Here is a 69,880-nt window from a genome sequence, read left to right on the forward strand (position 1 = left end):
TGTTATATTATCCATAGTGTCAAATCATCTGAAAAGTAACTTAGCTGTCAAATAAATGTAGTGGAGTAGAAAGTACAATATTTCCCTCTGAAATGTAGTGAAGTGGAAGTATAAAGTAGCATCAAATGGAAATATTCCAGTACATTGTACTTAACCACAGCACTTAAGTAAATATCAATACTTGTGTTTTAGATAATATAATTAGACAGGGGAAAGGAATGCCGTATAAATAAAACCCCTGTAATTAGGAACCTCAGAAATTCCACGATAACTCACAAATCCCACATTTCTAGATTTTTCTTCTGTTACTTATTCTGAGATGTTTGTTTTTTCACTTTCGTAGTTAGTAACCAAAGGGTTATATTGTCAAACTTTAAAGTATTCTGTCAGGGTTGTCACTTCTTAAACCTGCTGATATTTTTTCCATTTTTTTCTTTTGAGAAATAGAGAGATAAAACACTGCGAAACATACGAAAATACAGTTTATCGTCCATAAATGGTACTTGGAAGATTATATGTTTGGGGTGGTCCGGAGGGGCGGTGCATCTGATTTCCAGTAGAATCGCATTTTCCGTGCTGCCCCGTAAAGCAAAACAAACGTCGCCGTTACAAAGTGACACTGACTGGCCAACGCTCCCCACAGTGAACAACGTGTTTCAGGAAGAAGTTGGCGCCTGAAGCCCCGTATACTGTTAGCTAACACGCTAACCGAAACGATGAAAGATTTTCCGCTGTAAGAATCCTGCCTTCCATTGCTATTAAAGTATTCTTAAATGAACGACATGGGTAAGTATTAGCATGTGTAGCTCATCAATATTGTGTATTTTTCGCCTGTTATCCAGCTAGCCGACTAGCTAAAGCGAAGGATTAGCCGAGGCTCAACAGGCCTCGACTAATCCCTGGAACGAGAATTGTTTTCCCCTATAATAGCCGGTTTGTCTGTGCGACACTGGGGGCCTAGTGGCGAGCAGTAACATTAGCTTTACTTAGGACGTAAACGTTAACAAAAGGTCGTTTTAAAGACGTTTTTCGAAGACGTGGAAGCATGTTTTTTACTAATCGATCCAACGCAACACTGTTGAGTCTTTTTGGCTGACAGTTTGTAAGAACCAGGTTAATTTAAAATAACATGACTAAACGTTACGTAAACAATTAGGGGTTTGTGGATGTAGACTCTTAATATCCCATTTATAGATCAGTTGTTTAATGCAATTTTAAAAATGGGATTTAGCATTTGAGGACCAACGAGATAGAAACATGAAAGAGAGGTTGGAGCAAGCTGCAGTGTGCACACAACAAGCCTGATGATAACTGCACCTACAGTGAAGTGTTTCACACACAGACTGTACATTATTTCAGATTATAGCCAGTAATGGGTATGGAGAGACAGTACAGGTAAATGAACTGTAGTGATGGAGAAAAAGGGCTTTCCTGAAGCACTGGAACGGTGCAGCCAGTTGATTCATTATACGAAGCCTCAATTAACAGAGCTCACCACTGACACCTATTGGTAAAAACAATGAGGAGCAGCCAAAAGATCATGTGCTGCTGCTATTATTGTCATGTTACTGTATCCAATAAGGGTTCTTAATCTTTTTATACTTTACCTACCTCATTACTTCGTATTACTGCTGGATTTGCTGATGTTGGCTTCATGTCTCTCACTTTGATAGAGAGATGAATAGAAATGTATCATTTGAGTGACTATGCTATAGGTTTGGGGGAAAACAAGAGAATGAAATAAAGATGAGTTAATTTGGGAAAGTGCTTATGCGACTGGGGATTGAGAGTGCTTGTGTAACAAAGCAGAAAGCTGAAGTTTTGTTGATTTTTTTTTTTTTTTTTAAGTCAGCAAGAATACAATTCATAAACCTCCACCACCTCCAACTGATCAATATTTAAATTCAGCAAATTCTCGTTTCTCAGCCAAGCTACACTTCATGGGATGTACACCCATGATAGGTTCAGGTTATGCTGTCCTTCAAATCAGCATCAACAAATTAAATCTCAAACTGAAAAATCATGTGTTCTGCTGTAACCAAGGATTTGTTTGTCATTATTTATGTGGTTCTCTAAAATGATACAAGCCTTGGTACGCAGCTTTAGCAGAAACTGCTGGACGCACTAGATACACACTTCAGATTCGACAGTGTCAAGCTTAACATCACCATTGAGCAGACAGTGCTGACTTCAGAGGATGGATTGACTTTAAAGTGAGATACCCTTTTAATAAGGGATGTTCTCAGCTTACTTTTAAGTTTGTTTGACCCAATCTTATTTCTCTCTCTAGAGTTCAGTGTCCCCCTGTCCTCACTGGCACTCCTGGTCCCACCGCTAAGGCTGATGTCAGCAGTGATGTGGGAAGTGGTTCGCCAGAGGAACATAAAGCACTATGGCAAGCTGGAGGAGTTTGTGTCCATGGTAACAGATGCGGTTCCTGAGCTGATGAGTAAAAGAGAGGGGAGACTGCTCTCGCTGGGCCTGAGAGCAAGGGTAAGTGATCGGAAATGTAAGAATTGGAAATACTTTATTAATCCTGAGGGAAATGTAACTGTCACAACAGCACCATCCAGCACACGTCACACACAACAATAGATTATAATAAGATAAAATAGAACAGGTTGGTATTATACATTGTGCAGTGAGTTAGTGTAGAGACAGACAACCACTCACCAGTTAATCAAACCTGCATCTTTTTGGCCTGTGGGAGGAAGCAAGAGTACTTGGAAAGAACCCATGCAGACACAGGGAGAACATGCACACAGGAAGCCCCAAACAGCTTGTCGCTTTGAACCCAATACCTTCATACTGTGAGGCGATAGTGCTAACTACTGCACCACATTGTGCAGAACGATAATAAATATATATTTATTCTTAACTGGTTAGGAGTTTTTTGTGAGAAGGGGGAAAACAGGGCAGAAAGCGTCAGCCTAATCCCATGTTGTGCCAGACAGGGGAGAGTTAAAGTAGGCTATGTGCATGTAAAAAGCTATTTAAATAAGAAACCCAAAGACTCTCTGTTAAGAATGACATGCAAATATTGTTATTACAAATCTGAATTACGTTTCCTCTAGACCACTCTCGAACTGTTGCGCTCTGAGCACCCTGAAGATCTCAAGGCTGTTGAGAGCCACCTTAACAGAATCCGCTCATCCTGCATAGAAGAAGTGAGTAATGCTGTCAGTATGTTTGGATCAGTTATTTATATTTTGTCATATCAAACTGATCTTAATGTAGAATCTTGTTTTGCAATCTAGACGAATGATCCTGTAATTGAAGCACCAGAAGCAAATTTTATGAAGCTGGTACAAGGCCTCATCGAAGACACTGATGGCAGAGAACATTTCCTCAAGGTAAAATGAATATAAAACTGCATACAGATAAAGCAGTAAATAATATTAACTGTAAAGAGTTCTGCTGTGCTGTAATCTGACACAGATTAGAAGATTACCTGACAAATTTCCAAACTGTATAGAGATGCTAGTTTAGTCTGACCAACAATCCGAAACACAAAGAGATATAATTTCTCAGTTCTATAAAGAAGAGAAAAAAGAAGCATAGCATTTGAGTACCTTGAACTAGAGAAGATATTTGCATTTTTTTGATAAATTACTTAAAAGTTCAGTTGACTACTCGACAAAGCACTAGTTTAAACAAAACATTAATCTCTTGCATTATCAGCATTTTATACATCAACATGTGGAAGTTGTAAACTCGTGTAAATTTGGTGGGATCATGAAGGGGACTGTCATGATCTAAATATTTACATCTATTTACGACAGAATGTCTTTCCTGTGGAGTATGGTCCTGACTTTGACACAGCACTAGAGACTCTGGTTTGTGAATTCTTCACCAGGCTGGAAGAGCTGCTGCCAATACCAGATTTCAAACAGGTACAGACAGGATGAGATGAAAGATGAGAGAATAAAGTTAATGAATAAAAGCTCTTAAAAATGTCTTTCTCTTTTTTTATGTTTGGATTTATGTATAGACTGCATCCTGGATCAGTGCTGCTCCCTCTGTCCTAGAGGAGTACATGCAGTGTGTCTCAAACGGAGATGACCTCAAATTTCTTCTCCAGAGTAAACAATGCCATGGAAAATTGGCAAAGAATAGTGTTGGTATGTGGATAAGGTGCTCTAAACAAATCATACAAGTGTATCAGTTGATGTGAGAGGCTATTTGTGTTGTATTGATCATTTTCTCCTCATATTTTCCACACAGCTCCGTTTCAGTCAGATGATCTTCTCATTCCCTCGCTGTCTCTCCCTCCATCACTGGAAGTGGCCATCGCTTCCCATCCAAGTGCGTGTGATGATGAAAACAACGATGTTCCTCAGATCGTCATGTTTGATGAAGAACTGTCTACAAACCCTTCCACCTCGACCGACTTTCCCGAATCGCCAAAAAGGACTGATATCTCCTCTTCTCCTCGTCGCAGACAGCAGTCGGGGTTGCACAAATGCTCTGAATGTGACAAATGCTTTAAGCATCACTCAGTTCTCATCGAACACCAGAGAGTCCACAGTGGGCTGCAGCCTTACAACTGCTCTGAGTGTGGGAGGGCTTTCAGAACAGCCACGCTACTGGCTGGTCACAGGCTCCGGAAATGTAAAAATGCTGCGTATCTGTGTATTAAATGCGGGAACAGTTTTCCAACCTCGCTGGACAAATTCAGACATCACTGTCCGAAAAGGGGCCGGAACTACGATTGTGGGCACTGTGGAAAGAGTTTCCAAAAGTCCAGCAGCCTAAAGGAACACCTGCTCACTCACGTTCAAAGCCGCCTTTTCAAGTGCAGCCATTGTGGCGTAGGTTTTTCAGGAATTGGTGACCTGAAGTATCATCAGCAGGTGGATCATGATAAGCCCTATCAGTGTAAGCAATGTGGAAAGAGCTTCATTTCCTCTAAGTGTCTGACCAAACACCAGCAGCGGCATGAAGAGGTCGGCGACATGGTGACCACCACCAAATTAATGAGCGGGGGTAAACATAGGAAAAGTGGCTCTGCTCATCGGACTTCCTCGACATCTATGTCTTCGAGGAAAATGGCTGTCAAAGCGGTCTATGCACGAGGACGAGTCACTCACAACTGTCCACTGTGTGGGAGGAGCTTCAAGTATCGTTTTGAATTTCTGGAACACCAGAGGTTCCACACCGCCGTCAAGCCTTACAAATGCTCGCAGTGCGGCAAAGCCTTCCGCACAGAAGCCCACCTGTCCGGGCACAGGAAAAGGAAGTGCAAAAATGCTGCCCACATTTGCACCAAGTGTGGGTGTCAGTTCAGGTCTCTACACGAACGCGTCAGACACCAGTGCGTGCAGCTGCTGACAAAATACGAGTGCTCTCACTGCGGAAAGACCTTCAAGATGGCACACTTGCTGAGGAACCATCAGATGACTGAACACCAGCTTCCGTACAGCCCCAACCATCGCTTCAGGTGCAGGTACTGTGACGAGACATTCCCTGGGATCAGCGAGCTCAAGTACCATCAGAGGGTTGACCATGAGAAACCCTACCAGTGCCAGGAATGTGGCAAGTGTTTCCTGTCTGAGAAATGCCTCTCCAACCATGAGCTGCGCCACAACGATGACAGACCAGAGAGCTGCCTAGTCTGCGGTCGCGGCTTCAGAAACCGCTATGACTTGAAGCAGCACATGCGCACTCACACAGGTGAACGACCGTACCAGTGCACTCACTGCTCACAGTGTTTCTCCACAGCGGGAGGACTGAGGAGTCACACAAGGGTTCACACTGGCGAGAAGCCACACGTCTGCCCGGATTGCGGGAAGGCTTTCTCCCAGATGGGCGCAATGCGCACCCACAGGCTCACCCACACAGGAGAGAGGCCGTTCAAATGCACAGTGTGTGGCAAAGGTTTCACAATGGCGCATAAAGTGACTGTGCACATGCGCGTGCACACTGGAGAGCGGCCATACGTCTGCTCTCAGTGTGGGAAAGCGTTCTCAGATGGCAGCGTGCTGAAGCAGCACATGCTGAACCACTCAGGGGTGAGACCGTACCACTGCCAGATCTGTCCCAAGACCTACACCTGTCTGAACCACCTCAGGAGGCACCTGAAAAGTCACTCTAACATGAACTGAGACAGACACAAAGGCAAATACATACTAAAACACTGCATTCAACGGAGTGGCTACTAGAATGGAAAAGGACCAATTAAACCAAGCAATACATGAAGGAACATGAACAATGTATGCTTGCTGTTGAAGTGGAGGTGAAAAGTTACACTTCGTCTTCACTGTAAAGTTAATGTTGTCACGACAGCTGTTTAACATCCACACAAGAAAAGTTCCCTTTTTTCTCTCAGACCCCAACAGGCTCAACAGCTTTTTCTTACATCAGTTTGTCGTGCATGATTATGTTGGGATGTTACAGCAGATGTTATTTGGACAAGATATTGTATGTTCAGAAGCTGTAATATGACTGAAGATATATATTTTTTGAAAGGCCACAAAACACATAGAAGTGCAAATTTAAGCCTTGTAAATATACTGAAAGACAAATATTGTGAAGAGTGCAAATTAAAAAATCTGTCACCATTTATTTCAACATGACGTAACTATTTCTTCTTGGCCTTTTTATATCCCTGCTGTGGTTTGCAAGGTTTATGAAGTGCAAATTAAAAGACCTTGGTTACACCTCGTACATATTGTCTGATTTTATTTGAGGTGGGGAAAAATGCTGCTTCTCAGAAAAAAAAATGTTGCTGTGAGGGTATCAGAATAAAAGAAGGCTCCACTAGGTGGCAGTAGCTGACCAGTAACCATTTTCACTCTTGACTTGTACTGCAAGGAGCTGCTGTCCATTTGTTTCTAAATTAATAGGATCTCTCAGTTTATCCATCCAGTCATCCAGTCTGCTTTGTTATACAAGTTTTAAAGGAAACAATTGTATATTCTATTCTTTCCTGCAGACTGGATCAAGAATTCTCAAAAGATGTTTAAGGACAGTGGAGATTGATGAGGCACTGATGTAGAGGAAGTCCATTTGACCCTTTTCCTGTCATTAACTTTAGTTGGTGTGGTTCAGAATCTTGATTATCCTGCAATTTCCTGATGTTTTGAGTGGCGCCTTGCAGTATCTAAAGTGGTGAAAACCATGACAAACAGCATTCTTCACTCCTTTTATCTTCATATTTTTTAGTTTTTAATCATGTCCCCCTGTAGCTGATCATGATTTCTTCTCTGCCTTTTGCACTACATGTTAACCCACCACATGAACCTCAGGCAAAAAGAGTCTCACAGCAATTAATCTCTTCCATGTGTGCTGCTCAGACTTTCATGTTTTTCGCTGGAAAAGAAAAGTTCTGTGGTGTGTTTTTTCTCCCCCCCCCCCCCCCCCCCCCCCCTCCCTTGTTTCATGTTTGTGTTTCCATGCTTACTTATGCATAGCAACTTTTGAATCATATTTTCTAACATTAAATCCTCACCATTCATAGAGAGGGAGATCGGCTGCAAACATGAATGTGGCAGCATGTTAAATGTTGCAAGATGTTAAATAAACTAATATTCTAGTATTTTAAAACCAGAGACACTGACTGGATTTAGTTTTTTCTTTGTCTTAATCTAACTCAGATGTGCTACTAATCTCCACTAAACGTCTGGATCCTGTGGAAACTCATGCTGCTTTCCTGTCTGCCAATAGGCCCATGCCCAAAAGACACTATGCAGAACCTCCTCTTTAGACAGAGTGGTTTTGAATGTCTGTGCATTTCACCTGGACCTCTTCAAGATGTACCCTGTCCTTGTGTCCTCATGGTGAAATAATTGCATCTTAACAAGCTCAGGCCCACCTGCCTGCTTCAGGACTGTAAAGAGGTTAACAGTCTATCTTTGAACAGCATCGCCTCGGTAACTGAAAACACTCCCAACAGTTCAGCTAATGAATTCCTCAAGAGTTTTTTAAGGAGTAATTTAGTTCTTATGAAAGCTGGTATTGGGGCATTTCGAAATGCATGAATTAAAATTTATACACACCCCAACGACTGCCAACAACACAGCAGATTTATTATGTGAGCTTGCTAATAAACATAGATCATTACCAGATGTCCCCCCCATCTCCTCTCCCCATCCCTCCTCTGCCTGCCTCCCCACACTCTGAGCAACTTTTTCTCCCAGAAACAATGATCTCAGTGGAAAATCTGAGTCCAGGCCAGTCCTCTGCAGTCCCACAGTCCGAGCACACACACACACACACACACATACATAAGTCCACTGCAACCGTGCACCTACCCCTTGCCAAACACACACTGTACTACGCCCACACCTCTCTATTGCCTTCTTCCATGGAAATACCCCCAACCACCCCTCCAAAAAATGAAATAAAAAACCCACCCTTTCCAAAGTCTTCTCCAAGATCTGTCAAAAAAGAAGCACTAGATGGCACTGTGTCTCCTCCTGTTTCAGAGGAAAATGGGAGTGAAGAACACCCATCATCATCATCATCCTCCCTCCCCGCTGCCTTTTTCGTTTTTATGTTCAGGTCAGGTCTGGGCGCCGAAGTGAACCAGATGTATTGAAACTCCTAACCCGCCCCTTTCTTCCACGGAAAAGGGAGACTTTTTACAGAGAAAGAATGCAAAAATGCATCCAAGATGTGTGTCAGCTGCTTTCCATTAAAGCGAGATCAAATGAATCCAGTGTGCATCTACTCCTTTCTTGATTTTCTTCGTGAATTTATTCGAAAATATCAATGTTATATAAATATTCTGAAATAATTAAAAGCACAGACATCGGTTTCTTCATGCACCTTTGTTTTTCTTGCACAAAAAAGGTATCTCTGCACACTGACGCACACTGTACAGTCAGCAAGTTTGATTGTTTATTCATGTCTGTCTATCTGTGTACTCCCCCGTGGAGCCCTTTTAAGGAAGAAGGCATATCTAGAAGTTTTGTGTAAACTTTTTGTTCGTGCGCGTTCTGGTGTTCTGCTACTCCTCAGATAAAGCGCGTGAACTCGTTCCCCCTCCTCCTCCTCCTCCTTCCTCTTCCCTCCTCACCGTGCGCTCTGGTCCTCCTCTGCGCGCTCTGAGTCTCGCCTTGGACAAATTGCGGCGGAGCGGTGGATCAGCTAAAGTTCGTTCGAAAAAAGTTTGGAGAGGAAGAGGTCGAGTTTTTTGGTCTTTTTGGGGAACGGGGTGTTGTGATACTTTCTTCAGTTTTGTAATTTTGTCGCACTTCCACCATGGAGACTCTCAGAAGTCTCTTAACGCTGCTGTGCGTTCTGGCTGGAGGTCAAACGCAGATCCAAAGACGCAAGTTTGACGGTAAGTTTGCTGAAATATAGCCTGTGTTTGTATTTGCCAAGATAATTTTTAAATATAGAGTGTGTATAACATTATGTTGCATGTAAAGGCGTTCAATGCTTGAACTTCTGATGTTCGCTGTAAGAGATGATCCAGATGTTTCTTTTTTTGAGAGGGGGTGGTTACCCGTTCAAGACTCCTCACAATCCAGCAGCAGAGATGATGTAGAACCAACTGAAACTAACATCAGATGATGACAATAGCCCAACCTACCGTGAGCAGGCCCTTGTTTGGTCTTATGGCTGTCACATAGGCCTACACATTTGGCTGATGAACAGGGTGTAGTGTAAGCTCTACCATTGGCGTGGATGCCCAAGTGATAAATGTGGACATGAACCCAAGCAGCTCATGGCACCTCAGGCCTTCTCCACTGCCAAAATGCCTTGCAGCAGTCACAGAGTGGAAGTGTACATGCAAACAGCCAGACACAGGCCCACAGCTGTCATTAATCTATCCTTTTAATAATAATGTAGCAGCCCCATCACACCAAGTTGCAGAAGACTCCACCTTGTTTGCCTCCAGGCCTCCAGTGCTGCAGCTGCAATACCTGCATTGTTAGGATGGATGGAGATAGATGCATTCTGGATTTGCAGATTCTTGAACAGAGGTTTCCATTTGAGTGTAACATAATTTGCTGACAGCCATCTTTGTTTATTTGTTTGTTTGTTTGTCCTGTGAGCAGAGTGTCCTGTTGACCTTTTCTTCGTACTGGATACATCTGAAAGTGTTGCCCTCAGACAGAAAGTTCCCAGCTTTTACATCAACCAGATCAAAGACTTCGCCAAGCGCTTCATAGATGAACTGTCTGAAAAGTAAGACATGCACAAACACACAAACAACCCTTATTGGTATTGGTATTATTGATATTGCATATAAATATGGTACTGATTTGACTGTACTATTATAAGTAATTCTCTGTAATACCTTTATTTACACAGGCGCCACGATTGTGACCGCTTCGTGACATGGAACTCAGGAGCGCTGCACTACAGTGACACACAGGTCATTGTGCGAGGGCTGAGTGACATGCGCACAGATCGCCAGCTCCTGAAGGCTGATATTGATGCCATCTCATATATTGGCAAGGGCACATATACTGACTGTGCTATCAAGAAGGCCCTTGGCGAGCTTCTCAGCGCGTAATAATATCACACACACACATGCAAACACACCCACACATGCTTTAGCAGATTAAGAGATAGCAAGAGATGATTGTGTGTTCTGAGTGTACATTTTGGTGTGTTCCTCCATGCAGGGGTTCCCAATACCATGAGAACAAGTACATTGTGGTAGTGACTGATGGCCATCCTCTGACTGGTTACAAGGAGCCATGTGGAGGTGTGCAGGATGCTGCAAATGAAGCCAGGCAGCACGGAGTGAAAGTGTTCTCTGTCGCCATCTCACCTGACCATGAGGTACACACACACACACACACACACACACACGCGTTTATACTTGTATCCTTGGTGGCGACCCTCATTTGCATACATCCCCTCAACTGCACCCAAACCATCACAACTAAATGCCCCAATGTTAATGGACAGCATTTTCTACACTATCTTAATGCAATATGCACACACAGTATAAACATCGGAAGACTCATTGGTCACTGTAATAATTCCTTTTTTTTCTCCACGCTGCTTAGAAGATATTACTTCTTAGTGTGGCTCTGATGTAAATGATGGGGTGAAGCGAAGGGAAGTAAAGTGAAGTGTTCTCACTTTCCAAAAATGTCTTCACTTCAAGGTCTAAAACTTCAAAGAGTGTAAACACACAAATCTGTAATCCACTATCTGAGTCTGGATCATATTCATTATTTAACTGAACACATGAAGCTGTGTGTGTTGCGTAGAGTTTATACAGTTTGTAGTAGATAAATGGCAGGACATGAAAGTATATGTATATATTCTGAAACCATGAAACAGTTTGTCTTTCAAATGACCCACCAAAGTACATTCATTGTTAAAAAGTAATAATAATTTGAGTTGACGTTATTACATTTTTCAAATGTATATTATGAGCTATGTCAAGAAAATTAATTGAAATTGATTGATATATACTTACTGTATTTTTTAAAACCCTAAAATATCAATATTGATATCAACATCAATAAACCTGAATGCTGCCAAGAAGATAAAACAGTCACACTGGATGAACTCTGTGACCTGATGTTTGAAAAAAAAGGAAATTTAAAATCAAATACAAATCAAGTATCAATCAATGCCTTAAAATAACAGATGTTTTTGGAGGCAACATGGAAGTCACCCAATAGACTGATAGCTGCATGAATTGCGCATCATTTGCAATCACTATCTTCTATATGCCCCTTCTCAAGGTCCGATTCACAAAATATATTGCACTGATATGTCAACGCAAACACATTCATGAGCTTTTTCAGCTAAGTACAATTTGGCAAGTTTGGCGTTGTTGATCACAGCTGTTTCTGACGTTTCAGGTTTCTCTCCACATTTCAGCCCACAGACAAATCTACAATGAAAACTGCAGAGACCATAAATGCAAACATTGTATCACGTTCAGGTGCCACTAAATATTTGTGGGACACATCAACATCAATACCCATGTTCTGTTTGTAGTCCACAGCTGGCTGCAGCATCACACAGCAGCTAAAACGATAAGCATGTCTCCAAACTGAGAAAGATGCTGTGCTCATTTACATACACGGCACAGCAGCAGTAACTTCATTAACTCTGGATCTGTCAGGATCTGATCATCAATGTTGTGTGTTCTGCCACTCATCTACATAAATCAGCTATAATCTTTATCTTTAAGTGGCTGAAAGTTCAAGACAAGCCATAACTGAACCCCCCCCCCCCCCCCCCATATCTGACTCACCATTGATATTATTCAATATCAGTTCAATATAATTCATTCATTCTGAAGACGCTAATAATTTCACTTTCACTGTGTGTAGCTATTGGTTGCTGATATTTATGAATTAAACTGTATTTGTTTCTTCTTTTTTCTTTTTGTCTCATTTGTGTAAGTTTAGTTTAGTGTCTGCAATCTTTAAACAAATCCTTTAAAAACAAAAAAACAAAATGTCATTGAAATAATGTTTTAGAGATCATTAGAGGTAATTGGTCATCTATTCCAGTTCAGCAAAAAGTGTATTGTTGGTGTTATTTTCAGGACACTAGGTGATGATGTTTATGCCTTATGTCTCACCAGGATGCCAGACTGAGAATTATTGCTACCGACATGTCCTACAGACAGAACTTCACTGCTGCTGATGAACGCAGATCCGACCACATCGGAACCATTCACACCATCCTTAACATGATTGTATGTGTCCACTTCTCCTCTCCTCTCTTCTTCTCTTCTCTCCTCTCCTCTCCTCTCGTCTCTCCTCTCCTCTCCTCTCGTCTCTCCTCTCCTCTCCTCTCGTCTCTCCTCTCCTCTCATCTCTTTATCCTCAGCAATGTCTGTTTGAAGCTAACCTGTGTTTTTTTTCTCTCCTTCTTTTCAGACAAACGAGACAAAGGATGTGGTATGTCTTTTTAAGCTCTCTTTGAAAGTAAACTGATTGCTTGCTGCAGATGTATCATACATCCAAAAAGTTGAGATTCCCTTTTACCACAGCCTAAAACATTTCTGGCAGTTTGAAGAGTTCATCTGTCTGTTGTTTTTTTTAACAGAATTGAATTGTTTGAATTAGGATAAATTGTTGTATCCTGGCTCAAGGCCATGGCTTAAAAGTGTGTTACAAACCAAATGTCACCACTTAACAATGTTTATTACTTGGTGGTGACCAAAGTTGTTTATTTGGTTCAATAAATCATACTCAAATCCAGTTACAATAATATTCACATAATTTTTTTTAAGATATTTGATCGTCTTTTGTTGTTATGTGCTGGCTCCGCTGGTCTCTGCTGCCATGTGAACTCTGCAAAACTCTCTCATACTCAGGAAACAAGGAGCGGTTAGCAACAGGAAGCTGAAATAATCACATAAAAAGCTAATTGCGATGGCTGCGATATTCAGAATCTTGCTTATGTTTGTGTCTCCAACAAAATTACATTCATTTTATTTTATCTTAAATATTTGACATATACTACTGTCACTTGATGCTTAAATATGTTACTTTGTAAGTTTAGATGATTCCAGTAACCATTAGCTAATTATTTAAGTATTGAACTTGACAGCACAAAATATGCAAGTTACTTCACTTTTCATAGGTCATACATGATTACATATACTACTATTCATACATTATACATAGATACTATGTGAAGTGCTCATAATCTCTCTTTTCTTTTTTCAGTGCTGCTCTTTCGACTGCCATGTAAGTATCCCAATTTTACTTCACCAGCATCTCAGTTCCTTTGTTTTTGAGCAATGACATCATTGGCTGTGTTTTGATGCTTCTCCTGCAGGCCCCAGATGGAAGCGTTGGACCACATGGAGACCCTGGCGCCAAGGTGTGATGACACAACATGAATACAGCTTATGTCAGAAACATAGCATGTTGAAATGCATTAAGTTGCAGAAGAGATGGTTCTCATTCAGACCTGTGTTCTCTTATGTCTCTGTAGGGAGAAACAGGTAGACCAGGGATGCCAGGAGAGAAAGGAGATGTTGGTAACCCGGTAAGTGGCTTTTTCCATCCAACCACGACTGCCTCTTTCACACCGTCATGTCTCCTTTGATTCATCACAGAGACTTGATGGACGTGTTATTCAGATGAATTTTGATTTCTGTCACTATTTTACAGGGCAACATTGGAGATCCTGGTCCTATTGGTTACAGTGGAATGAAGGTAAAGTTCACCTGAGACAAGAGAGTCACAGCTAACTACTAACCATAAGTAGTATCCTCCACTCAGTGAGTGCTAAATGGATTAATCTGTAGCAACAATAATACATCAAGCTGCAAGTAAAGGATGATACACCACTGTGTCATACTGGGATTGAAAGGATGGTAAACTTTCCTACATCCAGTTTATCTGCCTTTTTTAGCTTTAGCTTAGTCAAACTGATGCACGCTGAGAGCTCATTTCTTATTTGTTGGTTGTGTACCTAATGATGATCATTATCTTATCAACAAGTATGCTTTATGTCAAAATGAGTCTGATCTGTGTGTTTCTGTTTCCAGGGAGACCGTGGTATCCGAGGAGATAAGGTACTATCAGAAGGCACAAATACAAAAAGTTTACTTTAATAAGATCCAGTATATTCCAGAATAATTGATGGACATGGCTGACTGATGTCGTGTGTGTTTTCTGCAGGGTGAAAGAGGACACAAAGGTTACAAGGTGAGCTGTTCCTGAATGTCTGATCTTTACAGTGATGTTGTGTCATCTGTGGTTGCTCTGAAATTTAATGTTTCACTTCTTCCTCCATCACTTCTACCCTCCATCACTCACTCTCTCTATCTTATCTACCTGTCCCTCTTTCTCAGGGAGAAAAAGGTCTAAGAGGAAATGATGGAATCGACGGACGCAAGGTGAGTTACAATACTGAAACATCCTCCAACAACCCCAACTCTGGCTATTTGGTTGTTTCCTTGTTGTTAATGTGATGGAATTGTTGAACATATTTTCTTACATGTTTATCTGGTTTTCCTCATTAGGGTGAAGCTGGTTTCCCTGGGCTTCCCGGCTGTAAAGGTTCTCCAGGGTCAGATGTGAGTTGTGTACATCTCAATCACAGAAACATCCCCATGTTATGGCTTACGTCACTACCTTCATGACTCCACCCACACAAAGGTCTCAGTTTGAATCACAACCAGATACAAATCCATCGCTAGATGTTAACACACTCTTTGACAATGACATCATGCTTAAGGACTGCAAATACAGCCAGTCAGATGTGCAGATGTTAATCACACACACACACACACACTGTTTCTTTCATATTTGTGTCCCAATATCTCTCTTGACTACAGACGCGTTTAGACGAGTTGTTTCTGTATCCGCCTTGAGGCTCAGCAACATTGTTTACATATTAGCCATTAGCTACTATTGTGTGTTTAGGAATGTCTTTCTTGGTGCGTCCCTGACCAACATCACGCCCTGTGTCTGGAGCCCCTTGGCAGTCAGACTGAGGCCCCTGGTTCTTTAATCACCACTTTGTTTACATTCTCTGATGTCAGATTGTTTAAATGAAGCCATATAGTCATACTGTAAACAAACACGTACATGCATAGTGGCCCCAGACTGAATGTTATGACTTCAGCTGCTTATGGTCATGTAATGAAACTGTCTGTGTGTCTTCTATTTCCAGGGCCAGCAGGGAGAACCTGGACCAAAGGGAGATGCTGGTGGTTATGGACTGAAAGGCGGAAAAGTAGGATATTAAGAAAATACTTGTGCTGTTCAAGATTTAAAATCTCATTTTGGTGCTCTGTAAAAAGTCATTGTGTGTTTAATCCAGGGAGACCCTGGAGAGTCTGGCTTACCAGGAAGACCTGGAAAAGATGGCCCAATGGGACCTCAGGTAAATCAATGCAGGGAGAACCATGACAAAAAACAGACACCTGTATGAGGGGTATGTTTAAGTGTAACAAGAAGCAATGTCTGTGTCATGACAGGGTGAGCGGGGCGTTCCTGGAAACAATGGGGACAAAGGAGAGCGTGGTGATGATGTAAGTGATAAAGGTCCTGGACAATGCCAGAAATCTTCATGACCTTCAATGGCCCTTCTCATATCATGTTGTGTGTGTGTGTGTGTGTGTGTGTGTGTGTGTGTGTGTGTGTGTTTCAGGGTCCACCAGGAAGAGATGGACCTCGCGGAGACCCAGTAAGTATAGGATAAATATTTGTTTTAAGTTTTGAGCTTGAGCTGCCAAATTATGTGTTAACATCATTTGAAATCCTTTGTAGGGAGCAGTTGGAGGAAAGGGAGAGCAGGGTTCCCGGGGGAACAGAGGACCAAGAGGAGATCCAGTAAGTGATGATGAGGATAAAGAGGAAGAATGAAGGGGGATTCACCTTTTTTAGGGAGCTCTCTGATTTCAGCAACTCCTCAGAAATTCATGGGAATTTTTATTGGATTCATAGGAAATAGGTGAACTGGAAGTGACCTCAATGGAATCATACTGTTTTCACAATATTATTCCAGACATACTCCTATTGCTCTAACTTTGTTTTAAACTTGGCTCAGTCCGCCATACTTGTCTATTGTTACTGTCTTGAATGCCTTTAGGTTTTTTTACACATTTATTCTTTCCTTGCCAGGGAGACCCAGGACCCCGTGGAGAGCAGGGGAGGGAGGGCTCAGCTGGCCCCAACGGAGACCCTGTAAGACACACATACACACATACAGGAGCTACAGTCTGTGCAGTTCCACTCTTTCTAAACCTGTTTGTTAGTGTTTCAGGATGTAACACAGCCCCAAATACAAACCACCCACTTTTTTCACTGGAAGCATCCTTTTTTCCAGTTGAAGGGGGAACTTCTAGGCGCATATGTGCACGCGCATCCATATTTCATGTTGAGGGGGAGTACACTTGGAAGAAGCTTAGTCAGAGGCAAACCTGGCTGGATCCCCAGAGTGCTGCCCACTCCTGCATGCTCCATCTCCCCTCTCTCATTCTCAGTTACTTACTCCTCCTGGGAACATCAGCACTCACTCTTTCCCCTCTGACTCAGTCCTTCTCTCCGTCTGCTTCAGCCAAAACCTCAGTATGGCTTTCTTAATAAGGCACCAGGCAGTGTAATAATAATAATACGTTACAAGCATTAGTTGTGGTAACTTCTGTGATGTCAAAACTTTCAATGGTTCTATTGTGCTACCTCCTTTCCCCATCATAGCTGAATGAATAGTAGGGAACCAAGTAGTACAGAAAACATGGAACAACTGACATGTTGGGCCTACCTCAATTACTCAGGGAAAAACTGTATGCTCATATGCATTTGTGTGCTGTACATTGTTTGCACTCATTACTACTATTATTATGCAGCACTTTATATATTAGCAATATTTTTTCGTGATATCCTTTTTGTCAAAGTTAGCTTGTATTTAAAGGAGCACTGTGACATTTTGAGTATTAGTATATTTTAAGTATTTGCTGACTTTCCCAGATGCAAATGAGAAGGGCAGTACAGTTTGATCTAGCCTATGTTAGCAATGACTGGAAACAGAGGAAACGCCTAAAAAAAGTGACATATGCCTCCTACTCCAACACCGTCAGCTGAAGAGTGTTAGAAATCGTTGACTTCACTATGGTGACAAATGCTAAAGCTAACTCCTCCTGTAACCTGCAGCGCTTTGTTTTCTCTTTCTGTAACTTATGTATTAAATACACAAAACACATCAAGTAAATCATAGTGCAGTGGAGGTGTGGAATGTGTATTTTTCACTTTTATTGAAGCTAAAACCTAACATTGTCTTCCTGTGTCCAATATTTGCGCCAATTGGCTCAGTCTCTGTTATGAATTCATTGAAATTACAAACAAGTGTTTCTTTTAAAATGTCTCAGTGTTCCGTTAACAGATTAAAAACAAATGTCAACTTCAAAACAGGCAGCTAATGTGAAGCTATACTGCATCATGCTAATGGAAGATGTGTTTAAACATCTTGAACTTTACTTAGCATGTAGCAAGAACACTGTCACCCTTCCAAAGCTGAAAATCTAGCTGTGCTGTAATTTCTCACTTTGCTGCAATGATGTATTAGTGTACTTCAGGGCGTGTCAGTACACTGTGACATCACTTTTGGGTGTGGTTACAGGTACAACACCACACACTGTAATGTTTAAACCAGAGAGGACAATAAAACGCTGCTTTTTGGCTTGGTGGAAAATTATAGTCAATCCTCTATTTTCACTATATCAGGTTTTGACAGTTTGCCTGTGCCAAAGACTCATGGGAGCTGTAGTTGTTGAATGCTGACAGTAAACATGATCATATTTCTGTTAAAAACATGGGCTTTTTTTAGCAGTGTATACACGTTTAGCATGGAGTATGAATAGAATACAAAGAAGATGGTCCAATGTTCTCTATGTTGGTTGTCCATTTCCAGGTTTTTATTCAGCAGAGACAACTTTATGTGACTGTTGTTATATTATAAAACACGGTCTGTATGGATATTTTAACACTGCTGTTGTTTTCCAGGGCGAGGCTGGCAGGGATGGGCTTCCTGGCCACAGAGGAGATGAAGGCATACCTGGACCAGAGGTGAGTCCAACAGGACATAGAAATACACTTCCACTTGACTACTGATAGGTTTACATGCATAATATTTTGAAGCCTTATTCACAGGAGCACAGGAGAACTTTGCATTGTAATCCCCTGATGAGCTCCAAAATCTATATAAATGCACAGTTTAACATATCGTCTGCAGTCAAAACGCTGTTATTACCATTAATCATGTATAACTGTAAACAATCATTACAGTAAGTACCTTTGTAATGACTGGACATTCATTATCACACAATCTAGGAAACAAGCTAACCTGGGCCTGTAACAGATTAAAGCGTTACATAACCAGTTAGACGTCCTACTGCTGCATTTAGACTGTTGTAGTTTTTGTTCATATTAAGTTCACTAACACACACACTCAGCCATAATCTTTTGGCAGCATCCATATTTTTTCAACAAGCACATGTCCTGTCACATTTCATATGTTTCTCATCTCATCATTCCTTTTGTTTCCCAGGGACCCAAAGGACAAAGAGGAATCAAAGGAGCTCCAGGAGACAGAGGACAGATGGGGGAGCTGGTAAGAGGGAGACAGAGGGGGAAAGGGGGAGAGGGACGGATGTGTGCCATCCATCATAAGCCCTGCCATGAGGTTTGTGTTTGTATGTGTGTGGATCTGTAAAAGCATGACCTTCTTCATTACAGGGAGATGATGGTGCCCCAGGAAACGGTACAGCAGGTTGCCCTGGTTTCCAGGTATGTGCTAGTAGTTCATGCATGTCATGTATGACTTACTTTGTCCAGTGTCCAAAATCAGTTAATTCTAAAGCTTTTTTCTTTTTTTAGGGTTACCCCGGTGCACGCGGAGACCCTGGTGAGCCAGTAAGTTATCTTTAGATTTTTTTTTCTTTTTAAATTTGGGAAGTATTTCAGGTCTACCTAGTACTATGCATGTAAAGTTTTGACATTAAAGGTGAATATGAGTTCACTTCCAACTGTGTAAAATAAATTGTCATGCACATGTGCCCTCCTGACCTCTAACATTTGCTGTGCAACCTTCAGGGTGGAAAGGGAACCCCTGGACCCAAAGGAGATGACGGCGATCCTGGCGATCCAGGCTCTGATGTGAGTCTGCCTCTGTCTTGTCTCCTTTTTGGAGTTGCTCCTCATTCTTGATCTCATTTTATCTTTCCTAAATCCTTTCTTGGCGGAGAGCACTGACAGGATGTGAGTCACATGTCTCGCTTTTTTGGTCCATTTCCATTTATCTTTTTTATTGGTCTCTTGTAGCACTTGTAATAATATATAATAATACTTTTTCGTCTTTCAATTTCAGTCTTTCTTTTGCTTTTCTGTATTAGCTTGTTGGAAATTCTTTACTGCTCTTATTCCATCGTTCTCACACTGGCCTTCTGTTATGCAGCTGTAAATGCTTTCTTTAGTAGATGTGAACACAGTGTGTGTGTGTGTGTGTGTGTGTGTGTGTGTCATTGGGGAAGAGGGTTTTGAGCTGATGCAGCTGTGTATATTTCGTTGTCAAGGATACCAGGAAATGAGCAGCAATGATGAAGGGGCATTAGTCTTTTAGTGTGTGTGTGTGTGTGTGTGTGTGAATGTGCGTGAATGTGCGTACATACGTGCGTGCATACGTGCGTGCGCGTGTGTGGCAACAGTGATCATGCGTGTCCAATGTAGCGTGCCACTTTAACCCTTTAACCCCTGGTTCAACTTGGTCGTGTTTACATTATAATTATTGGATTTCCAAGGTTCGTGTTTTATGACATAAACATTTCTGCACATGTTTGTACTTTTCTGTCATCCGTACATCAGTGCACCCTGACCCTTTTTTCTTCACGACGAGTCACACACTGTAAGCTTCAGCTGTAGAGTGTCAGATCAGTTTACAACTAATCAAAGACTTTGTGTTAGCACAGAGCAGGATGAAACACATGCTTTCCAAGTATACTTCACACAGTTGGTTAAATGTTTACTTTTTTCCACTTTTAGTTTGTCCTTGAGTAGTAAGAACAGCACACAGGAAACATTTTATAACTTATGTAACTTACTCCACAGCTGAGTTAATGGAGCATAAACCTCAGCTTGATTATAAAGCATTGTTTTTTTCACACATCTCATATGCAGACATATATGTGTAAACAAGTCGCTGTGGAAGAAACTGTTTTGCAGTCTTCAAAAAATCTTGATTTCAAGCTTGTAAAGTTTGCTGTTTCATTTAGACTCTGCATGCTTTACAAAATGTTTGGAAGGAATGCAAATGGGATTTTTAGGAAATGGGTTAAACATCCAAAAATGACCCTTACTGTCCTCAAATGAGCTCCTCTTTTATATTTTCTAGTCGTGTATTTGTAATCTAACTATGAGTGTGTTCGCTTCAAGTACTTTTTACAGAAGATTTTCACTGTCTTGCCAAGATTTGAACAAGTAGATTGATACCTCTCTCTAATCTGTCTGGTAAACATATGACTACTATCAGCAGACAGTTAGCTTAGCTTAGCTTGAAGACTGGAAACACAGGCTCTGTCCAAAATTTGACAGCACATCTAAATCACTCAAATAAACAAATTATCTCATTTAATCCATACAAAAACTGACAAGTTGGGGCTTTAGGGCTGTTATGTGCCAGACTGTTTCTTGGCCAGCACTTAAAGCCTGTAAAACTTTTTTTTTTTTTAACAATAAACCAGATGTAATTTGTGTTAATTAGTGAGTTTTAGCTAGCTGCTGTTAGCTAGTTGTTTCCCCTAAACTAAGCTAACTGTCCCCTGGCTGTAGCTTTATATTTAACACATAAGTTTGAGAGTGGTATCAATCCAAATGATTAACTAATGCTTTAAACACAATATCGCTAATCTTTCCACAGCTGCTGCTCCACGTATCAGTCCATGACTAAGTCCTTTATAGAAATACATAATAAGATGCCATATTTTGTCTATCTCAATAGGAAAAAATGAATTCCACAACATTCCACTTGTCCTCAGAGGCGACCCTTCATCTCATTTCACTTTTTAACAGGCTGTAACATATTTATCTCTGAACAATTACTTATTTGTTTCCCAGTTTTATACTTTCATTGCTTTGGACAGTACAGTGGAAGGAATTATGCGACATCAAACTGGTAACAAGTATAATACAAATAACCAGATAGTGATTTTTGAACAACTGGATTTCTGTTTTAAATTGCTTAAATATTTCACACTGTACAGGCACGTACCTTGTTTGTCTGTACTTTCTCTAGCTAGAGGGCATAGGAGGGCTTAGACAGGGGTGTGTCAGAGAAGATAAAGGTGGAGACATACTCAGACCTTTTAACTTCACCCATTCAACTTATTTTTTTAGTTGACACTCTTGGGAATGGTAATATATTCACTGAGGTCCAACAGCCACATCTGGCTATGAGTAGTCAAATATGACGTCATAAAATCAAGGTCTGGAAGTGTGTTTGAGTGTGTATTTGACTGTGGATGATATGGCCCATGTTCTATAGATCTGAGTGTTTGAAGTTGAGAACGTGCAGTAATTGGAAGCGCATGTGTATGCGTGCATTTGTCTAAAAAGCCAGGTGGTTGACATTACTGTCTCTCTTCCTCTCTTTCATATCTGTCAGCTGTAGGTAGGCCTATAAATGGCTATGTAGCAGCAGTGCAGATATGACCTGCAACTCAACTTGTGGCTTTACAGTGTCAGTCTCTCTGCAGAGGGGTTGTGTGGATATTATTGGCTAAGGTGATGATCTTTGGGATTTGACAATCCTTCAGATTAAGCATTGTTAGAGTAAACATTCTTTGTTGTAGAGAATCATACAGCTCTTTCCAAAGAAAAAAAGAAGAAAAAGCCTCTGTGCACATGTGTTTTCAGGCTGCTTAAAATAGTTTCTGGAGCAAAATGTCAATAAGGGTGGTATCTGCTCTTAATTTCAGAGGAATTTGAAGTCTTTTTCAATTTAAGATGGCCACACTCCTTTAAAGTGCACAAGTATCTGTGGAACATGGAGCTTAAAGATGAGATAATTTTCTTAAATTGATATAAGCTCTTTATCCTTCACGCTTCCACAATCTAGACCATACTCTCACAGAAATCAGATATGCAACAGTGCAGCAGCTGCACAACAGCCTTGGCTGTTCCCTTTCTCTGCAGCTGCATTGTTGAGGCAGATGGTTGGCCAGAGAGGGCTACACTGGACCTTAAGATGGTTTGGAAATGGATTTTGAGTTTTTTCTCAAAATGACTGAACCTGTTGAGAATGTTTTGATGATACCACCTCTAAAGGATCATTTCAGGATCAAAGTATTATTTGTGGATCACAGTATCGTAAAATATTGACAATAATTTAAAAAAAAAGGGATTTGATACTAAACAGTGTTGCTGAACTATCCAGCTACCGTAGTGCAGATGAGAGAAATTAGATGAGAGGAGTTAACAAAAATGTTCATATGGTCACCTGAGTTGACTTTACCACATGCTCACACTAATAAACTTTAAGAGCAGATGTGAGTTTTGCAGCTAGTGCTAAGCAAACTCCCCCCCCCCCCCAGACTGCATACAAACTGCTCGACCTGAGGGTTGTTGGCGTTGCCTGACAGGAAAGCCTACAGACACTACTCTCACTTACTTTCACTGACTTCACTTTAATTTGGCCCACATCTGAAACCAAATCTACATTCTTGGACCTACATGTAAGAGTGGCACTCATCCATAAATGAGGCTACCTCTAATTACAACTCATGGCTGCTCTGTAGCCAGAGGTTATAACCTAATCTGATCTAAACTGACCTGTTAAAATAAAAACAAAGCAAAATTCCTGACACTACAGTAATAATCTCCACTAAGCTTCTATCTAATTCATTTTAGGATTTTTTAACCCTAACCCTAACCCTTTGTCCCAAAAATGGTCAGTATTGGAGATCATTAGATCACGTTATAACAACATTGTAATTCATCATTGGTACAACTCTGAAAGGTAGTATCTGCTCACCAGAACAGCAAAAAGCTTTTTTGTATCACCATACAATTGCTATTGATGGAATTGTGACTTAAAAAATGCTTACTGTGAGATTTTAACTACATCTCTACTGAACACGCTGTCATCTAATAGTAACACTGTCTAACTGTAATATTCTTTTCTGTGGGGATACCACACGGCTCCATATTAGGACCTTTGCTTTTTTCACAGTATCTGCTCCCATACAGAAACAGTTTGATATGAAATTTATTTCATATTATTATTAATGGTGGTAATGAGTTTTTCATCAAATCCTTGATGGGATATGTGTAAATGCAAAGCGTTTTTCAAAAGATGAAAAGAAAAGCAGCACATGCACATAGCTGGGCCATCCATCTGCAGTCATATGAAGATTTACTCATTTGTAACATACCTACAGGAGACAAAGCTGTCATCTTGCCATGAAAAATGATTGCATTTTACACCCTGACTGTGATTGATCTTTATAGCTTTCAGCATAGTTACTGCATAAAACATCTTAGTTATCTGTGTAACTGTAGCACATCTACATCCTGTAATTTGCACTATTTATAAACTGTAAAGGGTGTGGGCCTCTCTCACAATCTTTATTTTGTTTCTCTTTTCACAGAACAACATCCCAGGACAAAAAGGAGCTAAAGGGGCCAAAGGTCACAGAGGACGCGAGGGCAACCCAGTAAGAATACCTTGGAGCCAGGGCACCATCTGATGTTGTGTGTGTGTGTGTGTGTGTGTGTGTGTGTGTGTGTGTGTGTGTGTGTGTGTGTGTGTGTCTGTATGTTTGAGGCTTGTCTACATGTGTGTGGTGTGCAAGTTGAGACATTAGACATTAGAGGGACTGCACGTGTCTACACATGCAAAGTACTCCTCTCCCCACACCACTAATACACTCACACTCATACATAGTTTGGGGTCATTTATTGTTAGCAAATTGCAAGAAAATTTCAAAATATATAACATGTTTATCCCTCTCTAAAACATTTCCTACTGCCCCAGCCAAACTGTGGCACTCAGACCTCACCCTGCTCATATTTGCTGAAGACATAAGTCAACAAAGGCTCAATACTTTCCTAAAACAACTGGACACTGTAGTATTACTGCACTATAACACTATGTATACTATTATAGCATACAGGGGTCAATCATTTTATGTTAGTAAATCTCTATTTAATTCAAAGTAATTTATTTTCACCCACATATTTGGTACACTAGTGAGTGAATGGTGTGTGAGATCTACTGGGATCTCATTTTTTGGATAACAACATGTCACCCAGTGCGAAGGTTGGTCTAACAGCATGGCTCTGTTGATCTGTTGATCATTCCACTTTGTTCCAGACTGAAATATCTATAACTATTGGATTGATTGCCATGAAATTTACAGACAGTCATGTCTCCCCTCAATTTGTCCCCCCTCGCCTTTTTTCACATTTGGGAATCTTTTAACTAATACCATCAAGTCGAAATTTCCAATGCCTGCAAAACGATTGACTAATACACTATTTCTGGTCAATGTCAGCTCTACTTTCTATCAAGTTTTAGCATGCTAACAAGCTAAACTAAGATAGTGAGTATAGTAAACATTATACCTTCTTAACATCTTCATGTTAGCACTGACATAGCCATTTAGCTTACTGTGGTTGACTTTATGAGCAGAGTCCCATAGACTTCCAGTTAAAGAGCTACGCCTAGCTATTCTCACCATTTAATATAACAACAAACCGCATGCAAAGACAAAAAATGGCATCCCTGAGTTTGGCTCACTGTAGATCGGAAATATGGTGTAATTTCCCATCCTTTTTACCAACTGGCATGTGAAAGCTTGTGGTGTTGGATCATGTGAAAAGATGAACAAAGATCGGATATAAATATAAGTGTATGTTTGAAGGCATGTTCTCTAAATCTAGAACTCTTAACCTTTCACACTCTCCTCACTTTGTCTCTACTCCTCCTCCACCTCCACCCCTCTTCTCTCGGCTTCTCCTCTGGCTTTTGTAACTGCTGCGTCAACAGTTTGCATCATATGTGTTCTTGAAACAGTTTCTCTCATCTACAATTAACGGCTGTCTCTCTCTCTTTCTCATCCTCATGTGTGTGTGTGTGTGTGTGTGTGTGTGTGTGTGTGTGTGTGTGTGTGTGTGTGTGTGTGTGTGTGTGTGTGTGTGTGTGTGCATGTGCGCCTGGCGTCTTTGTTACAGAAAAGAATGCTCTCAAACTGAGTTTTATGTCCTTTAAAACAAAACAGATGGTTCCACAGCCGAGCAAAAAAAACAAAATGCCGTGGCAACAAACTTTTGAAAGATTCACATGTTGTTGCAGGAAGATAGCAGGGCACATAAATGCGTGGGTGCGGATGTGGGTTAGGGATTGAGGGATTCTGGGTTGCAGTCCAAGTAGTGATGGTTTTCCAAAGAATCACTGCTTTTTGTCCAGTTAAAATGAAAAGAGTCTTCCAGTATTAGTTCTATCATCTAGAAGTCAGTTCAGATAAACTTTGATGTGGCCAGTTTTTTGGAAAATACAAACACATATACACAAACATCAGGGGAATAAATCAATCTTTCTGCATATCTTTTATCTTGCATCTAACCATAACCCTAACCCTAACCCTTTCTCTTTAGGGACTTCCTGGGCCTCCTGGACCAGCAGGAACTGATGTAAGTATAAAAAAAGCTTGAATCAGTCCATTTAATCTAAACCTCACCCTCATTTTAGCCACAGGACAGGACGGCTGAGCAGCACAGACTTAATTCCCCCTTCAGGCTGTGCTAGTTTTGAATCTGAAACCGATACTGTAAGTTTAGTCCAAAGCCACACATCTAATTTCCTGAACACAAAAACCCTCAGCCTTTCACCTCGCAGTCTTCTAAGTAAAATATCATCATTGTCATGTTTTCTTTTACTTTCTTTCTTTTGTAGCAGCTTGACAGTGTCACACGCTGTCTAAGACCTGGTTGTGTGTTGTGTTAGACAGTTATATAATGTGATATAACAGTGCAGTGCCGTACTGTAATATGTACTCTATCCCTCTCTTCAGGAATGTGAAATTCTGGATATCATCATGAAGCTCTGTTGTAAGTTACACTCACTCAGAAACACATACAAATGCAATCACTTGTACTCTGCGTTAAAAACTGCCCTTTTCACCTCAGTGCCTGATTAGCCAAACATGTAATCAAAACCCAAAGAATTTGAGGGTTACACAGGTTATGTTGTTTTTTTCTGCAGTTAATTAACTAAGTTCTGATTTGTGTGTGTTTTTCCCCCATCCTTTTCAAACCACGTCACAGCTTGTTGTGGTAAGTTTATACCCAATCTGACACACCGTTATCCTCATAATTGTTTCTCATACTCCATGGCTAGTTATCCTTTGCAATTTTGTTTATATGTGTGCGTTTCGTTTGTCTTCAGATTGTAAATGTGCAACTCTGGACCTGGCGTTCGTCGTGGACAGCTCAGAGAGTATTGGCAGCACAAACTTTGCTATTGCCAAAGAATTTGTTGTCACTGTCATCGACAGACTGGTCAAAGACCAGAGGGTCAAGGTAACTACACTTTATTTCATAATCATCCACCTTTTCTTAACCTCTGACGAATGACTGATGTTTGACCTTTACAAGGTAGATTGCATTTTTTATTCCATTTGAAACCAAACGTTTTGGGAAAACAGTTTTTCTGAGATGGTATGCTGCCCTGAAAACAGACCTAAAAATAGAAAGTGTGAATGAAAGATTTTGTCTTGGGATTTGGAACTTGCTTTTATGCCTCTCCAATGACTCTCCTCTTCCAGTCTGGATATAATTAGTCAGGATGGGTGGGACGCAGAGCTGTTGACAGAAGAAAACATATGTTGGTAGACATAACACACAGACAAAAACACACAGTCACCATGCTATGTTTTTCTTTTCTAGTTTGCAGGTAACGAGTCCAGATTGAGTATAGTCCAGTACAGTGGATCAAAAGCCCAAGAGGCTGTAGAGCTGGGCCGCGACGCTACTTCCCTCACGGACTTTAAACAGTAAGTGCACCCAGAGTCCTGCCTGCGTTTCCTCTGCCCTGCTCTTTGACAGTGGTGATGAATCAGCATCACCACTACTGTTGAGGTTTGATTCAGTGGTTCAGTTACAGGTTACACCCTCACAAAACTATGCACACTTTGGAAAGAACTAATGCAGTGTTTTGGTTTTGTAGTCAGTCAATTAACTTACTAGCACTCTTGTTATGTTTGTTGTCTTATAGAGATTGAGAGGATCAATTAAAACACCATCAAGTACCACCTAAGGCATGTTCAGCCTAGCTTAGCACAATGTCGGCAGGCAAGTGGATTTAGTTAGCGTAGCTCTATCTGAAGTACTTCCCAACATTACTTAAGGTGTTTTCTTTACTTTATATCTTATGTATTTAGAACTTTTGTGAATAGAAAATGAAACAATGTGGTTTAAATAAATAGGTTAAAATGTGGGAAATATACATATCATCTTTCTTTCCAAGTTAGATGATCAATCTGTGCATTAAATGTCAAATTTGTAGGATTTAGGAAGGTTGCAGATGGTAAAAAAAACAAACAAATAATTCTTCCCCCTTTCCAGGTGTGTAGGGGAACCTATGGTGGTTGTGAAAAACATGAAAGGTCCACTCTAGAGCCAGTATTTGGTTTGTCCGTTCTAGGCTACTGTAGAACCATGGCACTGCATTATGGCAGTCCGTATTTAGGTATAAAGGGCACGTTAATTAGTGAGCTTTAGAGATATTTGTACGTATATTTTTCCGCCCTGAAAAGAGCCAGGCTAGCTGTTTTTCGCTTTATGCTAAGCTAGGCTAATTTCTACATATCTACATATTTCTTGACCAACAAGAGCCGAGCCAAGACCCATGCACAGCATCTTGAAGTTGTTAATTTTCTCTTTAAAATCTAAACAAAACACAGACTTTTGAATGGTGCTGTGATTGCTGATATAGCTTTCTAGCTAACAAGAATTTTAACCGTAGGCATATTTTAGCAGTTTGTACTGAGGCCAACCATTTAGGCTAAAATACAACCTGGACCGATAACTAATAGTCAATGAAACAGATATGAATTCTCCAATTAAAACAAGCTTTATTTGTGAATGCTGGAGAATTGTCATTAATTTTGTTAAGAAGATGTGTCAGTGGAGCACTTTTGTAGCAGACTACTACTACTACTACTAGCAAACTACTGGGCATGCCATATATTCGCAACATCCCTGGTTCAACCCTCCGGCAAGGGTCCTTTGTTGCATGTCATTCCCCTCTCTGCCCCTCCTTGTTTTCTGTTGGCCTCTATGCCAGCTAATTTCAAATAAAGGCAAAAATGCCCAAAAAGTAATAATAATTTTGGGAAGAAAAAAAAGATGTGTCACCAAACATCTATATCTGTGTGTGTTTGTGTGCAGGAAAGTGAGAGAACTGCAATGGCTGGCTGAGGCCACGTACACTGGCGAGGCCCTTGAATATGCTCTGACAAACACAATTAGCCGAATGAGAATCGACAATCGAGTTGTTATTGTGCTCACCGATGGACGCTCCAATACTGACAGGGACAAAATTCCCCTCACCGTACTCTGTGGTAATAACATCCGAGTGAGTACATTGCAGCAGACACAGTAAACTGTATGGGGATGCAGGACATGTGTTTTGTTTGCTTAGTGTCTAATTTTATTAAACCAAGATCTGTTTTCTTGTCATTGTTTTTTTAATGCCATACTCTTTGAATTCACTCTTAGACCTTTTAACTGAAAACCGGATGTACAAGCTAACCTGAGATCTCTTCATCTACAGGTGGGCGGTGTAGGAGTGATTGACTATTCAGGCCGTCAACCCAACCCAGAGCAGATTGACGAAATGGTGTGTAAGAATGACCCTAAACCAGGCTTTTCCTTCGTCCGGAATAACTTTGCAGAGTTGCTAAATGACACTTTCCTACAAGAACTCACAGCTTCAATCTGTAAAGGTACTACAAACACACACATACACACACACACACACACACAGATCAACGCACATACATGCACACACACATCAGTGGTTATTTTCATCAGCTGAATAGAAATAAACCGATATAATCCCTGTTATTCTCTCATTCAGAAAAGAAGTGCCCAGACTACAAATGCCCCAGTAAGTCTGTTTTTTACCCCATCATACTGCTGTTGATCCAGTTTGTCATTTATGTCTTTGCTAACATCTTTATAAATGTGAATCTATACAGTAATTTAAAATGTATAAATATATTTTGTGCGTTTTATTTTTTATTAGCTAGCTCTGTAATCAGTCATTACAGTATCACTCAAATCAATTACTGATCAGCATTACTGTGCCCGTTTGTGTGTGTTGCAGTCGCCTTCCGTCAAAGCAGTGACATTCTGATGATGATGGACAGCTCAGCCAGCGTCGGTCAGAAGAACTTTGAGCTGAGTAAGACCTTTGTGGACCGGTTAGCTGGACGTTTCCTGAGTGCTCAGAGAGAGAGGGGTGCCACTGTCAGGGTGGCTGTGGGCCAGTACAGTCGCACCGCCAGAATGGAGCAGGGGCTGACCTCCAATTTTACCCTGCTGTCTAATCGCATTGAAAAGGCAGCCTTCCAAAATGACGGCACTAACGTGTTGGATGCCATGGACTTTGCCATTAAGAATTTACCTGGTCGTGGGGACGCATCAGGAAGCAGGAGGAAGCTGGTGCTGTTCTCTGACGGCCGGTCGCAGGGCGTCACTGAGGCTGTGCTGGAGAAGCGTGTTCGTGAGTTAGCAGAAGCTGGGGTGGAGCTCTTTGTCATCACAGTTGGCAGCCAGGTCAATGAGGTTAATCTGCTCACACTAGTGAGCAGGGGACGGCGGGATGACAACACCTATGCCCAGCGCCACCTGTTCCGTGTCCCAGACTACCCATCTCTGCTTCGTGGGGTCTTCTACCAAACCGTCTCCCGAAGGGTGTCCATTCCCTTAGATAGCTCCAAATAAGAGGACCAACACGCTTTAGATTTTTAGTCCCATTATGAATATTCAGTCTCACTCATTTACCATACACTGCATTTGAGTACTTTTTTGTAAAGAATTGTCACAGAACGACAAATGATTGTGTGGCAGGAAAAAGGAAATATCTTCATGAAATAACTGTGGGACTTTTCTACCCTGAGTTAGGCCTCAAAGGCAGTCCATCTCAAGCTGTGTGTGTGCTCGGCTCATTATAAATCTAATGATGGTGCTAACCTAACCCACTTTAGAATTTAAGAAGATGTAACAGAACACAATCTGGAGGAACTGCTGCCTGGGAGGCAAAATTCAGGGTAAACTCATCCCATAGCAAAAGTACTTGCTCCGGTTCTTGAGAGCCATCAGTAACACATCTAAACATACTTCCAGCTTTCAACTGCATTTAGCTGATTTCAACTCAGTATTAGCTAGTCTGGACCAGTGTGGATTGAAAATGCTGATCGAGGCTATACTGTCTTGTCTCTCAAGGACCAGAGCTTCCACTATTTGAAGGATTGTAGTGGGCTTTTGTAGCTCTTACCACTCTTTCAAGTGGTGTCGGATTTACCAGAGTTTTCTGAAGTTTCACATGAACATGACACACAATTTCGTTGTACTGCTGTGTAATGACAATAAAGGCATTGAAATGAATTGAACATGTTAGTTGATGATCAAATCAGGAAATTTTGGGATTCAATTGTGGTACAATATACTCATGTCAGCAATGCTTGACCTATCAAAATTTTGCACAAAAAAAACCCCGTAAGTGAACCAACCACGGCTGTGAGTTCAAAACGAATACACTCTTTGGCGATTGCTTGCTGCAGTGACTGGAAGGCTGGCTCATGTCTGGCTTTTATGGCTTATCTTTTTTCCTTTTTTTTTGCATATAGCTTGAAAATTACAAAATCATGATATATTACTGAACTGGAGAAAACTCAAACCCGACATCACTTGAAAGCTCCATTAGATCACCAAACCAACAGGGAAAACAGGATGTGACAGCAGGCAGGCTCTCAAACAAAACCTGTCAGCACTTCACCTGCTTCTAATGAGAACAGGACAGCTGGATTCAACATGTACTATTCTGTCCAAGCTGTATGTGTATCTGTTTGTGTGTGCGTGGGCCTGTGCATGATGTGTCCAACTTTTACATGTATAGGCATGGAGGTGATTTTTTATGTTTTTTTATGTGTAGCCTTCAGTGGTTGTTCTGCTGGAGTGTCTGGTTCAAATATCAAAGACAGAAACTTGTTCTTAATTGTCTGTGCCCACCACAGACAACTATGTCAAACACACATACACACAACTTTGTACTTCATTAGTGAAGTAGGAAAACATCTGTCATGGTTGAAGGCTGAAAAAAAAGATGCCATCAGTCACCCCACGGAAACACACACACACACACACACACCATTAAGATCCCCTCAACTGTAAAGGTGTACACCTTCAGAGTGGCTGTTCTGTTGTTATTACCTGTGGTGCTATTAGTCCCAGTGTATCAGTCTCTACCGATGTTGTTAAAGAAGATATTTTTACCTGAGGATACACCTCAGTAGTGTTGTAAAAGCTCCTTCAATAAAGGTTGCTACACCAAAGTGTCTCAGCTCACTTTTGTCTGCACACACAGTCGTGTTTTCATCACTTTAGGGGACATTGCATTGACTCACATTCATCTCCTGGAGACTTACACAAACGTTAATCATAAAAACTACAAAAATAAAATGAATGACTTTCATTCCAGGGATTTACATTTAATGTTCTAGAAATGAGAAAACAAGTCCACTAACACATAACTCATTTGTTTTGAAACGAACACGTGAAAATTACAAGTTCTGGTTTTGTGGTTAAGGAGTTACTTACTGGAACCATTTCTTGTAGTATTTTTGAAATTTTGCAGTGTGCTTCCATTCTTTATGCTAAATTTTGACGCAAACACAGTGGTGTAGCAGCAGTGGAATATTATGTTGATCAGTTGGCCACTTGGTCGAGACTAAAATATCTGAAATACTGATAGATTGCCATGATAGTTTGTACAGATATTCACTGCTACCAGGGAATGAATCATAATCACTTAGGTGACCCCCTGACCTTTCCTCTTGCACCACCAGGCTCATATTCTTCGGGTGACATAGTCTTGACAACTGTTGGATGGATTGCCATGAAATTGGTCCAGAGGTACTCAGGCCGAATCTGATCTTTTATCTAGCATCACCATCAGGCCAAAATGTTATTTGTCTTATACTCATGATTAAAGGCCTACAAAACTAATGAAATCATATGCAGATAAGCTTAGCTGACTTTGTGTTCAGTCCTAATTAGCTTGACAGCTTATTACACTAAGTGTGAATATGTTCGCATGCTGACATTAGCAGTTAGCGTAAAACGTCATGATGGCTAAGCGGAGAGCCACTAGCACAGCTGTCAACTTGTTGGATATAAACTACAGTTAAATGGTACCATAGTCTCAGTTATGAGCTATGGTAACATTTTATTCACCAACAGTGCTAAGATCTGGGATGAAGTAACATTGCTACAAAGGAGTAAAAAGAGAAAATGGATGCAAACCTCATAATGGCTGTTCAGTCTGTTTCGAGCATCCATTAGATCTTTACACCTGCTGTATTAGTTGTGTGCACAGTTTTGGCCATGCTTGAAATGTGGCTTAAGGGACGACAATATTGGCCCATTACTTTGGTCCAGAGTGAAATGATCAAAAATGGGAACCACAGTCAACTTCAGCATGTCAGAACTATCACTGCGAGTATAATGCCATACTGATGCAAGACAAGAAACTGGAAAAAGAAACTGAAACTTTCTTTAACTCTACACTAATTCTGTCATCTTTGAGTGCAGCTTTGAGCATGACAGTATAGTGGAAAGACTGTCCCCTAAACAGACGTCCAAGCTATCACATCTGCAAGTATCTGCTTGCCAAGTTGCCCTTCAGCAAAAAACACCAACTCTTTACCATCTCCAGTGCTGATGTGCTGCAGGTAATCATGACCTTTGAGCACCCCATTGAAGGAAGAAAAGCATTCTTCTTTCAGGGGTCAGGGGTGTATCACCAGAAATCTGTGAAAATGTTTTCAGTGAAATGGTGGAGGTGCAGAAATATGCCATACATGGACATCCAAATGTTAAATTCTCGTCCGTTGTGTGGTTCAACAGATGTTTTATATCAAAACTTAATAGTCAGACTACAGCAGAATTTCAGTGGAACTGCTTAACTGTTTTGATATTCACTGTGTGTGTGTTTGTGTGTGTCAAAGTAATTTTTGAAGATTCTGAGCCAAAGCTGCACTTATCTGACCGTTTCCTACATGCATGCATGTGTGTGTGTGTGTGTGTATGTGTGTTTGTGTGCATACATGTACATAGGCATTCCCACTTGTATTGTAAAGCATGTTTCTGTGCATCATTTACAGTATGTGTGCATGTATATCGTGTGATTTGTGTGATTTGTCTGTGTGTTTGTATGTGTGGGACAGTTCTGTAGAAATTTGTCTTGGCTCCTCTGTAGGTTTTCTGAAACTCAATTTCCTCCTTCCTGTGGCAAGCTGTGGCAAGGCTTTTGGATTGGACCTTTTCTCTATTGTCTTATTCCCAGACCTCAGCAGCTCCCCTTTTCTACTGAAATTCACTGGTAATGACATAAGTTTTGCATAAGTTGGACTCGACCATACGTGTGCGCGATGTGTGCACGACCATGTGTTTGTGTTCATGATGCACTGAGGTAACGACTCCCAGCTGCCTTGTCTGAACAGAAAGCACATCTGGAGAAAAGCAGGGGAAAAAGATTCCAAAAAGAAGCAAAGGAAAGGAGGAGTAAATGTCTTATCATAAGTTGAGTGCAATATCCTGTTTATTTGTTTTTAAATATAGCTTTTCGGCTACAGGAGTTGCACTGGACAACATCTGGAAGAACTGTTTCACTCCCAACATTACACATACAGTCATAGAGATTAGGATATCTCCCTTCAAATAAATCAATTATGAGTATTTGTGCATGTTGCAGATGACATGTTGTTTGACCTCTTGTGGATCTGCGTTTGCATTTGTGTGCATGTACTTGATCTGATTTTAAGTTTTTCCTCTGTAGCCTTGTTGGTGTAAGTTTGCCTATGAAGTGAATTGAGTTGTTCTTCATGTGTTTGCTACAGAACAGTGAGAAAAAAGTTGCAGCGATGTTGGCAAAGTTGAGCTGTTTATGATTCTGGAACTGATTATGCAGAAATCCCCCCAGACTCAAGCACTCTTTTTGTCCATGTGAAAGAAAAAAGGAGGAAAAGAAAGACTTGTGTGTGTGTGTGTGTGTGTGTGTGTGTGTGTGTGTAAGAGAGTGAGAGAGAGAGACAAAAAAAGAGAGAGAAAGACAGAAAGAACGAATCAGAGAGAGTGAGGCAGAGGCTGGTTTATTCTTATTTGGGAGGGAGGTCATTCCTATTCCATGAGTCACAGTTTTAAGAGAGACCAGAACCCCCACCCCACCCGCCACCATCTCCTGCACCTCCACATCTCTCCATCTTGTGCACTCACACACACATTGCTCCACTTCCCTCTTCTTCTCTTTTTAAGGAAAAAGCCTTCCCTGGCCAAGATAGAGAGAAGAGCTTCACACAGTAATAACTCTGGTCAGCAGCTGGCCTTTTCCTCCTCCTCTTCTTTTCTCTCTCGTCCTCTCCTCTCTTCGGTTGCCTTGACAAAATGCTGACTGTTGTCTCACCTCCTACTACCTCTAGACTGATCAAACCCCCACTGCGCCCTCAGATAAAGCTTTTAAAAAGTGTGAGGGTTAAAGAAATTGTATAAGACTCACTTGTACAATTAATCTGCCCCATATGTAGCGATTGACAAGGTGAAAAGGGGTTCGATTCTGGTTCCCAAGTTGGGAAAACTCAATGTGAAAGCTCCTTTGACACAATATTCTTAAATTCTTAAAAAGATGTGGCCTTCCATTAATATTATGAAAAAGATCAGACTTACCCACCATCCATGACCTCTTCATCTCCCAACTGATTACCTATATGGTAAGGACATGGAAAAGTCTGTTCCTGACTTGGTCTCAGGTGTTCTAGGCTGGATAACACATTAGTGGCCATGTTACTGGCAGCTCTGCAGGACACATCAGAAAATTCTTGCAAACTGAAATGGTGCAGCCAGCGTTGATGCAGTTGCTTGCTGCAACCAACGAGATGAAATGAAATATAATTTTAATGCACAGTGGATGTTTACTGACCCAAGAAACCTTCTAAAAGAGAAGACCTCCCACTGTGTCCACAAACACTTGACCATATACAAATGTGCAAACAAGTCAGTAACACACACACGCACACACTCAGCTCATGCATATAAACACCGTGAGTGGGCTCATGGACACATTCTGTCAAAGTGTTTATTCTGAATGTTTATACCTAGTGTAATTGCAACCAGACCACCATACATAAGAGGGGGGTGTTTGTGCATATGTGTGTAATGGGGGGGGGGAGTTTCTTACCCTGTTTTATTTCATTCTAACTCACCACATGTATGAGATTAGCTGTGAAAACCTCCCAAATGCTCTAACTCAGGGACATGAAAGCTCCATGTGTCCCCAGTTTTGGACCATATGTTCTGCTGAGGGCCACATCCATGAAGTTTTCATATCTCCTGATGCTAAACGGACATTACAATCTGTTTGTGGAGTTTAATGCGTCTTTGAAGGGAAAATCTGTTCAAAACTCCAACTGCATCCTCTTTTACTGATGCATGGCAGTTAATACTGTAGGATACGATAGGCCACGGGTGCGCGCGCGCGCAGACACGGGATCGTGCGGAACCACGGCGCCTCCAAGTGGTCACCAGTGGGCACTGGACTGCGCCGTGCGCGTGCAGGAGGAGGGATCAGAGTTTGTCGCTGGGGCTGGATCGCGCAAGGAGAGCGAACGGACGGCTCTTCTGCGGAAAGTAAACGCGCTTCCAGGGCTGTATTTCACCTTTTCTCCTCCCTTGTCCCCTTTTTTCTTTCTCGGCTTTCCCTCTTGCTGAGATGAGGAAATAATCAACAGAGAATCAACTGCTCACGAAGTTCTGAAGTTGGAAAGAGTGCGGGTAAGCAGCTTTTACGCACAACAATGTGCCAATCTCCGTCTCCCTTTTCCCTGTTCTTCTCTGTGTATCTGTCTGCCTTGCTCTGTGTCTTAATATTTTACACTCTGGTGAACATGAATTATGGTGCTTCGTCAGTCAAAACCAAACTTGCCTTGCACAACCAAACTTTGGATACGCGCCTCCTTTGAAATACACAAAATACGTGCCAAGAAAAAAAATCTCAAGGATGGTATGTTATCAGTAGTGTTGTTATCTCTGCATATTTCTTTACTTGACATTTACCTGCACAGTGATGAAAAGCTATGGAGACTCCCACTCGCTCTCTTGGCCCGGGCAGTAGGAGAGGAGTGGGAGCATCTGCAGGAGATACTCAGCTGTCTGTCCGCTAGAGGGAGCCACGGCAAAGCCAGTGGCTGATGGTCAGTTGGTTGGTGGGAACATTTAAATTGAGATTTTTATGAAGACAAAATATGAGAAGAATAATCGCGTTGTTTTCGTGAGTAATATCATTTTACCATTTCCAGCTTCCAAGCTTCCAATTTGAGTAAAACAAATTGAAATGTTCTAAATCAGAACTAAGACAAATTACTCCACTGGTGAGGAGGTGTTTAATGATAGAAATAATCTTTTCTCAGAAGATTCTTACTATTCAGTATACTGAAAAGGTAATTGGTTGGCACATGTTGAAGTGCAGGACTGAGTTGAAATCTCTGAATCTGATGTAGAGCGATAGATAGTCACTAAAGCAGCTGCATGTGAGGGCAGTTAGCTGCCCTCTAAAGGCCCTCCCTTCACTGATAGCCACTAGAGCTGAATTATCAATGGCAGGCAAAGTGGGAAACTGTGTATTTTTGTTTGTGGTCATTTGGTTAATTAACATTTTGTTTTGGAATATGTCCCTACAGCTAAAATGATATGCTATTAATGTGGGTCCTGTAGCCAAAAGTCAAAAGTTATACATAATCCTATATAAATTTGTGTTTAACAGTTATAACGGGGTCAATGCAAGGGTAAATTCTGCCAATGACAGCCTTTTGTGAGGGAAGGGAAAGCCAATGGCGGGCAGCCAACAGTGGCCTTGTGAAATCATGACAGTGATGCTTTCTAGTGTATAATCAATCAGATGCATGTTCTCTGCTGCCCAAACACAACAAGACTGCTCAATTTTATGTCTTCACCTTCTACATGTTTAGAAAGGATGAGGTGCTGTGTTTAGATAAGATCATTAGTTCCAAAGCTTAGTGAATCTGGTTGTACTTAGTTAGTTTGGCTACATGAGGCTTCACTATTTGCCACAATATTTCTACATTACTCGCCCGCGATGGTGCAAATGTTAGCCTATGAGTCACTTCTAGCTCCTGCTGCTCTCGTTCTCATCACTGAACCCAAAAAAGGAGAGCCATGTTCGACCCATGTGATGCATTCAAACCCATTACATAACCCTGCAGCCGACATTTTGTTCCCCTGGCAACACTCAGTTGACTGTTCTTCATATTAAACTGATACCAGGTGCAGAATCTAGATTGAGAAATGAGTTGAATTACTTTGGGAATCATGTTGGCAAGTCAACACTTCATGAAAAAAAACCTTCTGGTATGTGGAAGGATAAGGACCATCTTTACATTAGGCTACATTAGACAAGCTATTACAGTGCTGGTTATTTAAAATGTCTTTCTATTTCCTTGACTCTGTGTCTTTCCTTTTTTATCTTTTACATTCTCTATGAGTTTACCATCGTCACTTAAATGGTTTTAAGAGAGATAGAAGCAAACAAAGTGACAGGGTGTTGGCTCAGGTTTTTTGTGTCTCTTTGTGTCAGACAGGAGAAGAGGAAGATGCTGGGGTTAGAGATCATCACACTGTGTCTTCTTTTTGGAGCCCTGACTCATGGCCAGACAACAGAGTGCAGCCGTGAGTAACCGTGAATGTCATGAAACGTCATGATTTAAATCTTACCACAGCTTCAGTGACGGTGACATACAACATGGAAGATTTCATCTTGCTGACATGAATGTGTTGCAGTCTTTCATGGAAGATTTACATGTGGATCTTTGTGTTTCCTGCAGGGAGAGATGACTGTAACATAGATGTGTACTTCACCATAGACACATCTGAGACTATAGCCCTGCAGGAGCCGCCTCCTGGAGCGCTGGTGGAAAGCATCAAGGTTCCCTGTTAATCAGCAACTTTATTCTCGAAACCTCAACACTAAATAGCACTATTCTGTCGCATCATCTTTTCTGAGCGTAGCAATCACGTTGTTTAATGTGTTGTGTGTTGTTGTTGTTGTAGGACTTCACAGTGCGGTTTGCACAGGCTTTAAAAGATGAGGATTTCAGAGGTGTGCGTCTGGTCTGGAAGATCGGTGGACTGCACTTTTCCCAGACACAGCAGGTGTTCAGCAGATTCGCATCAATAAACGAGTTCACCACTGTAAGTCTCACACACACACACACGCACACGCACACACACACACACACACACACACACACACACACAATGCATATACGTGACATAAACCTTCAAGTGAACGCTTAATATAGATTTCTTTTAAGGGGTTAAGTGTATGTTAACATAACTTTTACCACATGATGGCATTGTTTTAACTGTATTGCTAAGAAATCAACTGTGCCACATCTTGAATGATGGGGAACTCCTGTCAGTGACCTATCCCATCAACAGTTTTCTATGAGAAAAAAACTGCAAATTTCCCTTTGGTTTCCCCTATAATTCCTGACTTATGACAACCAGGTCAGATAAATATGTTCCGGGGACCTGGGGCAAGAATCAGCTGTTGGCCCCCAAAAACTCCTTAATGCTACCATCATATGTTTTACAAGTTTTAGTTACAAAGTCAGGTATTCACAAATGTATAAAAAATATGTACCATGCAAGTATACTATCAACTGAAATACTGAAGGTTTTTAAACCAGTCAAAGATGTAAAGAACGTGTTTGATTCCATATAGGGGACTTTTAACACTGACATATTGCTCATGTCAGTGTTAATAACATTTTATGCAAAGCTCAGTGGTCCAGTACATAGTTCAACATTTTTGGAAATACTATTTTTGGCTTTTTGGTATAGTAACAAGAGAAAGTAGATGCCACTCTTATAGCTGTCTGTTAAATATGAAGCTACAGTGAGCAGTTAGCTTAAAGACAAAGAGAGGGAAAGAACTAGCCTGGCTTTGTCCAAAGGTAATTAATATGTCAACAAATTGCAGATTATGGAGGTTATGTGCAGCACAGCAATGGAACCTGCAACTTCCTGGGATTGTTGATGGCAGCCATACATATACAGTATATATATTTTAATTTTATAATTGCATTTTATGGGTCATTTTATTTAGTTTTTAATTTTATTGTTGTATAGCTACATTTGTTTTTTTTCTATATCACTATTCTTAAGCTGCTGTAGCAATTCATTTTCCACAATATTGATCCACTGTGGGATCAATAAATGTATCTTATCTTATCTTATCTTATAATGCAGCATGTATTCCCCTCTAAAATGTCAAATTGACATTTTACACCTTGCATACATTTAATAAATGAGATATGAAATAAGTTGAGTTTAAAGGTGCTAGCAGGGGGGATTTGGTACTTTTTGCAGAGCCAGGCAGACATGAGAATGACTAATTGTCTGAGCAGTTACCCGTTCTGCTTATTTGGTAATCTAGCCTTGAGCAACAAGTCACACTTGTCACTGTTTCCAGGGTGTCACCAATATCCGTTACCTGGGTAAGGGCACCTACATTGACTGTGCCCTCACCAACATGACCCAAGAAATGCTGCGCTCACCCTCATCAACCGCATCACCCCGAGTCGACCCCCTCCTCCGATTTGCGGTGGTCATCACAGACGGCCACGTTACTGGAAACCCGTGTGGGGGTATCAAAGTGTCAGCTGAAAAGGCACGCGACCACAACATCAGCATTTTTGCTGTGGCAGCATCCAACAGCTATGATGACACGGGTATGAAGGAGATCGCCAACACACCGGATTCACTCTACTGGAGGCAATTCCAGGCTGTGGATCTGAGCCAGGGCAAAGCTGTCATACAGCAGAGAACCATTGACAGTATCATCAAGGCCATGGTAATGCACAGACACACAGACAGAGACACACGGAGAAACACGTTATTGACTCCTTTTCTTACACTTTGTTTCTCTTGTCTTCACAGAAACATAGGGCATATACCGAGGTAAGATGGAAGACAGATGACATAGGTTTTATACACTGTCATCACTCACTTTTCTTCTCTTTTCTTTTCTTTCTTTTTGAAATGTTCTTTTTGTTGACAGGTGTTCACATATACACCAAACATTTTGTCATTTTCCCTTTAAAAAAATTAATTCAATTAACTCCAATAACTACATCCAAAGAACATTAAAGATACCCATAAATTTAATTAATTAATTTAAATAAAGACAAAATGGCTATATTCTCTAATAATATTCTCAGTTCTCTCTCCTTTTTTAAAATCCATATACCTACATCTACAATGTACTTTACCCCGACATTAAATTTTCACTTGTCAGAGTAGAGACTCCAAATATGTTACCAGTGAGTAAAAGACCCTTTCAAAATCTGTAGTGATGAACCATGGTGATATCCTATTTGCACACTCTTCTATATAAAGTCTGACCTGATTGACAATATATAGCCAATCAAATTTTTTCCAAAATAAGTTTCATTGTTCAGTTTCAATCTAAGAGAGAATGCTTACCTCTCCATCATATATATATATATATGTGTGTGTATACAGACATATTATATGCATTAAATTAACATAGTCCTCAATCTTGGGTATCTGCCAATTTTTTAGTAATAGCTTTTTTCATAACATTAACATTAACATTATCCTTAACATATGTTTGTCTCCAAATCTTGTAAGTCCTCTATTCGTTTTCCCCAAGTGTAATACCAAAAATTTCAGTAGAAATTCTATCCTCAGTGTTTTCTTCAAACATTTCTACAGTTCCTGCCAGTAAAGGCTAACAAAGGAGCAATCCCACAGGACATGCAAGTTATCTGCTTTATTTGCTCCACATAATCTCCAACACCTTATGTCATGATATGTTTCTGTTCTAGTGTTATGAAAAATCATCCGTACTACTTGTTGTCCACTGTTGCTTGTTAATCCCTTCCTATTTGTCAATGATAACACAACATTAGCCTGTATCTCCCACTTCTCTTTTATATATATATACATAATATTGAAATTAACTTTCTTTTAATTTCTTATACCACAGTGTTCCGTTTTCAAATGTATGGAGACAGCAGGGCCTCCCGGTCCAAAAGGCCACAGAGGACAAAAAGTGAGCTTCACACACACACACACACACACACACACTTTGAATTCGTACACTATTGTCACTTTCCTCCTCACACATGTTTTCCTTTTAACTTAACTCATTGACTGCAGGGAGCTAAAGGAGACAATGGCGATCCAGGCCTGAAAGGAGAAAGAGGTCGCCAAGGAGACCCCGGTATTGAGGGTCCCATCGGTCAGCCTGGTGTCAAAGTAAGGCGCCAAACTTCCACCTACCCATCATTCTTTGCAGTGCAACAAATATTCATTTTGTTTGTAACGATATTATAATAAATGATTTCCATTTCCCTCCTGTGTAGGGAGAACCAGGTCTTAGAGGCGACAAGGTGAGGTATCCATTTTTCGCATCAATGAATGACTTGATTCTGTTAAGATGGTAAAATTTTGAATACCTATTATTTATGAATGGAAGTCTGGTGAGAATCTGTTAATGGATACAGTGATTAATCACACTTGGACTGACTATTAATCTTCTTTCTACTCACAGGGAGAATTTGGAACTCAAGGAAAAAAGGTAAGTCTTGCTTTATTCATTATCAAACCCAAGCTCTCGAACATTGCTCATTGTTGAATGTGATTGGTCATTTACCCAATTGCTTCTTCTTTTTGTCATCAGGGTGCAGCCGGTATCGCAGGACGCGACGGGACAGATGGACAGAAGGTAGGAAACATATGAAACAGATATTTGAGGACCAAATTTAGTTTTTTAATTGAGGGAACCAAACACCAGCTAGTCCTTATTAAAGCTGATTCTATTTAGAACATTTCAGGTAGCTGAAAGCTCTACTTGTGACACTCGTCTGTTGTGATTACATTTTTGTTTCTTTGCCTTCTTCCTCATAGGGTAAAATTGGAAGGATCGGCGCTCCTGGCTGCAAAGGAGACCCAGGCGACAGAGTATGACATTGAACTCATATTAACATTATAAGAGCATCCTTATTTAAGTGTGTTATGTTTTTTTTTTACAATGTCTTTATGATGCTTTCCAGGGTCCCGATGGTCACCCTGGCGACGTTGGTGAACGTGGTCTCCCTGGAAATGATGGCGACAAGGTAAACAGTCAGTCTCTGCTTTCACAATCCATCATCCATCCAATCTGTGGTTAAACTCTCTGTTTGCCTGTAGGGAGATCCCGGCCGCCCTGGAAGAGCTGGTCCTCCTGGCCCATCTGGAGATTCTGGAGTAAAGGTAATATAATAAGGAATATTCCACATTTTTCATTGTGCTGATCCAAATAACAAATACTCAGGGATAGCTGCTCTTTGCTGGGGCACAGTTGTAGGTGTAGTAAGTAAAAGGCTAACCTCTGGTGCTTCTTCCACAGGGAGAGAGGGGAAGTCCTGGAGCACCTGGCATCCCTGGAGAGAAAGGAACCCCAGTAAGACTCATCATCACAGGCAGACATAAACTCACTCATTCACATGCATCAAGCGCTTTACCTGTATGTTGTGTTTTTTAGGGGACTTCAGGAAAAGCAGGAACAAAAGGAGAGCCAGTAAGAACATTGGATTCACCCATAACTCAATCTTCTGTCTTTCTCTGTTTTTAGGGTTTTCTAATGATTCTTATGTTTTAGGGGAGAAGAGGAGACTACGGGCCCAAGGGTAGTCAAGGGTCGGATGGAGGAAAGGGAGAAAAGGTCTGACTTCATGTACTCAACCAAGAATTTCTGTATTATGAACTCTTTTCATAGGCCCATACCAAGAATGTTTGATTTTAACATATTATTCCATCACTATGGGTCTCATTACTGGATTACACTGTATGTTTTAGGGCGAAATGGGGCCAGAGGGTACAAGAGGACTTCCAGGTGAATCAGGAAACAAAGGAACAAAGGTGAGGAGAGCTGTAATAATAAATAAGTTCCTATGAAAAGACACTGTATACCCTTTAATCCACTTTGATCCACCATGCCTGTCTTTACTCTACTCTGAAAAGGGAGACAATGGTCTGCCAGGCCCCAGAGGACCAGCAGGGACAGCAGGAGAGCCTGGGAAAAATGTAGGTCAAAAGTCACATTTCAAAAATTGCCCCAAACATTAATTAGCTCATTGTAAAAATAGTTCAATAAAACTGTTTGTATTGTAGGGTACCAGAGGTGACCCAGGTGATGCTGGACCAAGAGGAGAGCCTGGACTGGCTGGACCAAAGGTGAGTATCTAGTTGTTAGCATTTGTCTTCATCTGTTCATACGTCTCTAGCTAGTGTGGTGCTTCAAATCTTTATCTTGACTGCTTCTTTTGTCTCTATTCAGGGAGACCCTGGAAGACCTGGCTTCAGCTACCCTGGACCAAGAGGACCATCGGTAATGTGCACAGGCATTCATTCTCCTTACTTACATTAGCTAGCTGGCACTTAGCTGACAAAATCTTTCTCCACTGTTGTGTAGGGTGAAAGAGGAGAAAAGGGCAATCGCGGACCTCGCGGCAGCAGAGGGGAGTGTGGTCAAAAGGGTGATCCTGGAACTAAAGGACCTTCAGGAGGGCCAGTGAGTAACTCTTTGTAGTTCGATGCACACTGTCACTGAATCAAATAAAGTGTTTGTATAATGAGGTTACAAGCTAATAATTACTCTTCTTACACCAGGGTGAACCAGGGCCTCAGGGTGAACCTGGACTTCGAGGACCCAGAGGAGATATTGGGCGTGACGTAAGTATAGAAGAACATCCATACAGGAACTTTCCTTGTTACTAAGATAGTGCAGATGAAGCAGACTTCAAAAACTCAGTTGTAGCCAGGTAGGACTAGCTAACCAAAGCTGGTAGGACATAAACGGGAAGTGGGATGTGATTTTATGTCGTCTCGTCCTCTATAGGGAGATCCTGGCCCAGAGGGAGATCCTGGTCTCACTGTAAGAACAATTTGTCCAATCATTTTTTTTACATCAACTGAAAAAAAAACAGAGGATGTAATATTAATATGTTGTTTGTTTTTTCCCACAGGAATGTGACGTCATGAACTACATCAGGGAAACGTGTGGCTGCTGTGGTGAGTTACTGTTGTGTTGCCATCGATGATCCAAACCAACTTCAATAGGATGTCAGATCCTCACAGTCTGGTCTTTTGTCTGCAGACTGTGAGAAACGGTGTGGAGCCCTGGACATTGTGTTTGTGATTGACAGCTCAGAGTCTGTGGGTCTAACCAACTTCACACTGGAGAAGAACTTTGTCATCAACACCATCAACAGACTGGGATCCATGGCCAAAGACCCCAACTCAGAGACAGGTATACAAGCATTTGTTCATGGACATGCAGATTTAAAATAAATAAAGTCACATACAGTAATTGTTTTTAATATAAGCATGTTTGGTTCCCAGGCACAAGGGTTGGAGTTGTTCAGTACAGTCACAATGGAACCTTCCAGGCCATCAAGCTTGACGACCCCAAGATTGATTCACTGTCTGCTTTCAAGGTCTCACACAACAGATGCACATGTACAAACTGCTTTGAAGTTTTTTTAGGCTGTAGCACAGAATAACCTTTTGTCTCTTGTGTCCAGATGTTTCTTAATCAATGAGGGCTGATGCACTGTTAGACTGTATGAGTGTTCTGTCTGTCTGCAAACATGAGGCTGATGGGGGTCATCACTGTTACATTTACATACATGTCCCCTAACTGTAATTGTTGTGATAATCTATACTAATATATTACTGTCCATAAATCCCAAGAAAAGATCAAATGCAAATATACATATAGACATAAAGTATTGCCAAAGCCTGATACAACTTATTTCTCTTTGCCATAGAGCTCCATTGTTGCACAAAGCTATTAAAAACACATACATCAGCCACAAGGTTGCACTGGAGGCTCCCTTCCTGGACAAACATTTATGTTAGAATAGGCTACTGGAGGGATATTTATTGTCATTATTAATTGATTATGACTTCATTTGGTAAATACTGGGTCTCGCTGAAGCCCGCATTTATGAGTTAAAGGTTTTACTTATTCAGTGTATTGTACACAGTGGATGGTAATTCTACCTCAGGAATGTCCACAATCATGTTTGCAATCTTTTTTTACACAACCACCAAGTGTTAAAAGTAGCCACTGTGTGACTTAAATTACATAAACTACAAACACCATCATATACCGCAGCACATACAGATAACTCCTATGCTGTCTTCTCCATTATTCAGGAAGCAGTGAAGAACTTGGAGTGGATCGCTGGAGGAACATTTACGCCATCCGCTCTGAAGTTCGCCTATGACAATCTGATTAGGGACAGCCGCAGAGCCAAAGCCAATGTCACTGTAGTGGTCATCACTGATGGACGTTTTGACCCCAGAGATGATGACAAGCTGCTCACATACCTCTGCAGGTGCCTGACTCTGGGACTGCTCAGATATTTAGAATGAGCGTTTGTGTACAAAATTAGCTTATTGTTTATTTGTGTTTTGTGTGCACTTATGTGTGTGAGCAGTCATCCCGGTGTTGATGTGAATGCCATCGGCGTTGGAGACATGTTCGACCAGGTTGAGGATGATGAGATTATAACCAGTATTGCCTGCCAGAAGAAAGAGAAGGTGCAGGGCATGAAGCGCTTTGCAGACCTCGTGGCTGAGGAATTCATTGACAAGATTGAGACCGTACTCTGCCCAGGTAGATTCACACTCTGGAAACACACATTATATACAGTATGTTCAATTAGCAGCAAATGAAAACCTGTTTTGGTCTTTGCCCCTGATGTCTGACATTCTCTGTCTTTGCTTCAGATCCCGTTATTGTATGCCCTGACCTTCCCTGTAAAACAGGTAAGCATTCAAAACCTTTTGGATCATATAAGTTTAACTCTCCCTTTTTGTTCTCTTCCAAGTTTTTTTTAAGTTTCAGCATTTTAGGCCTGAGTAACCAGCATTATTAAGGCGTCAATATGCTTTAAAGAAAGTGCTTGTCAGATCATCAAACAATGTCTGAAAACCCCTCTCGCCACATCTTTCTCAGGCAGGTCCATTCCACAATTTTTGTAAAACCCACAATCCAAAAAGCACTCCCTCTTAACGTAGCAACTGGCCAGGTGTACAATTATGGGAAAGTAGGATTTGGACTTCTCTCTCTAGGCTTTAAAACCAATTACATTTCACTTTTCATGTGCACAACCGCTTGCAACACCAGGAGCAGAGACTGTCCAAAAGTGTACAACATTGTTCCCAGTCCATACGGGAAACATAGTACAAACTAGTTTGTTTGAAGCATACTGACGCCTTCAATCTATGTCAAGGATTATATGTGTTGTGTCTCGAGGTGAAGTCATGTCTGTTGTTAACACAGTTGTATAGTTACACCTCCTACACTATGGTGTGATTAACTCATGTGCCTGTAAAGCTTACACATGAGACCAAACATGCCATTTAGCACAACCTGGTGCACCTTCGGCATCTTAATTGGCTGTGTTGATGCGTCGTGTTTGTGGGACCCCGCCCACAATGTTATTCCGCCCACTTGTTACAGGAGGGGGCATCACTTCAGGGCAAGCCCATCACTCCTGGAAGCCACTGGCTGAGGAAGGCAACCCCTCAGTGGTCCCTAATTCTTTGGAGGGTGTGGCCAACCTGCTGAATGGCCTGAGTGAGCAGCAGTATGGGGTTGGTGTGGCAGCCATGGCGTACACAGCACAGAGAGCCAAACTCGCCCAGGGAGCGGACAGGCAGCAGTGGACCCATCTGTTCATCGACTCCTTCAAATATGTCTATGGAGAAATTATTGGGGACCCTGAGAAAGCCCTAGGACTTTGCTAATGCTAATATGCTAACCATGCTACCTCGCCATTAGAGTCTTTATGGATGCCAATATCTAATGAGCTTATTGCTGGACATAGAATAGATGTTATCAATATTGTGGGCATTTTTTACTCTGAGGGTGCAATATACCTGGCCTGATGCAAAAGAATTGCATGATAAGAAGCTGGTCCTGTCATTAACTTTTTGTATTGTTACTGTATGTGATGGACCAAAAGTCAAAACGAGGATTCACAATGCTCTCTCTACTCATTTCTGAAATAACATAAACGGCGCTGTGTCTCAAAAAAATCTGTCTGCCTTTTCGTAATATGATACATATCATTTCTTCCACCTTAATGGTGGAACGTTTTCCAATTACATGGAAAGCGACGTCATCCATTTGTTGAATGCAGACTCATCTGTAGAGCCATTTATGCTGCTCCTGTGTACAGTGGCTCTTTGATGCAACCTCATTTCCACTGTGAATCACAGGCTTGCTGAATCACTCTGATGACTTTTTTATTATTTTTATTATTTGCTATTTTGCACATATCCATGGTTACGGCCTTTACTTTTTTTTCTGTGCTCTGTGAATGACTCATGTTGATGAAAAGGCCATTACATGTGGAAAAAATCTGGTTTTCTATATATATCACATTATTCTGTATATGAGTTAGAGGCTGGTGTATGTGGATGTTTGGTTAATTGAATTGACACTGAGAATGAAGGAACAATTATGTTATAGACATGTAATTTAAGAAAAGGGAACTTTATAGTGCCGGTTATGGCCTTGATTGGTGCATGATTTTTGCATGTGGCTTGGCTTGTAAAGTAGGATGAGTAGAGGAAAACCACTACAGAGCAGCTTTAATCAAATAAATGGTATTATGTTAGCTCTGTGACTGCAACTTGCTGATGTGAACTGTTTTTTGTATGAAATTGAAATATATTCATGTTTTGATGTTGTCATCCCGAGAACTAAATAAAATGCTAGCGCAAACTAAAACAGTGCTTTCTGACTGATCTGCAAAGGTTTAGATGAAATCGGACAGCTGGTATGCAACTGGCATGTATGGAAGCACATGCACAGCATGTTAAAGTATATGTTGTGCTGGCTTTGACCTCTGAGCATCTGTGTTCAAGCTGTAGTTCACTGAATATCATATCTGATCTAAGACTTAATATGTGTGTTTTAGAGCCTGCTGTGGCCAGCTGTGTTCAGCGGCCAGTGGATCTGGTCTTCCTATTGGATGGTTCTGAGAGGATGGGCCTGGAGAACCACCGTCGCGCTAAAGAGTTCATAGAGAACGTGGCTCGCCGCCTCACACTGGCCAGCGGCCCGGATGATGACAGGAATGCCCGCCTCGCTTTGCTCCAGTATGGCAGCCCACAAGAACAGAGGGTGGAATTCAAGCTCTCACACAATCTGACAGTGATCTCTGATTCACTGGCAGGAGTCACTTACATGGACTCCTCTTCTGCTCTGGGCAGTGCTATCATCCATGCTGTCAACAATCTGGTTTTCGAAGCAGGTTCAAACCAGGTACAAACATACACATACACACACACATATGTATGTGGTAGATTTACATTTGTTTGGACAATCTGTACTGTTGGCAAGTTTTTAAAGGCACTGTGTGTAAGATGAAGCAATGGCTATAGGCTACATCATCTTGGATTCTCTGCTAATTGCCAGGCAACCTCACTTTTCATACAGATTAAACAAACAAGATATAATGTGTTAATTAGTTTGCTTTAAAAGTGCTGGTGAGCAGTATGTTTTTACTTTTGGACAGAGCTTGGCTAGCTGTTATCCCCTGCATACAGTCTTTATGCTAAGCTAAACTAATCACCTTCTGGCACCAGTTTAATACACAGATATGAGTGTGGTGTCAATCTTCTCATCTGTTGCACCCAAAATGTGGACCTATTCCTTTAACATCACATGTGTGTTTGTTGCAGAGAGATTCAAATCGCTTGGCTCGTCGCAAAGCTGAGCTGTCCTTTGTGTTCATCACTGATGGCATCACATCCATCGACCAGCTGGATGAGGGCGTGTCTGCCATGAGGCGAGCGGAAGGCGTTCCCACTGTGATCGCCTTGGGAACTGACACAAATGAAGAGGTGCTGCGGAAGGTGTCGCTAGGGGACATGTCAGCTGTCTTTAGAGGAGATAACTACAACATGCTGAACAATGCTGCTTTCTTTGAGCGCTTTGTCCGCTGGATATGTTAGTGAGGAACTTTAACGCCCTACACCATAGATTTAGAATCCATAGAATGAAAGAAGGGCCAGCTACTTCATTGTACACGTAAAAATACAAAGAGGTACCAACCAAACCTCTACAGTCATTATCGCTACTGGATATAAGGCACTAAGACAGCTGCATTTCCTGTTGTTATGGGTAAAGATACATTTACAAAAGCCAAAACTATCCATGTACGACCAGCAGACATACACAGGTATACAATATCAACTGACAAGTTATTTGGTGTAACTTTGTTCTGTTTATTCTAACTCTATGGTCAGCGCTTCCAACCAAAGACACTCTTAAGTATCCCAGAAGAGGTGTAGGATTATTGAATGTGTACGAAAAAAATTGTAGGTTTTATTTTGTTTTTATTTTGTATTGATTTTCAGTTTGATGAAAAAGGTTTCTTCTTTCTTCACCAAGTCAGTATTAACATTAAAGGTGCTAAAATAGAAAAAAAGACAAACCAATCTCAGTGGTTTTGAAAACTTTTTTTTACATCATATATTATGCTGTAATTACAGTAGTTTGTTCGGGGGACAAAAAGAAATATACATCTCACACATAAATGCTCCGCAATCAACCGCACAAGATCACACACACGCACACACATACAAACAACCACATACAATGTAATCAGCACACACATATATTCATAAATACACACGAAACACCCAAATCTGTAAACATTAAGTCCAAATAAAGCCTAATGTGGTGAACCCAATACTGTCTTTTGTGTTTGTAATACAGTATGTGTGATACATATGTGTGTGTGTGTGTGTGTGTGTGTGTGTGTGTGTGTATAAACATAGCACAAAAAGTAAGGAATTTGTGTTTGCTAGATTATTTCTTTGTTGTAACAATGCTTCTAGGCAATAAATCTTATAACGTTGGAAAGCCTGTTTATTTCTCTTTTAAATGGAGCCACATTTGTAAGGAACATGCATTTGTGGGATGAGCACCAGAGTTAAGTATCTGGCTTGCGCCCATGAAAATTTGGGCAAATCTTCCCTGCCTTCTTTGGTGGAGGCAGTGTGATGGTGTGGGGCATCATTGGAGGCAATCTCAATGCAGAGAGACATAGAGATGAGATTCTGCAACTAGTGGCAATTCCATATCTCCACAGTCTGTCACCAAACTCTATCCTGAGATGACAACGCTCACCCCCAGAGAGCGGGGTTTATCAGTGACTACCTCCAGAATTTGGGAGTGGAGAGGATGAAATGGCCTGCCAGCAGTTCTGACATCCCTCATCCCACAAATGCATGTTCCTTACAAATGTGGCTCCATTTAAAAGAGAAATAAACAGGCTTTCCAACACTATAAGGTTTATTGCCAAGAAGCATTGTTACAACAGAGAGAGAGAGAGACTTGACTATTTGAAAGACTATACAGTATGTAAAAGAGTTTTTGGAGGATTTAAAAACCAAACAAAAAAAACAGGCCCATGTGAAGTTAATTCAGTAACTGTGGAAAGTTGCCAATTCTTTTAAATGTGTCATGTAATGTTTTAAATCAATGTATTAAACAATGTGACTTTTGTCTGCAGTTAGGTCCCTCTCAAAAATAGAGAAAAATAAAGTTTGAAAAAAGATAAATAGTTCATGACAATTATTTGTAACAGTAATATAGAAATGTAAAAAAAAAAGAACAAAAGAACTTGGGGTATCAATGGTTAAAACAGTTGAGATTAATACATTCAAACCTTTAGTTATTTTAAAGTTACCAAGACTTTTTAACAGTGCCGTCTAGGGACTGAGATCTGATGAATGTGACAACCAACCCCGTTCTCCCCTACTGTTTGCTCTTGTTTGATTGCTTCAAATGTAAAGCACTTTGACCTGTATTTTATGTATAAAAAAAGCTGCTATTTAAATAAAGTTATTATTATTAAGAACACTGAGAACATCAATATTACTTTTGTACATAATGTTACATTTTCTTACTTAAATTTTTTTTTAATTCTATTGTTTTTATTGCTTGTGTAGAGGAGAAGGGTTATTCCTCGTGAACCTTATCCTGAGTAGATTCCCTTTTAATGGGTAATGAAAGCTTAAAATGTCAGGTAGGAATAGAACAGTCTTACTCTTTTTTAGCTGATACTATTCAAAGATATCGATCGTCAACTACTTCCCCAAACCGTCCCCATCGTGGGGTCGGTAATCACACACTATGGGGTTGGATGTCCCTGTGTTATTATAATGAGGGAGGAAAATTAAAAATGAAGGCAACCTTAGAAATGAATTTAAAAAGTTTCATTTAAATACAACAACACATTTCCTACATCAAGAGAATATAAAAAAGGAAGAATTGTCCCTATAAGTGCATTTTTTATCCGTAACAATATCCAAGCATTTTCCATGTGGGCCACCCATGGGTTAAATGTGAGCTACATGGGTACTGAGTGGGCATGAGCTTAAACTGGGCAAATTTTGCCATGTGGGCTGACTGTATGAGCCCCATAAGAGATGTAAGTGGGCTGAGCGGGCATGGGCATAAACAGGACGGATTGTATGGGCCCCATATTGTTTCAGAAACATGGGCCCCACGTGTGTAACTCACCCAGTTGGGCTGCACCTGAAAACCAGTCAGGACTCACTTGAAGCCTAAATGGGCAAACAGAGGTGGGGCCAGTGGTGTGCACAAGGGGGGGTGCCCCCCCTCGTGTCCCAATTGTTGAAAAACGAGACAAAGTTCTTGAAAGCGCTTGAATCCGACAGCTGCGCCCGTGGCTTCCTTGGCGTTGTTTCAGTCTCAGACCCTCCCATAAACTGAACAATAAATCAATAATTGAATCAATAAAATATGACCCTATCCATCCCACACTGGTCCAACAGAAAACAAACTGCCCACAGTCAGCGCTACCAAAGTAAATGATTGTGCATGCGCAATGTGTAACGGGTTACATAGAATAGATCCTACAGACCTCTGTGTTAAAGCCTAATCATAGCTGCAGTAGGTGCCGCGGCAGCCGTTTTATTTTGCAGTTATGGTGAGTTCCACTGCCAAAGTAATTTCATCCATTGAGCATATTAGTTATGAAAACACACCTGCAGTAGCCTGTAGGCTATCCTGATCAATTTTCACGCATGAATCCTTGTGTTGCAGCCTATAGCTAGACATTACATTTCTATTTTTTGGCATGTTCGTCCTGTCCAACAGAGTAATACAGTGAAGATATAAACCCGTAGGTAAATAGTGCAAATATAAATAGATGAAGGATTTTTTCTTTAAATGAACTATAAGCCCTTATCAACTAAAGCTGAGGTGACTGAGTTGTCAACAACAATGATTGCAGGATGACAACATTTGATGTGAATGATTTTGTCTCACAGTTTAATAAAACTCTAGAATTAACGTCTGGGTATCTGTCCTTTTTTCTTTTCCTTTTTTTTGACTACATGCATACATGATCTAAACTATGTTGTGTGTATGTATGTATGTAATGTAGTGGTTATCATGTTTGCTTAACACGCGAAAGGTCCTTGGTTTGCAACCAGGTGGAAAAAAAGAGCTAATAGTCATTCATATACAGCTGTGTGTGACAGTGATTATACTAGTTGAGGAAAACAGTACAAAACAAGAAATGACAACACCAGTGAATTGTTTCATGCAAATATTAAGCTGACTGATGATAATATCACCTGCTTGCACACAGCTCCACTGCACTGGTAGTCTATGTGAGAAAAGATGGCATGGCACTCTTCTCATCTGAACAACTTAATAAAGTCCTTTAAATTTTCATATACAGTTTCTTTGGGGTCTATAACAGTTTCTGTAGTGTAGTGGTTATCACGATCACCTCACACACGAAAGGTCCGTGGTTTGAAACTGGGCAGAAACAGTTCTTTGATTTCTTTGTGTTTTCATTGTAGAACAAATAAAACCTCACAGCTGATAAACTTTCTTTAAAACTAATTTGATAACACTTCACCATGCCTAATAAACTCCGTTAATAAAGAATTTTAAATACAGTTTCTATTTTTATTGATTTAAATCTCAATATATTTCTGTTTACAATGTACAACACTAGTTAAAACTGTAGAAAGCAGCGTAGAAATTCATAATATATCTATATATATGTATTTTAATTAAAGTAAATGTACTTATATTTGCCAGGACTTTATTTGTGTGTGTGAATGATACAGGTTTATATCCTGTCTGCATTTGACAGAGAGGATCATGCATCATGTTGTTGATATATTGCTAAATAATGAACAGCTGGTAGAAAAGCTAAACCTCCCCATCGGGGAATTGAACCCCGGTCTTCCACATGACAAGCGGAGATACTGTCCACTATACTAACAAGGAATTGAACCAACAACTTATCAGACACATCAATCATTTAGTATTTAAGTACTAATTAATATGGTTGTTGATAATACTTGAATTTAGGACAGTTCTTCATCCATTCATATGAATGCTTTATGAATAACGTTTTATTATTATTATTATTATTATTATTATTATTATTATTATTTAATATAGGTTTTCATGCTCTGTGGAAACACAGTGCTGTGATAGGCCTACTGATTTTTTTTTAATTATGAGATAAAATATGATAAACTGTGATGAATGATTGACACGTTATGTTACTTTGTGATCTGATGAAAATGTTCTTCTTTTCACTATGAATCACATGTTTAGATATTATCACACACATTTCCTGAAAATACTACTGTTCTGTACATATTAGCATTCAACTGACACATTTTTCTGTTGAACTTATCATTTCAATCAAAGTGTGTGTGAGTTGTCAGTCGTAATAATGTTTTTTGTCTGTAGTTTTATTGTAAACATGTTGTAGATGATCATGGAGGTCTCTACACAGTGATGAGGACACATTCACAAACTCTTCAAATCTCATTCAACTGTTATATGAAAGTTATGTTATTAAATAGCTGCCCCCCCCCAACCCTAAGCCTACCCCCCCCCCCAACACCTTTACATCACCGATATTCTTTTGTTGTGTGCTTTATTTCACTGCTATCGCCCTAAATGACTCTTACTGTTGTGTTCAGTTCAAAAAGCTGATCTACAACCAGTGTTTTTTTATTTTTTTATTTTATTTTTTAAAGTTGCAAGGAAAGGAAAGAAAAAGAAAAACAAGATAATGAAAAGACAAAAGGAAGCTATGGAAGTATATTGCTGCCAGAAAAAGAAAAATCAGTATCAGTAAACATCCAAAGTTTATCATTATTATTATCCTTATCATTATCATTATTATTATTATTATTATTATTATTATTATTATTATTATAACAATATACAATTTATCTAATTAATGTTGATCTGTTTTTCTTTTTCTGGCGTGGCAGCAATATGTTTCCATAACAACAGAAAAATAAACACAAAGACTGCAACTTCTCCTCCTTCTCCACCTCCTCATTGTCTCGGCCTCTTTGAGCAAGTTGTTGTTGCTGCTTGTCTCTGACCTTCTCGACACACTCTTCCTCCTCTACAGACTCTTCCTCTTCCTGCTTGTCTCCAACCTCCTCTACACATTCCTCCTCCTCCTCACAGGACAGCACATGATGCTTGTCAAAGTCCTCATGCACCTCCTAAACACCTCCCCACACGTGTTATTAGCAGCAGGCCTCTGTTCCTCAATGTTTTTGTTAAGGAGACCAGTGTCAATATCTTCTTGGAAAAGATGAAGGGATGGTGACAAAACAGTGTCCAGTATTTTTCTCTGTCCTCCTCCGTTTGGTCCTCTCCTCCTCTTCCTCAGGCAAGGCCTCCTCTTCCATGTACACCGCCTTCTTTTCTTTATCCTCCTCCTCCTTGGTGTAGCTCGATGTCTTTTCTGTTGCTCCTCCTGAAGGACCTCTTCCTTCTCCTCACAGGACTCCTGCTCCCAAGAGTCGTCATCTGCTTCGTGAACCTCTGAATAATTATTAAACTTACCTTCATAATAGTAGTCCTGCTCCTCTTCCTCCTCGTACTCCTCGTACTCGTACTCCTCCACCAGTCTTGTCACTACAATGTCACTGAAGGCGACTGGAGCAGACAGATGTTCAGGGCTGCCGTAAACCTGCAGTTTCAAAAGAAAAGCATCAAAACGATCATTTCCTTGTATGTCTTTGATAGTGAGAAATGGATTTACAGTGTCAAACAGCAGCTGGATTTAAAAAGTGTACCTCAGCGAAGCGGTGGGCCACCGAGCAGAGGTACGGCAGCTTCACCGTTGGTTCCACATCACCCTCCTGGTTCTCCTGGTCCTCCTGGCACAGCTGGGCTATGCTGGCTGTAGAAACCACAGCAACAACCATCATGCATTATGTTAAAGAAAAGGAGAAAAAACGAATGTGTGTGTGTGTGTGTGTGTGTGTGTGTGTGTGTGTGTGTGTGTGTGTGTGTGTGTGTGTGTGTGTGTGTGTGTGTGTGTGTGTGTGTGTGTGTGTTGGCACTTACAATTAAAATGGCTGGTGTCCTCCTCAGTCCTCAGCTGGGGGATGAATGGAGGCTCTTCGTCCAAAAGGAACATCCAGCTGAGACCTCTGAAGAAAGGGTGAGCCTTCACCTCTCCAGCTCCTCCTGGGGAACAAGTGAGACAAACAGATGTTGTAAATCCACACAAAAAATTGAGAATGTGAAGAAACAACAAGTCTCCCATCAGCTCCCATCCTGTCTCTATCCACATCTTCATCATTAGTGAATGTGACACTAACCTGTCCCCAGACGTCTTTTCGCATTCTTCTGAAGAAGAAGGCTAACCAGGTCCTGGGCATCAGTGTCTTGGGGTGCTTTCCCCTCTGGCCAGATGACGTCGTCTGAGAAAAAAAAGCACATATCAGTAATCCAAACATCTTTAAACAAGTTCAAAGTAAAACAAACAAGAAATTCAACCACATGTTGCTAGATTTTCATGAAAATCACAAAGTAGGATAATGGACATTTTGAATGATCTTTTAACATAAAGAAAGATTCATTTAGATCTGCTAGCATGACTTAAATATAGAAGGGTCAATGATGTTTTTTTGTGTCCATATATTTATCATTCTTTTGTAGTTACACCATTTGACATTTTTAGGAGTATTCAGTCTAACTTTTGGTAAAAAAAAAATGGGATGAAAGAGATGAACTGAAGTAAAGATTCTTACCTTCAACGATGCGCTTGTCCAGGTCGTCATCGTCGACCCCATCAAATGGAACGGTACCTACCAGGAACTCAAAAAGGATGATCCCTAGGGCCCACCAGTCCACGGGCTTCCCATACCCCACCTCTTGTACGGTCTCTGGGGCCATATAATAAGGAGTGCCCACTGTCTGAAGGTATGAAACAGAACATGATTAGAACAACGATCCAGGTTTGAGCTCAAATAATCACAGAAGAGAAAAATCAAAGACTTACATCTTTGTCCGTGAACTCCTGGACGATCCTCATTTCTGGTGCTTGCTGAACATCCGGGGCTATGTTGAGTTGACCGATTTTTGAGAGGCCAAAATCGGTCACCTTGATGTGGCCGGTTGAAGTGATCAACATGCTACAACAGAGGAAAGCAGAAACATGTGTCATGTTAGATTACACATCAAACTCTAACTCTACATGTCAGATTGATGGGACAGATTGATGACTCACTTTGCAGGTTTCAGGTCCCTGTGAATGATCCCATAGCTGTGCAGGTATTCTACAGCCATGGTCGTCTCGGCTATGTACATCCTGCTCATCTTCAGGGAAAAACGCTCCCGTTCCTCCAGCAAGGAGGCACAATCCCCACCTAGAAGGACAGGAAGAGAGATGTTCTTAGTGTATATTGGGTGGGTAGCATGGATGGGCTCCATAGATAATAAAGGAAAGTCAATTTAAAGCTCATTTATGTGTTCTATCTCTGTCTAAACAAACAACCTACTTACCTGCTACATACTCCATGACAACACGGAGGTCTCTGTTTGTCTCAAATGCACAAAGCATTGAGACTAAGTATGGACTTTGGGTGTAGGAGAGAATGGCTCTCTCTGCCAACACCTGTACAATATCGTCCTCCGTAGTCAAGTTCCTCCAATTTATGACTTTCATGGCGAAAGCTTGACTGGTCTCTCTGTGGCGAACAAGGTTAACAGATCTGCACAAGAAGGAAAAGGAAACATTAGCAGCTTCTACTACTGAACATCAGCTCTGATTTAACAAGAAACTAAAAGATTCTTCAGTATGACATTTCTCTGTGTTTGGACTGAACTCTTTGTGGAGTCCAAACAGTCTGTTAGAATATAAAGAAGTCTTACTCACCCAAAGCTGCCACCGCTGAACCGCTTAATGGTAACGAAGTCACCCTCCTCTGGTTTTCTTGGTGGAGGGCAACACACTGAGCGGGTCTAAATCAAACACACAAAAGACACAAAATCTCTGTTATAAATGACTAAATGCAATAAAGCATGCACTATAAACAAAGGGATGAATGTGTTTCTTAAAATCAGTTTGGAAAAAAGAAACATGGTTGAAATTGAAACACCTACTTCATGAAGGACTTTCTCCAATTTCTTCTGGAGGTCGATGAAGAACTGAGGACAGATCAGTTTTTTCTGAATGGTGGTCTCGCAGTCCATAGACAGCTCCACCAGCTGCCTCTGAATGAATTTCAATGCGTATGACGCTTGGAGCAGGCCGCTATCGCTGAACTCTGTAACTGTGTTCATTTTCACTGAGACTGGACAAGGATGGAAGAAAGAATTCAAAATCAGGATCATTATTTCTGTTTTAAGCACCAGCAAAAAATGAAAGTCTGTAAAAGTTACATGAGACAATTTGATGCAAGCATGAAACCTTAAAAAGTCTGAAAATGTTTGAAGTTTAGGTTTTGATATTGAAGGTCTAAAAATGTCTTAAAGTGTCTGAAATTGTAGGAGTTAAGGTATTAAATTTGATTTGAGCGTAATTATATTTGTTCAGTTATTTACGTTATTTATCATTAATATCATTATTTTCTGATTATTTTACATAAAAAAAGAAAGAAAGAAATACTTACTATAATAGCTGCTGCTGAGGTCTAAGAATAGTTTTTCAACTCACTAAAGTTTGTCTTTTTAGCTTTGAACTCACTGCTACTGAAGACAAACCTGTCTGTCTTCTGTGGGTTCAATAACTGGAATGAAGAAGCTGAAATCTGCTTACTAAATGTTCCAAGATTCTATGATGTCATACATCGTACTGTGATGTCATAAAGTTAATTTACCAGCTCATTTGCATATTTTAGAACACTCATACTCACACACAAACACACACACACACACACACACACACACACACACACACACACAGAGTTACATTAATTTTCTGCAGACTTACCATAATCACTTCTTACCTAAACTTAACCTTTACATTAACTTGAACTATTGACCCAAAAATCAGCATTCTACCACTTGGAGACAAGACTTTTGTCCCCAAATGCACAAGTTGACCCCAATCAACTGGTCCAACCTTTCAATAAATGCCCCATACCGTATCAAGAATGGTTCCGCATCAAGAATACACAATTCATTCAAATTCTGTCAATAAATCTGTTAAAACGTATCTTGTTGGTGATGTGTTCCTTGCTCGTGAAATGCATCACACCACTGTATATGTAATATTTACTTTTTTCTTCAACCTGTATATTTCTCCATAAACTCTATTTATAATTATAATGACCCTGTTTACACACACAGCTGTGAGATCATGAGATCATGACTCTAAAATCATGTTTTAGAGACATATTTAAATAGAACTCTGTAACACAATATCAATAAATACAAACTAACTCCATAAACATAATAGATTTAAATCCACAAACATATTGTCTGAGTGTACTGCTGTCAGAGACAGAACAATGATCTGTGCTGCTGTGTGAGCATCTCCCGTCTCTCCCTCATACGCTGCACATACATGCGCACTTTGAGCACTCAAATTCAAATAAGTAGAGTCTGCCAGCCGCCAAAACCTGACAGGAGTGAAAATAGATATACTCAGGTTCTTCACAACCAAAACAACAACAACTCCAGCTTTGGATTCAAGTTCCAGCGCCATACACGAGCAAGGAACACATTACCAACGAGATACGTTTTAACAGATTTATTGACAGAATTTGTGATTCTTGATACGGTGTGGGGAGGCCCAGTCAGTGACGAACCCCTAGGAACCTGTGAGAGAGGAGAGAAGAACAGAAGACAGGGCGGAGGGGAGGGAAACTCGAAAGCAAGAGTGAACGAGGGAGAGATGTTAGGTCTGTTTATATAGGAGCCGGAAGGGGTGTAATTGGTGTGTGTTCTCGCTCCTGAAAATGCACTTATCAAGCTTCGATCATTGCTGCCACCGAAGCTGCACCTGTGTAATTGTGCAGCATTTGGAGTAGTCTACTCCATTCAGAGCTCACAGTTGTGTAATCTCTGCCATATAGCATTTATGTGAGCTGTATTTCAGTCATTTTAACATAAAGTAGGAATTACGGTAAAGAAAAAAGCCAGAAAATTTGATGATACTTGGTTAATAAGACCAATACATCTCTAAGACATTTTAATTATATTTATAATACTTGATTTTATTTTATTTTATTGTTCTGTGAAAATTATGAAATCCAGACATCATTTTATGGTAAGAAACAAACAGTAATCATTGCATACATTTGCAATAATAAAACTGTGGAGCAAATGCACAATTGATAAAAAACGAATAAAAATGATCTTTTACATAAAGACACATCCTGCTTCAGCTGAAGAACTCATCCGATCAGGAGGTTTGACCACTCAAGGACACCGTAGCAGTAACGTGACTCCAGCAGGAACAGCGAAGACTCACTGCTCCAGCGGTAAGTGTCCAACAGCGATCATAAACCAGCTGTGCACACTGTCTACTGATCATTTCTGTCAAATCAGGTCTTATAATAAAAGCGTCGCTAAAACACGTTGTCTTGGAAAGAGTGTCCATTCGGGACCCTTTTTGTAACCTACTGTAGGCTGTAGCTATGTCAGTCTAAAATGAGAGATTTCTGTAGTGTAGTTTGGTTATTTAGTATTAGAGTTACTGATTCCTTGGTAAATATTCACTGGAAAATTAAAACAAGGTAGGGAAAAACATCTTATTGATTTTTCCCCTCAAAGTTCAAAGGTTTCCACATTACACAACTTGAGGCTTTGCAAAGCTGCACAGAAACAGTGAAAGTATGTGCTGTGAGTTTCATATATGATCACTTTATTTGTATACTTTTTTTATACAAGAATATGCAGTGCTTTACAACAACAGATATGTCATGCACCAAATGCTTCATAGGAAAAGAACATAAAGCCAACACACACACACGCACACGCACACATGTATGTAGGCTTTCTTATTGTAAGAATAGTGTTACTTTTGGGCCACGATGTGTGTTAAAGCCAGTCATGCACAATGATTTAATTGCATGTGAAATATTTTGTGTGTGTGTGTGTGTGTGTGTGTGTGTGTGTGTGTGTACTCCAGTGCTGCCAGTATGGAAGGGGAGCCCATCTCTGCCCTGTTCACTCCTGCTCTGGTGGTGGATGTGGACAAAGTGAAGAGAAATGCCCAGAAGATGATTGAACGCTGTGAGAAGCTAGGAGTCCAGGTTCGCCCTCACATGAAGACCCACAAAACCCTGTATGAACACACACACACACACACACACACACACATATCAGATCATGGTCACTTTTAGGGACATTACATAAACTAACATTCATTTCCTAGAGACTTATCCAAACCTTAACCTTAATCACTGACCCAAAACTCCCCAATCAACTGGTCTTCATTGACTGATTGAGTCATACCACACACACACACACACACACACACACTACATTCATACAAGTCAGTCATATGTAAGGGATACTGATGAGGTATGTATGTTGCCGTTCATGTGTAGGGAGTGTGCTGACATAATGACGGGTGGATCACGGAGATGCATCGTGGTTTCCACACTGGCAGAGGCCTGTTTCTATGCCGACCACGGATTTGATGACATCCTCTATGCTTATTGTCTTCCCTTTGATAAGGTCCTCTCAGTTCACACTGCAGCCCCCAATTGCTCACCACACAATAATTCTATCCATGTTTTGATTATGTAATGCTGTACATCAAACGTGGATCGGACTATGTTGTGTGTGTGTGTGTGTGTGTGTGTGTGTGTATAGGTGGAGCGTTGTGCAGCCCTGTCAGAGCGGCTGGATCTCTTTCAAGTTTTATTGGATCATCCTGATGCTTTGGAGCAGCTCAAAAAGAGACCGCTGAGAGACGGTCGGCTGTGGCACGTCTGGATGAAACTCGACTGCGTCAACGGGAGAGGTAAACAGGCAGGGAAAGCAGACTACCAGCTGTTGAGATAAAGCACCTGCTGATCGTGCGTGTGCCCTTTGTCGTAGCTGGCGTCTTGCACTCTGAACCCCAGGCGCTCAGCTTGGCACAGGCCATCGCTAAGACGGCAGGGGTGGAACTGACGGGGGTGTACGCCCACTGTGGGAACACCTATAACTGCAGAGGAGTGGAGCAAATACAAGCTGTCGCCCAGGAAACCACCAGCTTTACTCTGCAGTTCATGGAAAAGTAAGACGAAAGTGACTCCATTTATACATTTAGGTGTTTTACCATATTATCACATTATTAGGAAGTTACCCGTAGCAACAGATGATAGCAATTCAATTACCTTTTAATATTTCTGAAACTTAATATTGATAGAATCATTTAACATATGAAGGTTTGTTTTGTGGCAGATTGAAGGCTGTTGGCATCACCTGCAAGTCCAGCATTGGCTCCACTCCATCCTGCAGTCACCCAGTCAAAGACATGGCGCTGCTCAGTGAAGTACATCCGGGAAACTACGTCTTCTACGGTGTGTGGTTGTGAATGTGTTTATACCAGTGTGCGTCTGTGTCTGGTCCAAGATTTTAAATGTACTTTTTGGTTGCTTCTAGACGTGCAGCAGTCTATGATTGGCTCATGCAGTCTGGAGGAGGTGGCTGTGCGGGTTTTGACAAGAGTCATTGGTCACTGTCCTCAAAGGAACCAGCTCCTGATTGACTGTGGGTGGAGTGGAATAAGGTATGATCTTCATCACTTCTCTATTTGCACAAAGGACTCTTCTACATATCAGTAATTCATAGTAATTCATATATACAGCATATACAAGTAAGTAACATTGGGGTAAGGATTTGTGATGCCAATGAATTGGAGCAGATACATTACCCACTTTTTTACTCACTATAGCATTAGTGACTGTTACACCTTTTAAATGTTTAAATGTTGTATTTAACTTTTGACCTGTTGCTGCTCTCCTCTCTCAGTTTGGATGGAGGTGGAAAACTTCCCACTGGATATGCTGTGATCGAAGGACATCCAAACCTCAAGTAATGATGTGTGATCTTGTCTCATTTCTCAATATCAAACTTTAGGGTAACTGAGGTTCTGATGTGAGATGTTTTTCCTCCAGGTTGGTGTCCATGACACAGGAACACGGGAGAGTGGAGCCTGTCTCAGGACAGCTGGATTACAGCAAATACCCTCTGGGCTCAATGCTCACACTGATCCCATACCATGTTAGTACTGTTCAGTGTGGAGTTAAGCTTTTTAGTCAGTTTTATTGTGTCAATTTTCCCTTTATCTCTCTCTTTCTCTCTCTCTGTGTTGTTGTTCTGCAGTCGTGCGCAACAGCAGTGATGCATCCCGTGTATTATGTGCACTCTGAGGGCCGTCTGCTGGGGAAGTGGACACCAACACGTGGATGGTGAACAGCTGTTCAACTGATCACACCACCCTGTTAGGATAGCCAGATGATCACTAAAATAAAGACTGGAAAGACTTATGTAAGCTGTAGTTGATTTTGTTAGTGGTTGACTATTCTCTGTTCATTTGGAGCAAATCATCAGTATCAGTAGTAGAGTATCATAACAAAGTGAAATTGTAGATTTATTCCAAAACTACGTATTAAATAGTACTTTTCTATTACTAGTACTTTTCAATATTAAATAGGAAAAGACATTTTTAAACAATAAAAACATTTAAGCTTTTGAATTTATAAATAAATGACATTTTAGGACTTTGTTGTTTCTTCATCATTTTATTAATGTCACCTTGCAGTATTTTGAAGTTTATCAGTATGTGAATATAAACAGGAGTCAATATGCATGGATATGATGCTAAAGGTAGTCTGTGCCCACTCGACAGTTAAACACAAGTGAATTATGAAGCAGGTGTGTATGTGTACAGTGCATCATTCTTTGAAGAGCATGGAGTATGTCAAGTTGACTAAAAGGAGACTGCATAAAAATGTTAAGCACATGCATGTCGCCTTTATATCTTGATTATAACATATCTCTTTCAGAAATGTGCTTTTTTTAAAATCGTTGTTTAGGGTTTTTTGTTTCATTTTTGATGGAAAGAACAGAAGACAGGAGCTTTGCTTACAGTGAATAGCCTACGACCTTCTGCTGACTAAACACTATTACTCTTGTCAATTTCCATTAATTTTCTCTTTATCAATAATTCATTTGCAGATGTATTTCATGCACATTTCTAAAATAGGTCTCATAACATTTTGTAATATGGTTAAATATAATTCCACTGTTAAAGGTTTTTTTATTGTTATTATTATTATTATTATTATTATTGCTGAAAATAACCACAAAACTTTTATTTCTGTGAACATTTCAACATCTCATAGAGGCATTACATCTTTAAATTGATGATGATTATTATTATTGTTATGACAAAAAAAGTTGACGTTCTTGAGAACAATGTCACAAAACGTACATTCATGACGTTGCACTTTCCCCAAAACTCATTAAAAGGGTGTATCATTATTAACAACAAAAATCGTGCTATAAATATGAAATGCATCTTGGGAAATGTTGTTTTTACTGAAGGGAGCGTCCTGATTGGCCACCGTGTGACCTCTCACTTGGTCACGTGGTTTAAAAACTTCAGGAGGATGGCGCGGAAAGTTGCCACACCGGTACACAGTGTCGCTCTCAGTCTATGATAGTCTGTTTGTTATTTTTCCATCATAAACTATCAGATATCGACACTATCAGGTAAGTTAAGACAGTGTAGATACATTATCCAACTATTTTTCTTTTCTTTTTTGTCTGTTAAGCATTCAGCCTTTAGGAGCCGTAGTGCAGGTCTGTGTGTGTGTGGTACTGACTCTATGTTACGTTCATGTCCCCTCAGTCATGAGCGTGCTGGAGGTGAAGTTTATCGGGGATGGAGATGTTGTGGAGCACATCGTGGACAAACAGGAGGGTAAGAACAACACGGTCACTTTACTTACGGTAAAGATGTTGTTAATGAGCAGCTGTGCCTTCTTCTATCGCACTGACTTTCTGCTTGTGTTTTAAAAAAGCTGTGCAGAGTAACACCGGCTCTGTTCAGAGGATGGTGGCCTTTAAGAGCCCAGCTGGACGACGACGAGGGGCCAGAGAGGACGCAGAGGGCTGTGATGATGAACATGGAGTCCTGGATGAGCAGAACTATGTCCAAGCTTTAGGGACATACCATACAGAAGGTAAACCAGGAAGAAGTTATATTGTGAATTATTACTTTTGCTCTAAGTCAATCAGTTCATTACAGATTTATAGTTTTCAGGTTGCAGTTCTCTTTGTGTTTGTATGGAAAAGCTGCATCGATTAATCGGTTGTCAGAAAAGTATTTGCAAGCTATTTTGATAATCGTATAATTCTTTAAGTAGGTTTTTGAAAAAAAAAAACACCTTCCCAAGTCTGATCAGTTTGTGGTTTTAATTCCCTTCTGTGGTGATAATAAACCAATGATCTTTTGGTTATGGAACACACTTAGACAAAACATTTTAATGAATAATTATGGGCTGTGGGAACTTTGAATTCAATAAACTTTATTTGTCCAAACATCTACAGAAAGTGGTAACTGTGTCGAAAGTGCACAGTTGGAGTCTGGATTTGATGTTTCTTAGTTTATTACCAGTTATTTTTTAGCAGGCGTAAACAACACTATCAAAGCACTTCTTGTTTTGGATATTTAAGCACTGATACCAGCAGAGGAGTGAAAACGTAAGGATGCTTTTAATAAAACAGTACCAGCTGCCAGTTTATTAGGTGCATGTAGCTAAAAAGTGTTTTTCATTCTGCAATAAATCCTACCTTCATGAAGGTTATAATTTGGGTTTTGTTGAAATGGTTTAAGAGAAGTGTTCAAGTTTATGGTCATTTTGGAAGCTAGAAGTTTGAGACTAAATTGAATTGTTCATCCCATGTATGTCTATTAAAGTAGAATGAGTACATTTGGAGTGCATTAACTGATGCAGCTCAAAATCTTCCTGGTACAGTTTTAATAAACCATGAGGCCATTGTTTTTTTTGTCTTACAGAAGATGAGGAGGGTTTGTCCAGAGTGGCAGGAGCCTCCATTTTCACCTTTCAGAAGAACAAACGTGCCCACAGCATGGCTCAGACTGGTGAGATCCTCATACACACTCTCCCTGACAAAAATCCTCACATTGTGCAGCATCAACTGTTTTGATCAGACGATTATTAACTTGTGTTCAGAAGATGTCACACACTTTCCCCTTTGTGTTGTCATACATAGCGAGTGAGTTAGCACGGACGCCTGGGAAAAGTGTGACCTTCAGCGCAGCCCCGATCGCTGAGCCCTCCACCCCAACCCGAACAGGCCGCAGTGAGTCACACATCCACCCTGCCTTTTTGTGTCAGTCCTATCCTGTAACCATCTGCATGCATCTAAGTGTACTGTGTCTCCCTGTCTAGACCAAAGAGGTGAAAGCAGGACACCACAAAGGGTGAGACTACAAGGATTTTGTTTGCTTGTCTCATATTCACTGACACACCTAACCTCCTGTGACAAAGTTAACGTACATTTCTTTTATGACAGAATAAAAAGGTGCGGTTTGTCTCTACGACACCTCACAGGCTCAGGAAAAGATTGACAAGTAAGTTTACGGTGTTATAATGAGAACATTTTATTTACTGTACCTGTACATTCTAAAACAAGTCAAATGGGTGAAATTAGACATTATCTACACATGAGCTATTACTTTAAGCCTTTTGATATTTTCAGCTCCAAACCTCCGGTCAGACAGCGACAGTGAGCTGTCACCCTCAGACTCTGGGGAAGAGGAGGAGGAGGATGAAGACGGGATGGAGGAAGAGCAGAAATTGAAAAAAGAGGACAAGGAGAACCTAAAGACTCCAAAAACACCTAGTAAAGGTTTATCTGCAGCTCTCTACAAGACTCCCGCCAAAAAGAGCAAGAACACCCCTGAATCCCTCGACCAGCCCACTTTGATTGAGGAGTACTTTGAGGCCCACAGCAGTTCAAAAGTCTTAACATCAGACCGCACCCTCGAGCGATTACACACCCCTAAACTCGACAGGGTCTGTATACAACAGCCAGCATACTCTGTGTATGCCGCTCTGCTGTGTTGTGTATATAAGTAGAGTACATCTTTATATTTTGTGTTTGCAGGAGACGCTGGTCCGGCTTTTAGAAGGAAAACTGCCCTGCTACTCGAAAGAGGTCCAGCAGCTCCACAACAGACACAGAAAGCACTTTAGCAAATGGATGTTACAGTTACAGTAAGTGGGGTTTGCACTTTTATTTAATGTGGTGTTTAAACATGAGTACAAGACAGACACGTGGTGTGTGTGTGTGTGTGCGTAGGTTGGGGTTCAGTGTGCTCGTCTACGGTTTGGGCAGCAAAAAAGCTCTGCTGGAGGACTTCCGTGCATCTCACTTGTCTGAAGAAATCCACATCGTGGTCAACGGATTTTTCCCTTCCATCACTCTGAAATCGGTCAGTATACACACACGAAGAAGAAAAAGCACTTAGAGTGAAAAATATGTGTTGTTTATTGGACAGCCTTTATCAAAAATAAAGCGTGAGAGTGGAAGGAAAGTCAAAATGACAAATATCCGCCAGCTGCTAGAAAACATTTAAAAGGGAAACAGTGGAGCAATGTTGATATAGTTGGATTTGTTTTCTTCCCTTTGTATTTAATTTCAGATCTTGAATGCTCTGACGTGTGAGGCTCTAGAGTACCAGGGAAGTTTCCGAACACCCTCTGACCAGATCCAATACATCTCTCAGACCCTTAAAGAAAGTGAGTCTGAGTCTTATTATTAAAACCTTGTTCCAAATCTTGGAGCTCTTTGTGTCTTATAGTTGAAGCTTTTCCTCACAGGTCCGGATCTCCATGTGTACCTGCTAATCCATAACATCGATGGAGCCATGCTGCGAGGAGAGAAGACCCAGAGTGCACTGGGGCAGCTTGCATCCCTGCCCAACCTACACTTGGTGGCTACTATTGACCACATCCAGGGTCCACTGGGTGAGTGTTTGGTAATGTGTGTGTACTTCAGTGTTTAAATGAATGAATTCTCATAGCTGAACATTTCCTGTATGCTCTCAGTGTGGGACCAGTTTAAGCAGAGTCAGTTTAACTGGTTGTGGTGGGAGTGTGTGACGTTCCAGCACTACTCGGAAGAGACGTCGTATGAAAACTCTCTCCTGGTGCAGCAGACTGGTGCTCTTGCTCTGTCCTCACTTACACACGTGCTCCGCAGCTTGACATCCAATGCAAGGTATCACTTATACCTTCTAATTATAATGTATTTTCAAAGTTATTAAAAGACTTGTTTTTCATGGGTGTGTGTCCTTTCTTTCAGAGGAATTTTCAAACTGCTGGTGAAATTTCAGCTGGAAAACAAAGACAATCCTTCATACGCAGGTGTGCACAAATTCAAAACTTCAAAATGCTAAGCAGATTTTTTTGTATTGCTCTGTGATTGTTATGTTTGAAGTCTCTCTTTGTGCAACGCACAGGATTGTCGTTCCAAGACTTCTACCAGCGTTGTCGAGAGGCGTTCTTGGTGAACTCTGACCTCACGCTGAGGACTCAGCTGACCGAGTTCAGAGACCACAAGCTCATACGGACACGCAAGGTTGGAGTCCTGTTTGATTTTTGTACCTCGTATTCAAAAGCATTACTCCCTGCAGATTGGAATCTAGCTTACATGTATGCCTCTGATTGTCCAGGGTGCAGATGGAGTGGAGTACCTGATTGTCCCTGTGGACTCAAACACACTGATTGACTTCCTGGAGAATGAGGAGGGTGACTGAGAAGAAAAAGGCCCTCTCCGACTTTTATCAACTAATGATCATGGACTGACTTTCCCAAGGAAACGGATACAGTACTTCTGTTGAATCAAGTCACATATATGAAGATCCAGTTACATCTGATTAACCTAAGGCACGAGCCCAGCATGCAGGCAATCCACAGTTTAATTTAATAGTTTGAATCAAATTATTGCTGAAATGTTTTGATTTGTCCTAAATGCCCCACTGTAGCACTGTTACGTTCACATCGTGTTTTGATGCAAACATGGTTTCTGCTTCTATCTGTGAAATAAAAATCAACACTTGAAAGTTAATGTATTGCAATTTTCTGTTTAATTACAGAAATAGATTTGCATTCAGCAAAAAACATACATTCTTTTGTTCTCACAAGGCAGGTAGGCATGCTGCTCTAAAAATAAAAATAAAGCAAAAGGTTTTATTCATGTGAAACCTGGACAGGGAAAATGGTCAGTGAAGTCAAATAAATATAACATGATATGCTTATTGCAATCTGAGGGTTGCAGGAGAAAAAGCGATGCAAGGATCGGGTTTGTGTAAGTTTGGTGGTTAAAAAAGGGGGAGTGTAGGATTTGGCCCTGAGTGCATGCTATGCAATGTTTTAGTGTTGGATGTCAGCGGTTTTCTGTGTGTGTAGTGTATCTTCAGAGTCCAGTGTGTAAGTCTGGAGTCTGTTCTGCGTGGCAGTGTGTACGACGAGAAGCTCCTCTTCATCCAAATCCCTCAGCAGCAGCAGCACTGCATCTAGAATGTGTGTCTGCAAATTAAAAAAAATGCAATCTTGATCATTCATAAGCCCTTTTTAGATTTAGAGGAACATTGCTTAGAAATTAAAATGTACCTTTTTCATAGACAGTCTGGTTTCTCTGGTGGACGGAGAAGAAAGAGAGGGGAACTTGTCTCTGGAAAGGGGTTTCATCCCCAGCTCTTCCCGGATTTTACTAGAAACAAAAATCATTGTTTATTATTATT

At 40.8% G+C, this 69,880-nt stretch overlaps 6 protein-coding genes across 6 annotated transcripts in view; 5 read left to right on the plus strand and 1 right to left on the minus strand.

The window, feature by feature from the left end:
• The first annotated feature begins 636 nt into the window (after positions 1-636).
• LOC128369399 (zinc finger protein 420-like) lies at positions 637-6,658 on the plus strand. Its single transcript, XM_053330437.1, has 7 exons — positions 637-786; positions 2,291-2,493; positions 3,075-3,167; positions 3,258-3,353; positions 3,783-3,893; positions 3,992-4,121; positions 4,225-6,658. The coding sequence occupies exons 1-7, from the start codon at positions 774-776 to the stop codon at positions 6,102-6,104; spliced, it is 2,526 nt and encodes an 841-aa protein (XP_053186412.1). The 5' UTR covers positions 637-773; the 3' UTR covers positions 6,105-6,658.
• A 2,223-nt stretch (positions 6,659-8,881) lies between these two features.
• col6a1 (collagen, type VI, alpha 1) lies at positions 8,882-31,281 on the plus strand. The gene is made up of 35 exons (XM_053330439.1): positions 8,882-9,286; positions 10,008-10,137; positions 10,264-10,464; positions 10,581-10,740; positions 12,515-12,628; positions 12,813-12,833; positions 13,608-13,628; positions 13,720-13,764; positions 13,879-13,932; positions 14,058-14,102; positions 14,438-14,464; positions 14,571-14,597; positions 14,744-14,788; positions 14,915-14,968; positions 15,568-15,630; positions 15,718-15,780; positions 15,875-15,928; positions 16,048-16,083; positions 16,167-16,229; positions 16,521-16,583; positions 18,399-18,461; positions 18,943-19,005; positions 19,131-19,181; positions 19,272-19,307; positions 19,488-19,550; positions 24,035-24,100; positions 26,043-26,078; positions 26,459-26,495; positions 26,712-26,720; positions 26,833-26,966; positions 27,333-27,439; positions 28,836-29,022; positions 29,221-29,392; positions 29,527-29,556; positions 29,776-31,281. The coding sequence occupies exons 1-35, from the start codon at positions 9,205-9,207 to the stop codon at positions 30,393-30,395; spliced, it is 3,042 nt and encodes a 1,013-aa protein (XP_053186414.1). The 5' UTR covers positions 8,882-9,204; the 3' UTR covers positions 30,396-31,281.
• A 5,050-nt stretch (positions 31,282-36,331) lies between these two features.
• Positions 36,332-50,527, plus strand: col6a2 (collagen, type VI, alpha 2). Its single transcript, XM_053329845.1, has 32 exons — positions 36,332-36,497; positions 38,317-38,408; positions 38,564-38,664; positions 38,790-38,930; positions 40,216-40,596; positions 40,683-40,703; positions 41,755-41,820; positions 41,928-42,026; positions 42,134-42,160; positions 42,322-42,348; positions 42,451-42,495; positions 42,678-42,731; positions 42,824-42,886; positions 42,960-43,022; positions 43,159-43,212; positions 43,294-43,329; positions 43,411-43,473; positions 43,608-43,670; positions 43,773-43,835; positions 43,923-43,985; positions 44,089-44,139; positions 44,224-44,322; positions 44,421-44,483; positions 44,650-44,685; positions 44,777-44,822; positions 44,908-45,060; positions 45,153-45,247; positions 45,972-46,153; positions 46,256-46,434; positions 46,548-46,586; positions 48,749-49,095; positions 49,515-50,527. The coding sequence occupies exons 2-32, from the start codon at positions 38,333-38,335 to the stop codon at positions 49,785-49,787; spliced, it is 3,069 nt and encodes a 1,022-aa protein (XP_053185820.1). The 5' UTR covers positions 36,332-36,497; positions 38,317-38,332; the 3' UTR covers positions 49,788-50,527.
• Positions 50,528-60,516: 9,989 nt separating this feature from the next.
• On the plus strand, positions 60,517-63,821 carry zgc:162816 (uncharacterized protein LOC571260 homolog). The gene is made up of 10 exons (XM_053329773.1): positions 60,517-60,584; positions 61,235-61,390; positions 61,656-61,785; positions 61,924-62,074; positions 62,152-62,332; positions 62,500-62,618; positions 62,701-62,827; positions 63,070-63,132; positions 63,216-63,321; positions 63,424-63,821. Exons 2-10 carry the CDS (start codon positions 61,245-61,247, stop codon positions 63,511-63,513), a joined length of 1,113 nt encoding a protein of 370 aa, XP_053185748.1. The 5' UTR covers positions 60,517-60,584; positions 61,235-61,244; the 3' UTR covers positions 63,514-63,821.
• A 981-nt stretch (positions 63,822-64,802) lies between these two features.
• Positions 64,803-68,995, plus strand: orc2 (origin recognition complex, subunit 2). Its single transcript, XM_053329785.1, has 16 exons — positions 64,803-64,815; positions 64,955-65,026; positions 65,127-65,288; positions 66,125-66,211; positions 66,343-66,432; positions 66,522-66,553; positions 66,646-66,703; positions 66,832-67,148; positions 67,240-67,349; positions 67,435-67,567; positions 67,778-67,874; positions 67,956-68,102; positions 68,184-68,355; positions 68,440-68,501; positions 68,597-68,715; positions 68,810-68,995. The coding sequence occupies exons 2-16, from the start codon at positions 64,957-64,959 to the stop codon at positions 68,891-68,893; spliced, it is 1,740 nt and encodes a 579-aa protein (XP_053185760.1). The 5' UTR covers positions 64,803-64,815; positions 64,955-64,956; the 3' UTR covers positions 68,894-68,995.
• Positions 68,996-69,206: 211 nt separating this feature from the next.
• The window catches only part of cfap410 (cilia and flagella associated protein 410), a 1,859-nt gene continuing 1,185 nt past the window's right edge, over positions 69,207-69,880 (minus strand). The window contains exons 6-7 of the mRNA XM_053329786.1: positions 69,750-69,849; positions 69,207-69,665 (exon numbers count right to left, since the gene is read on the minus strand). Coding sequence (XP_053185761.1) covers positions 69,510-69,665; positions 69,750-69,849 — 256 coding nt within the window. The 3' untranslated portion in view covers positions 69,207-69,509. The remainder of the gene's footprint in view (positions 69,666-69,749; positions 69,850-69,880) is intronic.

Source organism: Scomber japonicus, chromosome 12, assembly GCF_027409825.1.
Source record: "Scomber japonicus isolate fScoJap1 chromosome 12, fScoJap1.pri, whole genome shotgun sequence".
NCBI lineage: Eukaryota > Metazoa > Chordata > Actinopteri > Scombriformes > Scombridae > Scomber > Scomber japonicus.

Coding starts and splice junctions, on each gene's coding strand:
- LOC128369399 (XM_053330437.1), top strand. Junction 2,494..3,074: donor CGCTGGGCCTGAGAGCAAGG/GTAAGTGATCGG, acceptor CGTTTCCTCTAG/ACCACTCTCGAACTGTTGCG. Junction 4,122..4,224: donor ATTGGCAAAGAATAGTGTTG/GTATGTGGATAA, acceptor TTTTCCACACAG/CTCCGTTTCAGTCAGATGAT.
- col6a1 (XM_053330439.1), top strand. CDS start 9,205: ATGGAGACTCTCAGAAGTCTCTTAACGCTGCTGTGCGTTCTGGCTGGA. Junction 10,138..10,263: donor ATAGATGAACTGTCTGAAAA/GTAAGACATGCA, acceptor TTATTTACACAG/GCGCCACGATTGTGACCGCT. Junction 19,551..24,034: donor CTGGCGATCCAGGCTCTGAT/GTGAGTCTGCCT, acceptor CTCTTTTCACAG/AACAACATCCCAGGACAAAA.
- col6a2 (XM_053329845.1), top strand. CDS start 38,333: ATGCTGGGGTTAGAGATCATCACACTGTGTCTTCTTTTTGGAGCCCTG. Junction 40,597..40,682: donor ACAGTATCATCAAGGCCATG/GTAATGCACAGA, acceptor TTGTCTTCACAG/AAACATAGGGCATATACCGA. Junction 44,823..44,907: donor GGAAACGTGTGGCTGCTGTG/GTGAGTTACTGT, acceptor TTTTGTCTGCAG/ACTGTGAGAAACGGTGTGGA.
- zgc:162816 (XM_053329773.1), top strand. CDS start 61,245: ATGGAAGGGGAGCCCATCTCTGCCCTGTTCACTCCTGCTCTGGTGGTG. Junction 61,391..61,655: donor ATGAAGACCCACAAAACCCT/GTATGAACACAC, acceptor GTTCATGTGTAG/GGAGTGTGCTGACATAATGA. Junction 62,333..62,499: donor ACTCTGCAGTTCATGGAAAA/GTAAGACGAAAG, acceptor GTTTTGTGGCAG/ATTGAAGGCTGTTGGCATCA.
- orc2 (XM_053329785.1), top strand. CDS start 64,957: ATGAGCGTGCTGGAGGTGAAGTTTATCGGGGATGGAGATGTTGTGGAG. Junction 66,212..66,342: donor CCACAGCATGGCTCAGACTG/GTGAGATCCTCA, acceptor TGTCATACATAG/CGAGTGAGTTAGCACGGACG. Junction 66,433..66,521: donor CCCAACCCGAACAGGCCGCA/GTGAGTCACACA, acceptor CTCCCTGTCTAG/ACCAAAGAGGTGAAAGCAGG.